Below are 71053 nucleotides of genomic sequence, written 5' to 3'. Positions count from 1 at the left end.
GAAGATAGGTTTAAATGATTTCATTCCATGATTAAACCAAACAAATGAAAAGGTAAGAGTTGAATGATTCATTTCCTCTTACTTAGTTGTTTCCTTTCCACTCCATTTCCATTAGTCATACCAAACATCCCCTTAGTATAGGTTTTCGGGTTGGATTGGAGTCCATTTAAAGGAGTTAACTGATCAATATGACATGATGGGCCCAAAAGTAAAAAATTATCTCATGTACCTTTGAGTTTTGATTTGGATGGCCTTTGAATGGAGGAAATTTCATGGTTCAAGTTATATACGGAGTAATATAAATCTTTAATATTTGTCTAATACTCTCTCTAGTATTCTTTATTAAAAAATTATACTCTGTAATTTTTTTTACTGTCTTTAAAATACTTCTTAAATAATAAATAATTTTTTAATTTCAAAAATAAAATTACTCCGTATAAAATATGAATTAATAATATCTTACTTGACTGAGGAGTATATTACTGAGTATCTTTTTAGTATTTAGGTTGATATTCATATTTTTATTGCTTTTACGAAATAAAATTGAACATATTTTTAACAACGGAGCATAAATAAGAAGATGTAACAACTTTTTATTAATTTTTATATCCCAAGCTACTTCTTACATGGTGTACATGACCAGTGCTGAGGCTAAAATTGCCAAATTATTTATGGGACCCTGTTTAACTTTTTAAAATGGGGCCTTTTTCTGATCCCACAATCCCACCCACAAAATTCAACAAAAAAAAGTTAATAAAAATCAGAAAAATGCAATTAAATTAAACAACAAGAAATAATTCAACATACCCAGATATTAAAATTTAACAAAAAGTCGTACCGGGATGAATCCGAAGAGGTTTGTGATGAATTTTTTGCCATTACTAGCTATAGCCTATACTCACAATAGTTGAAAAGAACTTTGGATTTAAGATTATCTTAAAGATTTCTTTTTTATTTGTAAAATTGAAAGAGTAAATAAAATGCATATATAGGAAAAATTGGGAGATTAACAATGGTTTAATAATTAATTTCATCTTCAAATTGAAGATTTAACCGTTGAAATTATGAACTAATATAGGGAAAAATAATTTTGGGAGATGAAAAATTTTGAAAACTGATTGAATAATTGAAGAAAATGAAGAAGATAATAAAAGAAAGTAAATGAAAAATATAGAGTTAGAAAGATAAAGAGTTTTTTTGGAATTGAAATAGTAGATTGAAAAATTTTGGGGAAAAAAGAAATCTGATTTTTTGGGTGGAGCTTTTGGAAGACTACTGACTACATTCAATGAATTTGAGGAAATCGAAGCCAGCTGTCAGCTCCCCAAGAAATTAGAAAATTGTTTGATGCATGTCTCGAACCCAAAACCTTGTATACACAAGGCAATTGATCTAACCACTACATCAACTGCAATTTCAGGATATTATGCCAAACTTAATTATATATATCTAAATTTTGGGGCCTCTTAAATTTGGGGGCCCTGTTCCGTCGACCACCTTGCTCCGGCCCAGAACCGCCACTATACATAACTAAGGACTAAGGAGATCGAGAGAGTAGTGTTTTTTAGAGAAAACATTAGTAGAATATTTTATTCCAAATTAAGTTCTGTTAAAGCTAGAATGTCTTGTGAAATAGGGTTAATACAAAGTAACTCTGAACAACTACGAGTATTCAACCTTTTGTCACGAGATGAATTACTGTATTTCCTGTTCTACCTCTACGAGTATGAGAGAAAAAGGAAAGGGAAACTAGTTTTTATTTAATTAAATAATTTTTTTGACGGCTGTCAACTGTTGATTTGATTAAATGTTACTGTGACATGACTATTTAAACTATCCCACATTCCCACGATTGTGGAATGCCTAATAGGACAAATCTAGTGTCTGCTTAGATTAATGCATGCATGTGCCTTTTCTCCATCCATTTGATTTAATTTCGTCATGCATCTTCTTAATTGCCTTTTAATTATATATCTGCCTTAATTAATTAGACGTGTTGTATAGAAATATAGAATAATCGTTGTTTGGTTGACATAATTATACATGATACGCATTAGGTATATCAAGGTCTTAAAAATAAAAGAATAAAACAAGTAAATAATTCTATTTTTTGTATATATGAAGTTAATTAATAAGAACAATTTTGTAGAGGGTATGCTTGAAAGGGGCAAGGTTGTGGTGATATATTGAACGAATTGAAGAGGAGGAATAAGATGTGTGATGTAATTTTAAATTTTGAAAAGAGGTGATGGGAATTGGATAAAGTATAACATCTATTTATAAGATAACGAAAATAACTTATCAGAGTAGTCGATGACTAATCTCGTTTGTCTCACCTTACCCTGAATTGATTGTTATAGTATAGCAATAGAATTGCTCAATCTAAAAAAAGAAATATTTTTGTGACATAAATTCTGTCATAGTGACATTTAAACCCAATCTCACCATCAATTTGAAAATTCTGTAACAATATAATATACTCCACAAATGAATGAATTGTCAAAAATATAGCTAAGGATAGACTAGATAAAATTAAAATAAAATGGCATAATTCAAGTAGATATATCAAAGTATGACAACACCCCAAAAGCAAAATAAATAAATTAAAATAATAATAAAAAAAACTAAAAAAAAAAATAAAAAATCCAGTTGTGTAAATTTTCTAAGAAATAATCAAATAAGAGAAAGTGACTTAAATTAAGGGACCCATGAATTGGTGGCTCTTTTGAGGTGACAAAGGCTAATTGAATTTGGCATTAAAGTTTGAGCACAAGATTGAGTTAATTTTTGTACCAAATGGGGTATTACTATGAATGCCAAACATATTAACTGTCACCATGTTATCATTATTAACAATGTCCAAGGCTCCAAGCTATACATGCACCACTATTACTACCATAAGTACCATTTTATCCATTTACTATTGCATGCTTCCAAATTACCGATAAGGTCAGGTCTTGGTATAATGACAAAAATTGATCTAACGATCTATATATAATAAGCTATGGATTCAAATTTTCTTCTATTCATAGTTGATGTGGCTCTTGTGACTCATCTAGAACTAAAATAGGAAGAAAAAAAAAAAAAAAAACCTTCTACTACGCTAGGAGAAGGAAATTTGTGACCAATAGAGGAGTAAAGGATCATGTTATCCGAAAATTAAATCCTATAAACCAATAGGCAATAGTTAGCACATGTTTGGTATGCGGTATTAAATTGTGATAATTATGATAGTGATTTTCTAATCGGATTATAAAAAAGGTGGTCTTGATCATATCAAGGTATATAGTTATGTACTTATGTTTGCCAACTTCGTTCTAGGACTCTATAAATTCACTTCAATTCAATCATTTTAGGAAAATTAATTTGGGCCGGTAAGTAAAGACGAGTTTGTAAAAAATAAATTTTTTTAGTTTTTAGATAAATAAAAATTAGGTAAACAGAACATATCCTAATTTTATGATATTTATGTTTCATTAATTTCAATACTGAGTTACCATGTTGAATGCGGTATTGATTAGTCACAAAATTTACAATAATGTGAAGGTAAAATATATATTCGGGATAAAGTTTCGTCAACATGATCAATGTTATTACATTTTTTACATAATACGGAGTATATTTTGGGATAGATTTTCATAATTATTATTCTTATTTTTTAAAAGTAGTTAATTAATAAGAAGGAAGTTTCGGTGAATTTTCATTTAATCATTGACAATTATAAGTTTTGATGGAACTTAGTTTTAATTAACACAGCCATTTCTTAAACATGTTTTGATCAATTAAATGATTAATCAATTTTAACAAACAAAATTGATAGTATTTAGAGTAATAATTAAAAAGGCCATTTTAGATACGTAACCATCATAAATGCGACCATGTAATATACTCCTATCTAGTTATTTTGTAACAGTATGACAAGTACAATCAAAATCCTAGTTGGCAAGCAATATACTCACATCTTAATCAATTTTAGTGAACAGAGAAAAGATATTTCTGTGATCATAAAAGCTCTAAATATGGTAACAATTTACTAAGTACTAAAAGCTACCATAAGAAAGACAGACAAAGCAAAAGCTAAAATCTCCCACTTATGGCTGCTCCAATTACAGGGCAAAAATAAAAACACAATCTTTATTTTAAAATTAAAAATCATCTCACGAAGTGATGAATTTTTAGAAGTAAAATTATTCAGATTTCTGCCCATCATTCAACAGCCTGTATTTTGCAGAAATAGTTTGAGAAAGAAATCAGTGAAAAATTCCAAGAAATTATTTGCTGGGTGTTAAATAATTCCAAACATTGCCCATGTTTACAACTTCCCATTTCATGTTATATTTCTTGATTACTTCTCTTGAATTATTTCTCCATTTTTCTTCATTTTCATAAGAAAAATCTTAGCTTTTTTAAGTTTCAGTATGTGGGACTCTGAAACTGAGTCTCTTGGAGGTAGAGAGTATGGAAATGGAGCTCATGTTTCTGCCAAACATGGTGTTAAAACAGATGGGTTTGAGCAAAGAGGTCAATCATGGTATGTTTTACTTGTACTCCCTTTCTCGGTCCTGATTTAATTGTCGCGTTACTAGTTCAAATTACACTATCAGCGTGACTATTAAATTCGGACTAAGGAATAATCCTTTCTTGGTCTCAGTCTCTCTGGCATAGTTTGAAGTAATTTCTGACAAATTGTTTTCAATTTATTTTGTAATTGAAGGTATGTTGCAACTGATGTTCCAAGTGATTTTCTGGTCCAAATTAGTGAATTTAACTTTCACTTACACAAGGTAATTAATTGTTATATTGTGTTCATAATTTTTATTTTTATTTTTAATTTTTTTTCTTTTGGAATTGGTGTAAATTATTTCACATTGAATCATTGATTACTCATTTTTCAATCAATTGTACTTCTTTTCAACTGTAGATATTAGGCTGTTGCATAAAATAGTTTCAACTTCTAACCCCAACCACAAGTTGGTAATAGAGGATAAAACTATACTTATTTTGGCTAATCTATGATTAAATCCTTTTTTGTGTTTTTTTTCTTTTTCCAAATGGCGAATTTTATTATTATTTTTGTGTATTTATTTTGTAGATAATGATATTTGTATCTCACATATGAGAATATGAGATGAGAGCCTATTAAGTTATTGGACCATTCCGTTCGAAAATTGTCCCCAAACCCTCTACTTATTTTCCGTCTAATTTACTAGAGAGAATCTCGATCCTTTCATATTATTGTGAAACTCGTTGTTCCAACTTCCAACTGTACTTAATATCTTGCACATGAATGTATAGATTAGATCATCAGACTGCATGCATGCATGCATCAGGTCCACCAGATCTGTCAAAAGAGAAGATTTAAGAACTTAAATGCTCTAGGTTGATGGTCATATTTACCGATTCTCTTTAACTTATAAATTTGAATGCTTGATTGCTTTATTTTTGTAGATTATGATTATGTTACACTAATGAACAAGGTCATAATATTGAAAAATTGACTCATTATCCCTCCTGCAGTACCCTTTAATTTCGCGGTGTGGAAGATTGAGTAGGATCATTTATGAGACCCATGAAGGAGATTTAAACAAGATAAACTTGGATGATCTCCCTGGTGGGCCGGAGTCATTTGAGTTAGCAGCGAAATTCTGCTATGGAATCGCGGTTGATCTGACAGCAGCCAACATCTCGGGCCTAAGATGTGCTGCAGAGTATTTAGAAATGACAGAGGACCTAGAAGAAGGAAACCTCATATTCAAAACTGAAGCCTTCTTAAGCTATGTAGTTCTGTCATCTTGGAGAGACTCCATCATTGTTTTAAAGAGCTGTGAGAAGCTCTCGCCTTGGGCAGAAAACCTGCAGATTGTTCGTAGGTGTAGCGAGTCTATTGCTTGGAAGGCTTGTGTAAATCCCAAGGGCATAAGGTGGAACTACACCGGGAGACCTTCAAAGGTTTCAAGCCCCAGTTGGAATGATCTTAAGGACTCGAGTCCAAGTAGGGCGATTCAAGTGCCTCCTGATTGGTGGTTTGAGGATGTATCAATCCTTAGGATTGATCACTTTGTTCGTGTGATAACAGCCATTAAGGTGAAGGGAATGAGGTTTGAGTTAATTGGTGCTTCGATTATGCAATATGCATCCAAATGGATACCGGGACTAATCAAGGATGGTGGTGGGGAAGCCATGTTGGATGATCTCAGCAATGGGAATATCAGCAGAGAGAGCAATGGCAGCAGCAGTGGCAGTGGATCCGGAAGCTGGAAAGGTGGGCTCCATTTGATAGTCGCGGGGAAGGAAGAGCCTGAAGCAATTAAAGCAAAAGATCAAAGAATGATCATTGAGAGCCTGATTAGTATTATTCCACCCCAAAAGGACAGTGTTTCCTGCAGCTTTCTACTGAGGCTTCTGAGGATGGCTAACAAGCTGAAGGTAGCCCCCGCTTTGGTCACTGAGCTTGAAAAGCGCGTTGGTATGCAGTTCGAGCAGGCAACCTTGTCAGACCTTCTTATACCATCTTACAGTAAAAGTGATACAACATATGATGTTGATTTAGTTCAAAGACTTCTGGAGCATTTCTTAGTGCAAGAACAGACTGAGTGTGTAAGCAGTCCTAGCAGGTCATACATGGAAAAGAATATGTTTGAGGAGAGTCAAAGAGGGGGTGCATCCAGTGCAAAGATGAGAGTAGCAAGGCTCGTCGATAGTTACTTAACAGAGATTGCTCGCGATAGGAATCTCTCGCTTACCAAGTTCCATGTCCTTGCTGAGGCTCTTCCTGAATCTGCAAGAACTTGTGATGATGGTCTTTACAGAGCAATTGACTCCTATCTCAAGGTATTTCGATATTGATCTTCTTGTTTTGATTATTAGGTCTATTTATTTTTAATCTTGCCATTAAATTTTGTCTTGGAAAAACAAAGCAATTATTCACATAAGTAATTGTTAAGGACAAGTCTCAGGTTACTGTGGTAAACTGTCAGCTAATAATCATATTAATCAACTTAGGGCGATTTTTAGGCCCATCAATATGTTGTGATTTGCTTCTAAAATTTTACAGGCACACCCTGCACTGTCAGAACATGAAAGAAAACGATTATGTAGAGTGATGGACTGCCAGAAGCTTTCGATTGATGCCTGTATGCACGCAGCACAAAATGAGAGGCTTCCCTTAAGGGTAGTGGTGCAAGTCCTCTTCTCAGAACAGGTTAAGATTAGCAACGCGATAGCCAATAACACCCTGAAAGACAACACTGCAGTAGAGTCCCAATTTCAGCCCATGGTCTCAACCCGAAAAACCCTTCTTGAGGGTACTCCTCAGTCGTTCCAAGAAGGGTGGTCATCAGCAAAGAAGGACATTAATACACTCAAGTTTGAGCTGGAGACAGTGAAGTCTAAGTATGTAGAACTCCAGAACGATATGGAGACTTTACAAAGGCAGTTTGATAAAATAGTGGCTAAACCGAAACAACATTCTTCATCGGCATGGACTAGTGGGTGGAAGAAGCTAAGTAGACTTGCAAAGATGAATAATATGGATTCTCATGATGATGGCTCTGATCAACCAGTAGCAGAACAAACCAGAAAAACGCCGAGAAGGTGGAGAAATTCCATTTCTTGAGTCTTGTGAAAAGTTTTTCCTTTTCTTTACAATAATATTTTTGCTCTTACCATGTCCATTATTTTGAATTGCCTTACTTTTTTTCTACCATATATTCTAAGAGGAGAGAATTGGTTGACTTGTGAGTGAGAGTGTGTAAGTTTTTGTCTGTGTTTAGGGTGAATGAAATTGACTGCAGAAGTTTTCACTGGTTCAATTTCTTCAGATTATATTTCAGAATACAACTAAGATAAATAAGCACTTAATTACTTAAACAGCTGAATTTTATACAGTATAACATACTTCTTCCGTTTCATATTATCTGGTCACTTAACAAACTCTTTTTATATCTGGTCATAAACGAAATAACTTTTCAAGACAAGCAACCACATACAACATCCTAGTTCCGGAATTACTAAAACTTTAAGGATCCATTGCTGGCCCATCCTGCTTCACTCTACCCTCATGAAAGTCGAAATCTTCATAATAGACGAAAAAATTGACAAAACTCTTTGAAAAACAGGTGATTTTGTTCCCTTTTCTCCCTTCTGAGAAGAAAAACCAAGGAAAAATACCAAAATGAAATGGGTCCCACAATCAGTAAACAGATGTTTTTCTGTCTCAATTATTTTGTAAGTTCCCCTACGATGCATGACTTTTCTTATTCATACACCAGACCAATTGGAACTTTGGCCTTACCTTAGTACATTACAGGTGATTCGAGTATTACTGTCATCATTGTTGCCTTCAGTTTTTTATCGTTTCGTTTGTAGTAAGGAAGGATCATAAAGTCCTGAAGAATGAAGACCATGGGGGCCTATTTTCCCTAGTATAACACAAATGCAACATGACAGGTGCATCATTGGCTGCATATGGTGCATCATAGGGACGATTGTCAGAACTCAGAAGTGTGCCTTCATTTGGAATATAGTCCGGCTCGTTACCTATACACTACTAACAGAGAACAAAATGTTGGTTGTAGACTAGTAGTTCAGACTTCGTCCCTTGTTAATTGCCTAACTAGTAACTAGTTCGGAAAACAGACTAGCTTCATTCTTGAGATAACAGAAACTTCACAAATCATCTCATTTCCCTTATTAAGATGTAGCTTTTTTTTCCTATGTTACTGATGTACTACTAACAGTCTGTGTTCCTGCAGCAAAATATTCAGCACCAGAGTTACCACATTACTTTCAGATTAATCTTCTGCAAATAGTGTGAAAACCTTACAGCTTTTTATTATAAGGCAATGTTTTTAGTAAAACTCCCGTCCTTTCTAAGGTAAGAGAGGATGTTTCCAATTGACCTTTAATCTAATGCGCGCACAAAACTAGAGAGGAAAACACTCCGTCTATGAATTGACTAGCATTGTTAAAATTAACCGTCAAATGTAATAAAACTCAACTATGAAACGCAACCTATTAGAGACAAATTGCAGTGCCCTGAAGAAATTATGTACATTGCATATTGAAAGAAATTACAACAATTAAAGACATACCATATGTAGTGCAATTATATGATAGACATAGAATCCAAAATAGTTCTATTTATGATGTGATATGACCAAATTAGAGGAAATACATTGGACATAAATTCAAGAATGGAAGACCCTTGAAAATGAAAGATGATAATTTTAGTGTACTGTTATTAAGACCTTTCACAAGTACTCCATATATAATTATCAACTCGGTAGAAATTAACAACTTTTGGTAACTTGATTGATTATGATACAAAAAAATTGACAATTCATATTCTAAAAAAGTTACCAATTATACAATATATTCTTAAGTGAAATCATGTTCTTTGTCTTGAATTGAAATTCATTAGTGAATTGGAGTTTTCAGTCTTTTGTCGCTGTGCAAAACTACACTACTAGTATCATTGTGCGTAATTATACTCTCTTTATTCATAAAATAGTGTCTTATTTTTTTGCTTTTTTTGCTGTTGTATTGTAAGTTTAAATTGAAGTTCATGAAATTATATCATAAAAGGATATTAGGATGTGCAAAGTGATCATTTGAGCAAGGTCACACTTTGTTTGGAGGCTATATTATAAGAAGAATCACTATTTTGAGGCTAATTATAAGAGAAATCACTATTATACGAGTTAATTGTTAGATTCGCTTCCATGCATATTTTCTGAATATCTAATCTCATTATTTGGCTGTTACAAAAACAAGATGCTATAATTCTAACAAGTTTAAGTAAAGTTATTGAAATAAGGTGAAAATTACATTATTTACAAATTACATTATTTACATAGCATAAATTATTAAATACTTGTGGATTGGGTTTGGGCTACATTTTAGCTCACACCTTATCATATGGCGTAGTACTGTCAAAACGGTTTGACAGTTCGATTTCGGTTCGGTTTGAAATCGGTTCTCCGGGTAGTAAACGGTTCGGTGCAGACGGGTTGCGGTTTGTTAACGGTTCGGTGTAAACGGTTTTTATCCCGATTCAAACAATTTCGGGTTAGAAACGGTTCGGTTCTTTTTTGGTTCAATTTTATTTTAGTTCGATTTATAACTGGTTCGGTTTGTTAATGGGTTCGATTCTTCTACGATTTAACATATTTGGATCGGTTTTATTTCAGGTTTACTAAATTACGGTTCGGGTCTGTTTTTTATTTTAAAAAATCGGTTTTTTATCGAGTCATTTGGATTCGGGCAATTAAACGATTTTGGTTTGAAATTTTATACTACTTTCTAACTTTTTGCTGGTTAACAAGTTTTATATCAAGCCGAGATTTCATCACTTCATATTGAGGCATCATATTATATGCAAATTCTCATTAATTTTATAATTACATATCATGTTATGTTTCCAGTTTAGCCATCCTGATCTTACTAGTTTATTACAAATTATATTGTAAAAGTTTATTGCATTAATGTAATAATGTAATTAGGATATATATGAAATTGTGGTTTAGGCTTTTGCTACAATGTTCTAATCTCATAGAACCATACTTAATTGAACAAGTATTAATAGTTTTAGTCACATTACATTATTGATATGTTGTTTCTTATTTGTCTCGAAGTATGCCTACTCTGTATTTTGGAGTATGATGGTAAAGGATCTAGTGTCTTACACTACTATATGGTTGCTAGCTTTCCACTTGACAACCACTTCTTTTATACTATGGTGGATCTTGAAGTATTTAATTGGTGAAAAACAAACAGGACTTGCATATGTCAACGATAAGCTTATGATCAAAAACTGCGCAACACTTACATGAATATATGGTTCAAATTTAAGATCATGCTTTAGCACCGATAGCATTTTCCATATTCAGATGCTTGCTTTATCTTCTCAATATTGTTTTCTGGTTTTCCCATTGCATTACCCTTCCTTTGAACCTTGTCTGATAGTCTTATGTGTTTTTTTTCTTTAAATGTAAGGCATTTAAAACCATTTAACATTCTTGAAATATGGAAATCATAAAATCCATCTCTTTTCGAACTCAGGACATCATACTGAGGTCATAATAACGAGGGATGAATTGAGGAGATAATGACCAGTACTGACCCGCCCAATAACCACCCCTAGTAGGAAGTGGTTTGTAAACGGTTCAAATTATAAGCAATTCGGTTCATAAACGGTTCGATTTATAAGCGGTTCGGTTTATAATCAGTTCGGTGCAAATGGGTTGCAGTTTGTTAACGGTTCGGTGTAAACGGTTTTTATGCCAATTTAAACGGTTTCGGGTTAGAAACGGTTTGGTTCATTTTCGGTTCGGTTTCCTTTCAGTTCGGTTTAGATTTGGTTCGGTTCTTAAACGGTTTAACATTTACTCGGATCGGTTCGGTTTCTGTTTTACTAACATGCGGTTCGAGTCGGTTTTCGGTTTCAAAAAATCGGTTCGGTTCTCATTTGGATCGGTTGAAACAGTTCGGTTCGGTTTTTGACAGTGCTACATATGGGCTTTATATAGGTGGGCCTTGGCTATCTTTATTTTAGCCCATTGGGCCATAAAGTTTTCGTTGATTAATGGGCCCTAACCTTCTGCAATGTGAAAACATTGATCCATATTTAGTTATTCTTTCGCTTAATCATTCTCCCTAATAGACCCCTTCAGGCGTCAGTTTGTCTCAGCCGAAGCTTAGCTGCTTAGGCTTGGCTCAAGCTGAGTTTGACTATTATTTGAAGCTTCGAGCCAAGCCAAGCTTAACCAGTCACTTTAAGGTCAAGCCGAGCCGAGCCAAGCCGGGCCCGACGCTGAGCGTTCAACTTTTCTTGTAAAATTGCTATTTTCGGTTTTTTTGGTAATACATAATTTTGCCTTTTTGGTATACTACAGTCTTGTTATGGTTTGGTTGATCAATTATGACAAATGCGAGAATATGAGATTATGGGCTTGTATCTAAAGAAAATAGGATTACACATGCTCAAAATCATTACAACCAATTTGTCACCTATATAATTCAATAATCCCTCCCAGGGGCGGAGCTAGAAGGGGACGAGTGGGGACACTTGTCCCCCCATTTTCAAAAAAAAAAATTAAAAAAAAAAAAATTAAAAAAAAAAAAAAAAAAAAAAAAAAAAATGCAATTACAAGTTGCGTTGCGACATTTTCCAGCCAGCCAAAGCCTGAAAGCCAAACCCTAAGTTTTTCAATTTTCAATTTCTCTCTCTTCGATTCGCCCAATCGCCCTCGCCTTCGTCCGTTCGCCACTTCGCCGGCAGTCTTCGTCCGTTCGCCGGCAGTTCGCACTTCGCAGCAGTGACGAGGTTCAACAGCCGCCCTTGAGCCTTCGTCCTTCCTCCTTCGTGACTTCGTGTGTTCGTGACTTCGTCTGTTCGCCTAGCCGTCTGTTCGTCCACCGTTCGCCGGCAGTTCGCAGCAGTGACGAGGTTCAACAGCCGCCCTTCAGCCCTTGAGCCTTCGTCCTTCGTGAATCGTGACTTCGTGTCTTCGTGACAGCGTGACAGCGTGACTTCGATCGACACTTCGTCTGTTCGTCATATGCATTTCAATGGAGGTATGAATCAATGAATGTATGATTAATTGAATAATTGATTACTTGTTTTGTTGTTTAAATGTTTAATTGTTTAAATTTACAGTAAATCTGAAATTCTGAATTTCATATTTTTATTACTTGTTTAAATGTTTAATTGTTTATATTTTTATTGTGAATTTGTCATTTGTGGCCTTGTCACTCCAGCTGAAATTTAATTTTGATTTCTGGGTTAATCTCCTTTTTATTCTATTTAGCTTCATATTGCCGGCTTTTTTATAATCCAATTCAGTCTTAATCAGGAATTTCAATAATTTGAAGGTAACCCTTCTTGTCTTTGCTAATTTGGTTTCTGGGTTTGTTTTAGAATTCTCTGTTGGTTTCTGTATTGATTGATCTGATTAATGTTGGGTTTAAAGATTGGTTTTTTTTTTTTCTTCTTAATATGAACAATATGGGTGATTATTAATGTGTTTGGTTTGATTAAGAGTTTCAATGATGGTTATTTTTTGTGGGTTTTAGTCATTGATGATGAGCATTCAATTACTGTGTTTATATTATATAAGTTGATTGTCTTAGTTTTGGTTTAAAATGTTGCTGATTTTACTTGTTTGATTAATTTTTCTGAGTATTAAAATGAAGAAAGTATATTTGATTTCTTAGCTATAATAATATGATGAGATTGAAATAAGGGGTAGAAATGGAGAGCTGCTTATGGAATCGTGGGTATTGATTATTGAATAATTTGAATTGATAAATGATTATTGATTTATATTTGTTTGATTGTTTCCCCTGTTAGAGTTTTTGGTTGTTTTTGTGAAATGTGAATTTAAATTTATTAATTATTGTAAATTATTGAAATGTGTAGTTGAATTAGAAATTTAAAATCTTAGCCTCTTAGGTTTTGTTATTATGTAATGATGTGGATTGTGGTCTTGTGGAAATTGATATATAATTTTCGATTTAATTAGGAAATGTCAAACGATTCACCAAATTCAAACAAATCAAAGGCAACTAAACAACCCGATCTTCGACAATTCTTGTTTAAAAGAACGAAACTCAATGAAAATGAGTCCAATGAAAATGAGTCCAATAACTCACCTTCATTTAGCTCCCCTCAAAGTCAAGAAAATAGTATGGAAATGGGTGGTTCAAGTAATAGTAATGTACCAAATCAAAGGCAACTAAACAACCCGATCTTCGACAATTTTTGTTTTTTTTTTTTTGTTAAGCTTTTCGTAAGTTAAGCATTTTGTCCCCCCAAGTTGAAAATCCTGGCTCCGCCACTGATCCCTCCCATTCAAAAATATATGCAGCATTTTGATTATTAACTGGATCATGCACGTTTTCTAATACATAAAGGATTTAATTTGTCATCTATATTTCATATGTTTTTGTGTACTACGAAATATATTGTTGGATTATTTTATTTTTTTTTTTGCAAATATTAATTTTATATTTTTTATGCTTTGAAATACACAATGCACATGTTTATGTATGTACTTGTACATTGCCATTCCGAAACATATGGAATACTGTAAAACCAACTTTATTCTACTATTATAGCTAAATAAAATCCTTGGCTATTTTTAATTCTACCTTTATAAAGAGTACATCGTATAATTTATCTAGGATTTGGGAATAAATAAAAACTAGAATATGATTTTCATCAACTAAAATATTATTCCCGAAATCAGAAACACAAACTTTAAAAAAAATCGGGTGTACAATAATTATTGTACATCCATTTTAAAGATAGACTAGATTGATCAAAAGTTACCCCTAAAATAAATAAAAGTTACCCTAATATGCATAAACGTAATCCAATACAAATAAAAATTATTAGTAAAGAATCACATTTTAAATGACTAAAAATCAATTATTTGTGATTAAATGTAATTAAATTACCATTATAAAACTTTTCTTATTGTCTATTTATATAAAAATTGTATTATGTTAAAAGTTACCCAAAAAAAGGCAAAAAGTTACCCTAAAATTAGGTAAAAGTTACCCTTATACTACTCGATGTACAGTAAAATTAGTGTAAACCGGGTGTATACAAAAGTTTTTGAATCAAAAAAATGCAAAGAAATAAAGAAAAAGAGGAAAATAAAAAGGGAGACTATTTCCCTTTTAAGCAGGAGCCTCTCTTTATGAAAAGCTAATGGAAGAAACTATTTAAACTTGTTAATCATGAACAGAAACAACATCATTCTAGCATTAACTCTAATTTAATTGAAGGCTTCAAAAGTAACCTTATCAAATATAAAATTAAAATTTATTTCTTTTTCAAAAATGCAGTGACTTAAAAAGTGACTTGTACTTTTTGGTAAATTGCGATCACGCGAAATCTTTGGCACTTATTGGCACCACATCAAACTCAATTTTTTGTAACTTTATAAAATTTTCTTCAGTAGTCCACAAAAGACAGCCTTAAAAAGGGTGAAAAGATTACTCATTGAAGTGAGTTGTATGATACACAATTCTTTTTAACTCGTACTAAGTCCAAATTATAGACAATTAAACATCACATTAGGTAAATTCAATAACTATCTTAATTATTCACATTCCAAAGGATTTAACATAGAATTAGTTATGGAAGAGTTTTTTTTTTTTTTTTTTTTTTTTTTTTAATTCTACCTAATTCGTACACATCATATATTCCTTATTAGTGTAACAATGTAGGTAAAAATGGTTAATTGATTGAGCGTGAATGACCTGGTTTATACTTGAAACTATACACAAATCTAGATTTGTGAAGTTGATTGGAAGTTGGAATCATGTGGTCCATACCAACTCGACTTGATCACTGATTGAAATTGATTATGGCTTTAATTAAACAGTTTATCATAATAATCAAACACACGCCACTTGAATGCAATCTAAATAAAATTATCTTAATCCTAATAAACTTGTCTTTAGTACATGTCTACGTAATTAGATAATAGGAGGTTTTAAAAGATTAACAAGACATATATTAATCTCGATCTATAAACACTGAAAACACATTTAGTCAAAAAATACATGCAATTATTGTTATGTTGTAATAAACATGTATGTAATTGATTCTAAAATCAATATTGAAAATCAATAGATTTCATTCATCCCAAAAATATCTAGTTTCATATGCATTTCTGTCATTCACTTCCTAGGTCAAATTATAGATATAGCTAAGTTGTAAAAGTAGATGATTAGATCCATGAGAAAAGAAGCAGCCAATGAAAAAAAAGACTAAAATACCCTAATCATTGACTTGAAGAAAAACCATAAGAAGCAAGGCCAGGTGGGTGCACAAAATTATAAATAAGCCACCGCCATGAATATAACCATAATTTCATTTTGTATTCTTATAATATAAAAAAGTATGTAACCCCACATTTTAGCCAACAATTCTCAATTACAAATCTATTATGATCTTTATTGGGTCCCAAAAATCCCTCATCCAAATAGCAAGGAGACAGCCTCTTCTGGTGCACAAAAGATGTAACATGACATTTCATTTCATTTCTCACTAAACAAATTGCACTACAATACAACAGTACAATACTTGAATACGTCGTGATTACGTAAAATTACTAATTTGCCCCTTAAAGCGTAACCCTCAGGAACGCTCGAAATTCATTTTTAGCCGAGGTTTTTTTTTGTCTTTTAACCGTTCGGCCGAGTGCAAATAAGGTACATGATCAAAATATACTAATCACAAAAGCAACATACATAATTATATATTACAGACAAACTCATGACAGTAACCAAGTAAACCACTAAGAGAACACTTTAAGACAAGGGCTTATGAAAAGCATGGGGCCTAATCAATTCAGGCTAAGAAAGAAAAGCAAAGAAAAGATAAAAGGGGCCCTCTTTAAAGAAATGAAAGCTCAAGAAAGAATAATAAGAGGTAAAAAAAAAAAAAAAAAAAAAGTGGGGGCCTTTTTTAACTTAATGCGCATGCTGCTAAGAAGCCATATTAGTCTTTCTTCCTTCAAATTTCAGGGTCCCTGCCTTGGGTCATTTTCCAGCACAAACAAGCACTAGTCATCCCCCATGCGTTCTATTCCAAGACTTTTTCGACACCCGAAAAGTATTACTATCATTACTTGTCAACAACGACAATGATCGAGGCCTCATTTCGTGCTATTATGACCACCATCGGATTTGATCTGAGGCCGTAGAGCTCACCTTTGCACCCTCTTGCTATGTGTTTATTACGCAATTATGTACAATCCCAGTAGAAGAAAATAACAGCGTACAAGGACCTACTTACAAGCGGAGTTCCTCACTCTGGCTTTGAGTAGTACGTTATACGGATAACTTGGACTATGACTAAGGACGTTCAATTTAGAGGTTCGTAGGAGCTGGAGCTATCTGGATCTCCTGATGACATGGTCTCAGCATTGTACTTCAAACCTTTTAAATAGCTGATGGCTTCGTCTAGGATCACTAATGGATCCTTGCACGTCAAACCAGGAATTATACCTTCAAGAACTCTCAATGTATCATGGATTTTATCTTTTCTAGGCCTCTTGGTACCAATCGTAGGACACATTCTCTCACTGAGAGCATCGATGAGACCCCCATCATTGACATCCTCGTATGCAGGGCTATGCCGCATTCTATTAAACCCACCATGAAGGGCTTTCTGTCGCTTTGAAGATCTTTCTAAACTAGCCAATTGATTATAAAAATATTTTTCACCCTCTTGGTCCTCCTGCTTCTCACAATCTCTGATCTCTTTGGCCAATGGAGAGTGACCGCTGCTCACTTCATCATCATCCTCACCATCACAATCATCATCGTCCAAGCCATCATCATTATCATCATTGTCATCCTCAGAATAAAGCAAGGCATTAATTTCTTCTGTGTCTTCACGCATTTCACTGATTTCGTCAATAATTTCATTTTCACCTGACTCCTCACATAAAGCAGGTGTCTTAGTCCAGGCTTGTTCGATGATTCTTCCTTGTTTTTCAGCAAGATATTGGTGGCATGCACCAAATGACTCTTCAGCTGGCAGATTCCAAGCAGGACAAGTAGTAGTTAGTGGAGTTTTAAGATTCTCCACCCGAGGACACAGAGAACTAAAGATAAGTCTGGTTTCATTTCCTGACCGATCAAAAATGAGAAACTTCTTCTGTTGAGCAGAAGGTAATTCACACGTTGATGGCTTCTCACCACCACCATCTTTAGCTGGAAACAGAGGATTCTGTTCTCCGTGATATTGATTTTGAGTAAGTGGGGTCTGAGAATGGGGAACCGATTTTTGTATTGAGCCATAATCTTCAATCGTAAGGCCTCTTTCGGGAAATCCAGAATACCCAAATCCATTCAAGTCCAAGTTTGCTGAAACCCTGCAAGGGTTTTTAGAAGCAGGCAAAAACTCGTGTTGCCTGTGCTCAACAGGTGCAATCATGCAGTTTCTGAAAGCAGATGATTCCAAAGGAAAATGTTGCTGACAAAGCCAAGAGCTACTCAGCTCAACCATTAAACTGAAAAAACCCACCTAATGTTGGAAAGGGAGAAATTTCATTAACTATTACACAAACCAGACGAATATTTTTTACGAGAATGAATGGTAATAAGTTTTGATACTAACCAATATTATAGATGCTTCAATATGATATATTCAGCCTCTCCCTCAAGATTATAATATAGAAGAAAAAAATGCGAAATATTGAACAGAAAACAAACAACAGCTAGTGCAAATCCAATCTACGTTACAGGTTTAAGCAAATGACGAAAATATTCAGCCTGCAGGCAACAAAAAATGAATTGCATCATCAGTAGATACTCAAAGCTCATCTTCATTAGCAGAAAGCAATGCATCTGATTGAGTTGAAGGGAAGTAATTGACACATACCTGGCAATCCTGCAAAAGTTGAAAACAAGCTATAACTCTAACTATAATGGTTGCTTTTCCTGCGATCCCATTCTCATGCTTCAATGCCCGAAATCTTGACTGGCTTGCTCCTTGACACACCATAACTACTACTAAATCCTTTCAGATACTACCCTCAAAATGAGCAATAAAAGAGGCCGAAATACTACTGCCACTGCTACAAACAAGGAAGGATGATTTCTAAGGAAATACAAGAGGCCGAATTACTGAAGGAGAATGACACCAAAGGGATATTATAGTGGAATGGTAGTTAAACGCTGACAATGGAAGGAAGACACAAAAATACTACAAGTTCTAAATTAGAACAACTCTATATCTATTCTTAAATCTAGATAATAATGTACCAGAACCAGGGAACGACGGCGACGTGGTTAGATCCCATGGTAAATGACGGAAAATTCAGTTAATGAGTAATTGAAGATTAACGGAAAAAGGGTGACACTTTACAGTATAACCTTACAGTACAAGTTCAAAGAGATAACATAGCGGTGTACATCAATGGAAGAGCAGAACCAACACATGCTGTTTTTTCCCTATCCTGAAGTTTGCGAAATCACAAAACCTAAAGGTACATAAAGATCCTGCACGAAAATGGACAGCAATTTAATAACAATATACGATTTTCTAGATGAAACAGAAACAACAACCAGTATGGATTCTCATAACGAAAGGGGTGAAAGAGCAACAACAACGGCAACAACTACAATCAGTGAATTCCGACATCTAAAGGGGACGAAAGAGCTACAAGCCTACAACGATAACCAGTATAAATTCCGCCATTCGCGGCAAGGCAGCTAAATATGTACACAGCCTAACCTTCAATCAGTAAACACTAAGAAGAAAGGTAATAAAGAATCATGCTATAAGTATAACAAGCCACAAAGTATAATTCATACTCAAATTTTTCAGAACAACAAAAACATACATAAACTATATTCACTGTTAGAATATATGGCAATATATTCTAGTTTGACTTTGTATATAACTATTTTTGGTTAATGTATATCTTCTAGCCTAAGTGGTAGCTAGTCAATACGCAAGATTATCTCATGTAAATTTGCATATTTATACTCTCAAGATAATCAATGAAAGGCGACGATATATTCTAACATTCACATACTATGTCTATGATACTAATTCATGAGGCTAAAAACTTTGAAGCTGCAATTTAAATAATAATTAAATAAATACAAATTTTGAAGCTGCAAATTACATAATTATCAAATAAATAGATAAAAAAAAATATATAAATTAAAAAACTACCAAGTAATCACTTTACTTTCTTCTTTGTACTTGTATGATAATTATACATTTATACAGGAAATAACTTCCGTCATCTTTTCTTTAGTATCATATCAATTACCAAAAACCCTAATCCTCAAAATTCACTAACGACAATTTGAGATCATGGGTACAACCAAAATCATATATTTTTTTCAAACCCATAAAATTTTTAAGAATTAATACACAAAACAAACATGGGTTTTTAAGTATTGGGTAACTTTCTTCATTCTTCAGCTACAATTCACCAAACAAACAATCAATTCTTAATCTCTTTGATCTTACCAAACAAAAAATCATAAAAAAAATCAAAACTTACCAACTAATTTCAGGTGAATGAAAAAGATGGGAAATTGCTGAGTAGTTTGATCAGATGAACCAATTACTGACTGCAAACTGCAAATAAAGGGAGAGAGAAAGAGTTCAGGAGAAATGGTGGGTTAAGAGAGAGAGAAAGAGGGTGAGAATACAACAGTCAAAAGGGGGTGAGAAGGCAGAAGGATGATTTTATAGAGATTTTTTTTTTGTTGATGTTGTTAAAATTAAATTAAATTAAATTAAATTAATCGAAGAAGATAAATTGTGATCTCACTGGATTACCCCCAACCTTTTTGTATGCAGTGTCAAAAGTGTCAACCGCACGGGGGTAATATTTTGCCAAACTCTTCAATGACATGCCATTAAAGATTATACTTACATAATTAGAGGCGTCAAAACCTGACCCGATCAAGCTGATTCGAAATTAATCTAAAAATATTCGATTTAAATTTTAACTTGTATCGACATAATAATTTATTAATGACTTAAGTTTGAAATTAGACCCGACCCGACCTCTTCGAACATCCGAATTGACACTTATATTCGTAATAAAGAACATATAAATTGATATTGATGAAATGACACGCCCTTTTCGTTTCCGAAAGTTCAACTTAGGAGTTAGGACACATAAGGTTACCTAAATTTAATTTATTTATATTTAAAATAAAGTCTAATAACTTTTGTTATATTCAGATAAAATATACGAAATAATAAGTTATTACTCCATAAAAGATAAGTAAAAATGAGATTAATAGAACGATCCCTCATAGGAGGAGTAAAAAATTGGTGGTGTGAAAGTGTGATATACTAATGTTATTATTTTACTAGTCTAAAAAAATTCTACCAAATGTGCATTTTCAACAATTTGAACGAAAAATGAAAGAGGGGAAGTCCCAAAAAAAAAAAAAAAAAAAAAAAAACTAGTAGGTGGTGCCGTAGTGTGCATATTTTTAAGTAAGAATAATAATGGATAAGTTGATGAAGTTGGGTGAGACATCCATGTCAATTTGTCAAACCAGTTTATCAATAAAATGTAAAGTTTGGGAAATTGATTTTTTAAGTCATTATTTTGTGTGATATTGATTTATTCTGGTATAATATACCATCTCTTCACAACTTTATTGATTAGAAGTATGTTTATCATACCACTTAGTTTTTACTAAACTAAAATTATTTTTATTAGTTGACTTGATTTTAATTTTGCTAATTAAATTGAATTTGCCAATAGAGCTGATTGAAATTAATAATCTAGTAGTTTTCTCTTATTTTGTATATAGAGTTTTACAGGTTTTAGTATGATTGATTGAAAATCGTATTTATACGTATCTAACACTTTTTATGGAGGATAATAAGGTTTAAATTTGTAAAATGGTACTCCGTATAATAGTTGCACGGTTGGTTGTAGAGTTCTATACCTTTTATCCCTAGACAATGTCCACCTAAAATTATTCCATAAATCTATAATTGTTAATTTGTTATGCATGGTACTCGTAATATAACAAATAGTACAATACTAAATTTGTGCATGTGTTGTATTTTCACTTGTTTCTTTTTTATGCAATTGTACATGTGCCGACGTGCAGTAGATAATGTTCATCTATGGATGAATGCCAAAGAACTTTATACTGGCCGCTAATTAGGCAGTCATATGTAACATCACACATATCATGTTTTCATATTTTACATTGTTTGTACATAATTTTACAACAAAAAAGTATCCAATTTTATGTGGTGTTTATATATTTCCTTTACATCAATCTAAGCCTGGTTTAGTGGAAAGAATTGCACTTTAATAGGATTCAATCGCATTAGAGACACTTTGAAGGAAGGGATTTCTTACCCTTCCCCCCACACTCTTAAAGTATCTGACCCTTAAATATTGGACCAAAAAATCATAACCATGAGGACTGTGGTAAGAGTCCTTCTCCTTTCCTGTAATAAATAAATAAATAAAAATTGACACACCCTTTTACGAATCTATCTTTAGTCTTGTGACACAAACTAAATGCCCAAGCATTGAAAATTTATGTACGTAGTAGAATAATACGAAGTAAATTTAGTCATTTAACACAAACATCTAGATAAACTATTATCACAAACAAAAACTAGTTTCATGCTATTAACTAAGTTTTTCTATCATAGTTGAAATGAGAGACGTCCAATTACTATACTACAAAATTACAAATAGTCCATTTGTTCCAAAAGTACATTATGTCATTAATTCATGATGCTATTACTATACTACAAAATTACAAATAGTTCATTTGTTCCAAAAGTACATGTAGGTAATTTCTTAATCCTAAAATGAGGTTCACTCTCCCACTAACCTTGCAGAAATGTATGCTTAATCCAATTATCCAATTTTAAGATTTAAATAAATTTTCACATCACTTTTTATGATCTAATTGGAGGATTTAAACTTGACATGGAGATTGATTCATTGATAGATTGATACCCACAAAGGCACAAAATAATGTCTGTCACTGTAAAATGTACTTTGCAGTTGACAAAGACAATCGAGTTAGTAATTATTGTTATTTTCAAAGTTAGGCAATATTTGTGAGGTACAAGTATTCAACAATCAACATGCTTGTAGAGGTGATGAAAATAATATGTCCGGGGCGAGCCTTTGTATAAAATCTTATACTCAAATCCGTAAAATAATATTGGACTTATCGAGTGTTGTTCGGATCGGACATATTTTGATTGAACTAAAACTACGTTTTCACGCTTGTCCAAACCCGTGCTTAGCTTTTTAGCCCGACGGGATAGTGCTATTGATTATCACCTCTACTTGCTTGATCTAAATTCTTATGAGTGAATAATCAAAATGAAAACAATTCTATTGGGAAACCCTAAAGAGTTGCTCAAAGATCCAATCTCAAGCTAGGAAATAAATTCAAGTATGAAGTTAAAGCTTGGTAGCAGTTCTTTGATTAGTTGTGGTGCGACATGTTTTATAGTGGTATGATCTTAATTATATGTAGTAGTGGTTGTATTGTTGTATGTTAAATGATTATAGTAACTGAGATATGTAAAATTGATATTTTTTAGAGAGTGAATTATCATTCATATTTTTTCATGATAATTTTTTACTTAAACATCGAATTTAATAGAATTAAATCATTCTTTCAACTGTAACTCGTGCCTAAAACATGAATGATCAAGCTTCACAAATACTACTTCATCTCTTCACCTCAAAATCTATTAACCCTTGTGGGTCAATTGATAATTCACCACCTATATATGATAATAAATTCAATTAAGCTATAATGAATTAAATAATTAACAATAACACGCTTGGTGTCATTAGCCATTTGCTTCAAGTGGAGGGAACAAACATCAAAGTAGCTAAGCAAGTTCATTTGTCACATAATAAGGTCTACCATTTTGGTGACATTTATAGGTCCCACTAATTTCATTTCACTATTTCAAAATTAAAAGCCTTAATTTTAGGAATTCCTTCTTTATTGTGATGATAATTAAATCATATTATAGTCAAAGATGAATTAAGTATACTAGATTATTTAGTTTAATGTAATTACATAATTTAAAGTTTGGCCAATCAACTCTCCTTTTGCTAATTTTTACCCATAGGCGTGAGGTGAGTGATTTTTCGCGTCAACCACCTCGTGGTGAATATAATCATGATTTATTTTTAAAAAGTATATTTTGTTTATTGGCTACGATTAAAAAGGATTCATTATATATTTGACGAAAATAAATTTTTATTTTTTCCTTTAGAACAATGATAAATAATATGTAAAAATGTTACTAAATATTTTTTAAGACAAAGTAGACATATTATTACATAAGCCGAAAGAAGTCACTTCTAGACTAATATGCGGAAAATGGGACATCAAAGATTAGTTTATACAAGTATTAGACAATTAAATATAAGGGTTTTATCTAATAAAAAAAATAATTAGTGATTTACTTAGAAAAAAAAGAAATAGAAATAGAAGGGGACGTGATTGATTGATTGATATACTTTGTTTGATGAATGTTTTCAATGGTTTTTTTTTTTTTTTTTTTAAATTTTTTTTTAATTTATTTATTTTATAAAATTAAAGCCAATCAGCAAGTGATAATGTTTAATTCTCAATACTTACACTAACTTAACCTAATCACAATGCATTATACTTTTGGTTATTGCAATTTCATTTTGTTGATCATGAATGTGATGATTATAAATACATTAATTATTACTTATATCAAATTGGAATTAAAGACAATGAGATTAAATGACGAAAGCTATGTTCTATTCTTACTAAATTTTACGGAGTAATAAACATATACTACTTAAATAATCCGTTCCTCAAAATAATAAAAATACTACTTATCCAAATTTATTTACTAAATCAAAATTATTTTCTCTACAACAAACTTTTGTGAGAGTTTGCTAGATTTAATTTTCTCTGTATCAAAACTTAATACGAACTACTCGTACTTCATTATCAGGAGGCTTAGGCACTAGACAACCCATCGGTTGTATGATTTGTATCCTCCATCCGATACATGAACATGGCTACTAGGGTAATTTCCGTAATCAACTTAAATTAGTCGAATTAAACATAGCCTTCCACATATAATCTCCATCTTCATGCTTATAAAAAGAATTAACTTTCTGTATTAAGATTTAAATTTTTTAGATTTGAGTTACATAATTATGGTTAAAGTTAATCAGATCAGGTATAATTACTAAAACTTCTGGGATCTCAGGCACCCAAACAGCTGAACCTTGAACGTTGAGTATTATTTAAAGTACCTCAACCATAATCGATTATGAACAAGATACCCAACCAAGAACATCTCTTTCGAGTTTTTGTGCAGTTGAAATGCCCAGAAATCCACCCTCCTACAATTCCCCATCGTAAAGCAATCCTCACATAAGCAGCACTGCATTTTGTAAATAACTGAACGAATCGGAAAAAACACTACTTGCCTACTTCGTAGGTAGAACAATTGAGATTATAAGGCTTGATGCACACAAAGATGAATACTAGCATTGCACAATAGCACATACATGTTAAGTCAAGCAGATAATCAGACAACCATAGTTCTACATCTTATTCTTGGTTTTGTGAAAATGGTTTTACTAAAATGTAAGCAGCTAATTACTGAGCGCTCAACACTTCAATCTCAAACACCAGGGTGGAGTTAGGTTGTATTCCCCATGCAGGAAATCCGCCAGCGCCATAAGCATAGTCCGGAGTGCACTGAAAATTTGAACAATAATTTTGGATCCATAAGTCTTTTCATTAGCAAACAGATTTACAAAATAAAATTGTTTATGTAGAACATAACATTTAAAGAGAGAAGCTTCTGCCGAATACAGAGTACGGTATGTATTGGGTGGAGGGTTCAAGCTTGTTCAGTATCATACTCAGGTAATTGTTGGCTTTGTGATTTCAAATGTTATCTGATATAAATTGCACTGTAATCAACTTAAAATAGGTAATAATATGACTTATATAATTATGTCTATAATAAGTAGTTATGTTAATTTGGAAAACAGACAACATAATGCTAGAAACAACTATTTCAAGATTTTCAGCTTTCAAAAACTAATTTCAGTTTGGGATGGTTTCAAGCTGAGACTTTGGATTATGCCACATTTTATCCAGCACTAGTTTAGCATAGTGTTGGAACCGAACAGATCTACCCAACAGGAGATACACACTGGTGACAAAGTATAAAAAGAGGAGCAATACTTACCGTTAAACGAGCAACTTCACCCACTTGCATTCCGAGCACACCTTCATCCCATCCTAAAATCATTACAGACAATACTCAATAACTAGCTGAATATTTCAGATCAATAACAAGGTAGCACAAAACCATGCAGAAGATAATAAGGTTGTAATCAATTCCATTAAAAGCATTAGCTTGGCAGCAGAAGTGATATATGAGTTACATTCAACTGATAGATATCTACAAATTTTGCACCTGTCAGATCAATTTACTTGAGGTTTCCAGCAGCCGGAAAAAAAAAAAAGGAGGAAATTCTAGTTTATGGACTTGCTAAGTTGCTAACCCAATCAGGTATATGCTCAAGGGAAGAGGAAACATGTACAGTGAAATTTGCATCACGAATATTGTAGTCACGAGAAGAAATAAGTTTTACTATTTGTAATTTTCAGCATGACCTGTCAATCATGATTCATAAGACTTCCAGTAACCCCAGTATAAAAGAGAGAATACATTTGACACATGTATCATGGATGTTTAGGAGATTCGGGCTAAACGGAGAGCCATCTTGCAAACAGAGGCCTTCTTAGGAGGATCACCCGAAGCATTGGAGAACATACATGAGCATTTAAATGAAATAGTTCATGAAGCTGGATATAGAATAGCTCCAGAATCTAAGATGTAAGGCTGCAAGAACTAACAAGTACTTGAGGTGGCTTATTGATTGTTTCTCAGTGACATCACACAAAAAACAAAAATGTGATACACATGAAGTGCATCAGAGATGATTAGCCAATATCTACCCTGATTCCTAAGGCAAAGAAGGACGGAAAAGGAGGGGGGGGGGGGGAGGGCTTTTAAATCGTATCATTATTTGTCATATGATACGACTTTCAAAATGGTTAACAATTCAGAACAGAGCACGGAAGGGCTTAACCAAGGATCCAAAAAACAATTCACTCTTACCAATAATTAACATATTATTCATACATTAGCTGATCATATTAGTTCACAGTTAGCTTTTCCTTGTTTAGCTGTGCTTCAAAATATGAGGACAATTTAGAGGAAGACAACAACTAGATACAAATTCATCCACACCAAACAAACTTATATCATCATTTCCTATTCTCCTTGCCAACAAAGCATACTAAACAAGATTCAGCTTGGGCTATCAGAATGTTTGATTGCTTATCATATACCAAATCACATCAAGAAAACAAATAATCTTTCACAATACAGAAATTAGTCTTGACATCAAAGATATGTGTAAATGCTAGCAACAAACAATAAATACACTACAAAGTACACATTTAGAAACACATCATACCGAATTAAAGGATAAAGGGTAGAAAGTTTTCACTATCATACCTTTAATCACATTTCCTTTGCCAACATTGAATGAAAATGTTTGCTGCCCAGGATCCTTGGTGCTGTTATAAAAGCCAAGTGAACGAAACGATTTAGCGTAACGAAATCGTGAAGTACTAATAAGCTACACATCTAACTAGGATTTAGTGTTGATTTTGCAGTTCAAACTAGCTAAAACAAAAGAAATAAAACCCATTATACCTCCAGAACTTCTGAGAGAGATCCCTATCTTTCCCTGCACCATTTTCACAATTTAAACAAGCATAATTAGCAAATTTAACCACAATCAAATTTGCAAATTAATTATTACAAAACAATGCATCTAGCAGTACCAATCAGAACTACCAAAAAAAAACATAAAAAAAAAATAACATTATACAAGAATCAATTTTTCAATCAGTTTTTATGGAACTAACTAATTTTTGCCGAACTTAACTTATTTTTTCGCTAAAACTTAATATTATACATTTAAAAAAATAGCATAATCTAATGAACAAGAATTAATTAGCTAAAAAATAATATAATCAAGATATAATCTTCACAAAAAAACAATAATAAACCCTAAGAAAAAAATTAAATAATTTACAAGAAAACAAATAAAAAGGGAAGGAGAGAGAGTATACCATAACCAGTGCAATGAACGGTGACTTTCTGACCGGATACCGGCTTGGGACCGGAGCCTGGCCTGAGAATTTCCTTCTCTATTCCCATTTTTTTTCCGGTTGATCTAATGCTTCTTCACTATTCTCAGATGATTGTGAATTTGCGACTAGGTTTTTTTTTAGAGTAACGGGCTTTAGCCGGCTTAGATATATTCACCTGGGCTGGGGGTGAAGAAGGGTACACTTGTCAAATGACAAAAACTGACCCGACCCCGAATCCATCTCTAAAATGTAGAAGATATTGTTATATACACTCGCGTATACGGTACACTCATATATATCTTAATCTTATTTGGATTAGTTGGGTGTACGGTGCATTTCGAGTGTATATAACAAATTTCAAAATTTAGGCTTTTAAACCGAGCAATGATTTCAAAATGATTTTATGATTTGATATCGCATGACATGAATTACTCATACGCTTTTGAACAAATTAAAATGATTTTCAAGAACCTAGCTAAAATAAATAAATAAATAAATAAACTCAATCCTCTAAATTATTTCATATTTTCACTTTTTGCAAGTTGTTCAAAATTAGTTGCAATATAATCATATTGGTACTTATTGTGAGAAAGTGTGGTGAGAGAAGTTTTGTTACGATATCTTTGTGTCTCAGTCTAATTTGCATTGTGCCTCGATCTAATGGTATTGAAATTAATGATGTTATTATGATATACGAAGTGTTTGTAAATTTGAAACTCTAGAAGTATAATGTGCAATATGCTCCTCCTAATTAAATTAAGGGATTTTTTTTAATCATGCAAAACTTTCTTAATCTTTTGTTTAAATTGTACTCTACATTTTCATTCACTAGATATCCTTTCAGTATAAAACTTTATGTTCTTCTATTTTGCTCTTTTTTATACAAACTTGATGCTCTTTTATGCGATCTTTGCTCTTTTTATGCTCTTCTCTTTTAAACTTAATTTATGTTATTATATTTATATAAATTGTAATAATAGGTTATTTTAAGATCAAGCTGAGTTTCATCATTCATGTTCTCGATTGCATAGAATATAATAATTTATTAGCTGTATTTGCTGATTTGCTCGCTTAATAATTATCTCAATTCTCAAATAAGTACATACAAGTATTTGTAAGATCATATACTACGTATATTATTTTGTATATAGAGTTATCTGTTATATTGATGATATAACTTCACGTGTGTATTATGTGCATATACGTAAAATAGATGATTGGTGGGGTGATATTACTAAAGAAAGGCTCAAACTATTTTGTCTCAAAAATAAAATGGAAAGTGTTCATTTAATTTTATACTAGAATGAAGGATTAATAAAAGTAAAAATAACACAAGTATTCTATATATAAAAGGAAAATAAATACAAGATTACATCAATACAAAGCCATACAAACCAAGCATAAAAAAGAGCAAAACTTAAACAAGCGTATATATATCCTTCCCCGGCCCGTAGAAGGCAATACATTACGTATAAACTCGAAATCTCAGTTGGAAGGTGGTGGCGTGAGAGACGGGATAGAAGTAGGGAAGGGGATAGAAGGCATGTTTGGAATCGGAGGGAAAGCCAACCTTGGAATGGAGGCAATTGTAGTAGGCATGTTCGGAATTGGAGGGAAAGCCATAGGGAAATTTGGTATACTAGGCATGTTTGGGATCGTGGGCAACCCCGTCTGAGGAGCCGTTGTTGTTTGGAGAAGGTGGCGGCCTCCTTCAATGCTTGTCATCGACAAGGCGGCGATGAAGATAGCTACTAAGATGAATTTAGAAGCCATTTGTGCAACTTAATTATATTAGAAGTTGTCTAAGGGTGTATGTTAGATGTTACTAATTAAAAGGTAAGAGATTTTTGTGATGAATAAAGATTTACTAGCAAGGGGTATTTATAGTGTATGATATGAAGATTAAAGAGTATGGTTGTTAAGACTTTAAAAGTAGGTAAGTTGGTTAACAAAAAAAATAATGGTACGAGTATTGTCGTTGAGCAAAGTTTGAAGAATATTTGCTTCTTACTTGGTTATTATATTCCTAGTTAGTTCAACTAAGAAATGTTATAGCACTTTCTAAGTGGCTCAAAGCTAGTTCAAATTTTTCTTACTTGAACCATAAGATTTCACGTACATATGTTGGCTTTTTGAATTTTGATGTTGCTGATATGACTGATGATTCGATAAGGTTATGCCACGCTTATCGAATTGCCTAATTAACTTGTTAGAACATGTTAGTCCTACGACATAAATTTTAAATTGTAGCACTAAGAAATAATAGTGCATTGGTATATTAAATGGCAAATAATAATCATATATAAATGAATTAAATGTATGAAATGAGAAAAGTTTAGCGATTAGATAATGTAATCAAAATGAGTATCATGAAAATGTTTTGAGAATTTAAGCATGGATCAGGGTGAAACACGTGACTATTAATATGACGTGTCCAAACACGATATTGGGTTTTTAGGTCATATCTTTGGTCCTTTTTGTCAGTAAGCTTTTAAGTACTCCGTAACTTTTAGAATTTTGACAAAAATATTGCTCTAAAAATTTATCCAACCTATAGGAATTAAATGGGTAAGTCACAATACTTATCTTTCAAGCGGAAGCTCAAACAAGAACTAGAGTAATTCGCCTTACAACCGCACCAGGAGGGCTACCAGAGTCCTCAATAATTGTCACACTCCAAAACCCAGATCTAGGACGATGACTCTAATGGAAACACTCTCAATTTTTTTGTGGATTATTTTCTCTGTGAAATTGTACGTATATTGGCTACAACGGATGTCATATTTATAATATTAGGAGTCCTTATTACTTAAGATTTTAGGTGTAACTAACTCTAAACGGTATAAATATCATCTTATTTACTTTCCTAAAATATAGATATTATCCCCTTAAGTGATATAGATCAAGTAACAAATACTTGCTTGAGATAGGATAGACTTTGGAGGCCACTTAATCTCCAATATCTCCCGCTTGGCCACAAAGGCTATATTATACCTCCCACTTAGCTATAAGGCTACCCCCAAAAAAATAAAAAAAAAATAAAAAAATAAAAAAACCTTGAGATTCCATTTCATACGAGTAGTGGAGTGTGCGACCAAGATAAAACAAAAAACCGATAATATGTTAAGCCATCGTCTAACTAACATACTGCTAAATCAAGAACACATCATTATACCCCAAACTGTTTGATCACCACTAAATTTTGGCATACATATATCTCGTACCAAAATTAATCACTATTCAAAATGTCATCATAACAACACAAAATGTCATGATTTCCCGGGCATTAATGTTTCCTCAACACACATATTGATCCATCTAATCTTGACTGCTTTCGTAGACATGTTCTTTCAGACCGTATATGGTCATGGCCTTAAGAAAACATGCTAAAGTAGCACCACCAAGTCTAACTTCACAACATGGCTTTAAGTACAAAGAGTATAAAAAATAGGGACTAAATAAGTTGTCCATAGGACTCACACAATGACAAACAAGGGATAATTGATGACATTTCCTTATAGGTCGATATTTAAGCACATACAATATGATTTGTATGTTATGGCATAACTCCCACTTACTAGGAGATGTCACTCTTCCATGCCATACGAATATAGTAAGTTCTACTCAAGTAATTACACCGAGCTTCAACACAAAAATAATTGCTCCCATTAGGCTCATTAGGCTTTAGTATGAAATTTGGGAACAATTCATACACGACTTATAAGATTAAGTCTCATCTTAGACTAAATAAGGCGACTTTATGAAATCATTCTTTTATACACCAAATTGTATATACAAAAATAACGAATATTATCCGCACTTAGCTCAATTATGATTTTAGTCTCATCCTACTTACCACTTAGGTACTAGGGAGATCACCTGTGTGAGAAAGCTGATCGATCAAAGCTTAATGACATTAAAAACAAATGTGCCTATTAATACAACAATTATAAGAAGAAAAAAAAACACATTCTTCATTAATAAATGCTCAAGATCATATGTCCATTACAACATATAAAAGATATCCCATTAAATCAAACTCTACGTAAACCCAAACTCTTAATATGAGTTTGAAACGCATCTCTAGGGATAGGTTTAGTCATAGGATCAGCAACCATCTTATTAGTGGGGATATGTTTAAGAACTATTTCTTTTTTCCTTGATAGCATTACGAACAAAATGGTAACGCCTCTTAATATGCTTGGTCTTTCGATGGAACTTAGGTTCTCGAGCATATTTGATTGCAGCAGTGTTATCGCAATACATCAATACTGGATCATCTGCTTTGGAGGATATGTTGAGATCTTGTAGAAAGGCTCTCAACCAGATTGCTTCTTGTACTGCAAGGCAACTTTGCTACATACTCTGCCTCCATGGACCCAAACAAATGAGTTTGTTGAAATTGTTAATCAATCAATGTACATTTGCTTGTTAATAAGCTTACATCATTGTATATTGTACTGCGTACTTTCTTAAAGGTTATGGCATGACGAGTTTGCATAAAGATTTTTGAACATGCGTATAAAGTATACATTATGATTAATAGTAGTCGAATAGATTCGAAATAAGTTTTACTTGCATTGTTATCAAATTTCCTTACTGTAATGGTAGATACAATTAATCATTTTTAATAATCGTAATTAATAATCCAATAACACGTGATAATAATGATAATAATAATAATAATAATAATAATAATAATCCATCATATATTGAAAATCAAACCGAATAGTACATGATCATCGTACGGTCGTACCATACATAATGTATAGTATCATACAAACTATAAATAAAACTCTGAAAATCAATCAATCACTCTAACGGGGTAATTACTTGATGATACATAAGTAATTACATACTAATTTTCCCAAAAGAGAAAATTTAACGCTCAAAACAAGCTAATCGAAAGCGATTAAAGGAACTTGTACGTACGTAGAACGTATATATTACTTGGACGGAGGAGGAGACATAAACGGGATAGAAGAAATGGAGGTAGGGAAATTAGTAGGCAATAATGAAGCAATTGCTCCTGGCAAAGGAGGGATACTAAACGACGTAGGAAGTGATGGTATGGTAGTTGTCACCGGATTACTTGGTAACGAAGGCATCTGTGTCGTTGATGCCTGTGGTGGAACGCTTGGTAAAGAGGGCTGTGGCATGTTTGGCATTGCCATGGGAGGTAGCGCGGTTTGAGGTTGAGTACTCGTCTGGAGTAGATGGCGAGCTGTCGCTTGGCTCACGTTAATGCTTGATATAATGATCATCAAGAGAGCGAAGAGGAAGCCGTGGTTTCGAATAACTGCCATGGTATGTAGCTTAGCTTAGGTTAGTTTGTTTGCACTGAGTTTCTTAGCCCTGGAGTTTTAATTTAGTTTTGATTGAGAATATAAGAAAGGCCAAGTTTTGGGTTTATATATAAGACTAAAGAGGATTAAGTTGGTGTACAAAAAAAAGTTGGTGTATATTGTATATTTGTAGGGCAAATTACTGAATTAGTTGAGCAGAATAATGAACTCAAAAGATTATTATTTTAATTTTTTTTTAAAGGAAAAGATTATTAGTTAGTCCTACCTAATCGATCATCTACTTAGCTAGTCAGCTTGTGTGTCATTAAATTATTTTAATATATTTCAATTTTATTGACATATTTCAGGTTTTTGGCCAATTATTTTTTTAATAACAAATACTATTTTTTTTTTAAAGAAAAGATTATTAGTTAGTCCTACCTAATCGATCATCAACTTAGCTAGTTAGCTTGTGTGTCATTAATTTATTTTTAATATATTTCAATTTTATTTATATATATTACAGGTTTTTGGCCAATTATTTTTTTTAATAAACAAAGTTAACTTTGCAACAAATTACCCAATTCATGTACAAGAGGTTTTTTTGGGAAAAGAAAAGTCATTAATGTATTTTTGGTTAAATGATATTCATACATTTTTATTTTAAAAAAATTATTTTCGAATTATTTGAATTTAAATGGACAAAATATAAAAGAATAAAAAAAAAATTTGATATCACAAGCAAAAATTTTGGTGGGAATTTTTTTCATAAGGAAATAACATTTGTACAATTAAGGTTGTCAAACATGGTAGGAATAGGGTATAATGCTATTATACCAAGAACCAATAGTTTCTATTAGACAATTACCACTATTTTTCTTTAATTTGTAATTATATTTCTTAGATTACCATGTCAGTGTCACAACCGTGATTACTTAGAATTGCCCACAATAATCAATGGAAATGATCATCACACCCATAAACATACTCTTTATATCAATCACTCTCTACCACCACCACTCTAATCGCCACCACTGGTCCACTGCCACTAGACTTGGTTATTGGGAGGTACTAGTTAGGGTTGGCGTGAGTCAATAATGAATTGGGTCAAAGTAGGTAAAGTAGGTCAATTGGTAGTACCAAATTTTTATTTTCACTTCGTCCATAATAGAACCAGAGATCAAAAAGCTTATTGACCAACACAGAATAGCTTGGAATTCTTGGTTTCGGCATATATGGGTCGAAAGCCTATGATTCCAGATTTCTAAGTTCCACAATGGTCAAGACACCTTGAGAAATTCTTGTTACTAAAGTAGTTCACAACCTTTCCTTACACGATAATTTGTCACATACTCGCATGTCTTTCGAATTATAATCGCTACAATCCCATTTCCATATGCTATATTAGTTTACAACTTAGATACAACCTCTCACTTTATATAGGTATCATCACTATCAAGTAATATGTATTATGAAACGAAAAAATGTATAGTAGGAAACATGATTAAACTAGACTTAAGAACACTCCATAAAATAAAAAAGGATTAATATCGTTTTAATCCCAACTTTTATCAATTTAGTTTCATTAATCCCAACTTTGGATTATTCCTCAATAATCCCAACTTTAAGGTGGCGTATCATTCTTCATACCCAACCGGCAACTAAACATATTATATCAGGTCACTTGACATGTGTCAAGTCCTGATTGGTCTAAAAAAATTTTTAAAAAAAAACAAAAACAAAAACGGAAAAAAAAAAAACCACAAAACAGCTAACCTCCCCTTACCCACCATCCCACCCTAACCTCCACTACCACTGCCAGTCTGCCGCCCCTCCCCTCGCTGGAACGCCGCGTCTCCCCCACCCCTTGCGTCGTAGCTGTTTTCCCCTCTCCTCGAAACCCCCTCCCATTCCCCTATGCAGCCATCAAAACCCCAAAATCGCAGCCTCGAAACCCACAATCACAGCCGCGATCTTCAAAATTGCAGCCACCAGCCACGAAAACGGAGGTTTCAGGGAGGTTTAGGTGTTTTCGAGAGTAGGGGAGGGGTTTCCAGGGAGATTCACGACCGGCCGGCGTACAGGTGGCCGGATTTCGTGGCTGGTGTCAATTGAGAGGAGAGAGAAAATGAAAAGGGGTTTTGTGGCCGGGGCCAAGGGGGAAGGAGGGGAAATAGTTGGCGACGGTGGCGAGAGGTTTTCTAGGGGAGTATCGGTGCATTTGGGCAGCCGGACGACGTCATGGGGAGGCTGGCCGATTTCGTGGGTGGTGGCTGGTTTTTTGATTTTTTTTAATTTTTTAAATATTTTTTTACCAATTAATTTGTGACACGTGTCACTTTAACAAAAAAAAAAATAACCCATTCAACCGGTAACCGGTTTTTGGGATTGAAGAATAATAGGCCGCCTTAAAGTTGGGATTATTGAGGAATAATTCAAAGTTGGGATTAATGAAACTAAATTGATAAAAGTTGGGATTAAAAAACAGTATTAATCCAATAAAAAATGTTGAATTTAAAAAAGGTTTACCAAAAAGCGTGGACGGCAGGATTCGAACCTGCGCGGGCAAAGCCCACATGATTTCTAGTCATGCCCGATAACCACTCCGGCACGTCCACTTCTACGGTAAAATTGTTTACGTTTATTAATATTATCTACTACTATATAATATTTTTTTTCTTTGACGAAAAAAAAAGGTGTAGAGCTCAAGGACAAAAGGAGGTAGCATTATTTGTGATTTGTAATTAAACTGAGCGAAAGAATAGTCACCATGACATCTTGCTAGAGTCATCCCGAATGTATTTTTAAAACATCAATTCTTTATAATTTTATTATGTGAAAAATTAGAGAATATTAATAGTGTTTTGAGGAAATGGATAGTTGGTACAAGACTACGAGTATTAATTTAGAATTGCATGACAAAGTCACGCATAAATCATCGTATTGATGTTATACTGGTATTTCATTTATAGTTTCCACTTTTAACTCCTATATAAGTAATGTAACCCAACCTAAGGGTTACATATATCATTTTCCTAATTTATAAAATTAAGTGTTAATCCGTCGAAAATAGCAATATATCATTAATTACACAGAAAACCAAATAATAACAGCTGAAACATAAAGCAACACATTATTTCAAAACAAGAACACAACAGAAATAAACAAGCTAAGCAAGTGATGTGCATATCCGGATATTAATTAGCTACTGATGCTCAGACTATGGTCTAGTGGCCACTGCTTGAGTTGAGGTAGTCGGAAATTTAGGGAGTGGCAACTCTGGAGAAGGCGGTACTTCAGGTAAATCCCCAGGAACTTCTGGCAGATTAGGCTGAGGCAACAAGGGATTGTAAGGAGCTGCAGGGACAGGGTTCTCGTCTACAGGGTCATCAGGATCATCAGGTGTCTCGGGGTCAGGAACCTCAGGGAGATCATCAGACAAACTTGCTTCCATGAGATGACGAGCCACCACATGGATATGATGGTCACTCATCAATGATAACGCGATCAGTAAGACAGCTAATGCTAATGGTGAACGACGGTTTTTGTAGTAAGCATATCCCATGGTTTCAGAAAAATAGGAAAGTTACTGGCTTTGTATTGTCAGAGGTGGAAATATATAGATGAATGATGTGAATGATGAGAAGACGAAAAGCTGTTGGTTGAGAAAATTGTATTGCTTAGCTTAACTCCTTGTTTCACACTAACAAATTTTAATTAAAGCCATCATAAAGAGGTAGATTTGACTTGTTTATCAACTTCTTTAACTTTCTGTTCTTCCAATTTTTGCTGAAACACTGTTTTTTCCGTCTGTTAGAAATCGAGAATATTATACAAAAATTCCTATCTGAATGATTTGTCCAGACGTGTATCTTATAACTTTTACTTGAATTTCTCATCTGTTGCAGATATTTGAAGAAAAATAAAGGGCAAGTTGGTGATGATCTAAAGAATAACCTGCCTCAAAAGAAATAGTTATCTACAGCCTGTTGAACTTCTCTAATGCAGAAATTTATGTCGCCAATTGAAAATCTATTTAGATTCTTGAGAGTAACCTTCAAGCAAGTTCAACAATTCGAGTCTAGAATTTGCATAAAATGTAAGCATGATTGAGTGGGAAGTTGGAAACTAACAGTACTATGACTACTATCATCATAGAGACAAAACTTATACAGAACAGCTGAACCCATAATATCATAGGTGCAAAATTGAATGAATTTTATCTTCCCCCCCCCCCCCTCCTCTCTCTGAGTATCTTCAGAAAGCCGTCTACATGTTGGGGTAATGTTAATATTGATTAAAATTACATTTACGTTGTATATGGGTTATAATCCCATTCAGTTCCTCGATCCAACTGATAGCAGGTACACATGATTGTTCAAAAGAATTTCAACTCCCTCCCGGAATAAATTCTCACATTGTTACATACCTGGATTAAGGATTCATCATTATTTCACTGTAACACTCTTTATCTTTCAAAATAGTAGTCTCTTTCACATCCTCTCTCAACCACTCCAATTTCTAATCTCGGGCATCCCAAATAGTATTAATATATCACAACCCAAATTGTAGGGTGCACTAGAATTGCAAAAGGCACAAGATCACATCCGAAATAGTTACGTACATAACCTACATAAATTGTTAAGGATTATTTCCCTACATTATAAAAAAGCATAGGTGCATATTAAGTCCAAAAAGTTGATCCACATTCATGGTAGCACATTACAAGGGAGGAGAAAATGCAGAGCCGAATGATGCTGAATTTGCACAAACAACGTAACAACAAGATGAATTCAGGTATAGACTGTTGACAACCTCACAGGACAGGGTTTTAATTCATAATAATTCTTAGTTAGGTGAAACAGGAGATAAAGATGTGTGCTGTGGCTCTGTGAAACAGTTTCTGTGATAATGTTACAATATCAACTGATATAATGACATATAGTCTTTTATTACATAGGTTAATGCATGATGCCAGTCGAACAACAAACATTTCAGAAACAAAGAAGCTGCTCTGATTATATCAATTAATAATATACAGATTACATAAATAATGAATTATATGGCAAACAGCCGAACATTAATTGATTATTACAATCCACTTTTATATCAGTAAATGAACACCTATCGTCCAAAACCAAAAGAAAATACTTCGGATAAACACTGTCCAAATTTCTGATTGATCAACAGATAAACATTAGTATGCTGCTTCAGGGGTTTGTGGTTGACTGAGTTTTGGTGACAGTAGGAGTTGGAGTTTCTTGAGGATTACCCGGGAAGGCAGGGAAAGAGGGATTGGAAAGCTGTGGCAGATTGAGGTTCCTGAAAAATTCAGGCAAATTGGGAATCGCTGGCAGCTGAAGAGATTGCAGAGAAGAGAGATCAGGTAATGGAGGCAGTTCCACATTGCTTAAATCAGGGAACGAGGGCAGCTCAGGCTGTGGAAGCTCTGATATCTCAGCTAGATATCGAGCATCTGCATGAATCTTGATATCATTCATACGGGATAATAAGGCTATGAGCAAAATTGGCAGCAGGAGGAGAAACTGATAAGTGTAAGCCATGACTCAAAAAAGTGAAATAAAACAATTACAAGTTGCAGAACTTGATGATTTTGTCAACTGAGTATGATGAAATTACTTTGGCAAATGTAGGGCTTTTATAGATATTGAGCCAGGAGGTTGCTTCGTGTAAGAAATTTTGTTTAGTTCAACTGATTCTGGAAATCTCCCTTCCATATCCAGCCTTTTGCAACCACTTTCTATCTACAGGGTAGGTAGTATTGTATGAAAGAGCACCTCTTTCTTGAATAGTTAAAGCAACTAATGCCATTTTCAGCACTTTTTTTTTTCTTTTTTTTTTTTTTTGGCAAAACTACTAATTTTTTCCCCTTGCATAACATCAATGAAATGAGAATTTGAGATTAGAACCCTAAGCTCTTAATATGCCCCAACTCCCAATGGTACAAATACGTAATACACAGTCGAGATTACCTTCATTGAACTCATCATCAAAATTAAACTCAAAACAGTCAGTAAACTTGATACATTAAACCAGATACAATTAGCTTAAGAGAATCTCATATTTGAGTGCAAATATTAACCAAAACTATGACACGCGACTAATCTTTAAAAAATAATCACAAATGATCTTATCAAGTTATTGTTCATGCAGGTTATATGGGTGAGTAGTTCATGAGCACAAACAGAAAAGTCCATTAAATAGGCAATCCTATGTTCAGGTTCAAACACACCGCACAAAGAAAGTTCAAAATTTATTGAGCTCAAGCTGTTAACTACAAGAACTGATTTTACACTCTGATGTGCACCCCTGAAAAATTTAGACAAAGTAGAAGCAAAATATGAGAGATCAAAGAGCACGTAAAAGCCATCTGACCATCTAATTATAGAGAGTAGAAATTATGATAACATCCATGCTTAGATCATTTGAAGATGAAAAGTATTTATTTTACAATTAAGTCAGATAACAATACGAAGTATCAAGAAGGGAACAGAGATTACACAATACAATATAAACTTAAAAAGCATCAGAAATTTGGTTTCGTACATGTTCACTTGATAACTGTTGCTACATTGTAGCTACTGATGCACCAGGATATAGTGAAGACATAGTGACCTGTACGAATTACAAGGTTGGACAGGAGCTACACCAACTTGTAAAGAAGCAGTTCATCAAGCAGGCAAGGCTGAGGCAGAGTAGAAGTATCTCACATAATATCAGGATACTTGCCAAGATCATGCAGATCACGATGATCATCAGACATCTCGGGATCAGAAGGGTTCATGTATAGCAGTTGGCTTGCTACTGCAAGGATCCAGTCTTCACTCGTCACTGAAAACAAAACAAGGTGGTTAAGGATGGAAGGCATGGGATGCTTTGGTGTCAAACTTATATCATGGACCTTTACCATTAAGCCAAGACCTCACTACTGAACAGACTTTGCATTAAGAACTAGGTTTATGCCGCACACCTAGTCTTGGAAATTAGAAGCAAACTTGTGATATTAATGAACTTGTGAAATAACCATGGGAGCTCATTATAAGTTCAAAATGAAGCCTTCCAAGTCAAACAACAACCAACTACAAAGTAACTAACCAGTGGAATGCAACTTCCACCTTATAAGACACTTTGACTTTTGAAAGAGAGATGAATTAACTCACAAAACTTGTCTAAATTCTTTTCTTTCAGTGTTTGCAGGGGAAGCAAACAATGCCAACATCAGAATGACCAGATTAAAAAAAAAAAAAAAAAAAAACACACGCACACACAAGGGGGTAAAAAAATCTATGGTAGCCCAATAAATTGATTTGCTCAAGACATTTGCAAAACATGCTCAGCTCCATCATATGATGTGTCCTCGGTTTTCTATCCTTAATTACACTGAAAAGACCACTTCAATGCTGTATATTAAAACGGTAAAACCTATGATCAGAGAGTCAGAGATAATGAAAAGAACAAGCAGAATTATGTACACTATTGTACCCTAACGAGCAAGGCATCAATTAAAACACCCCAACCTATACAGGCCATAAGAATTGAAACCACAGTCCCATGATGCCAGACTCCTTGAGCCAAGTGATTGGCATCAATAATACTTCATTGCTACAATAACCAGCAAGACGCAGATTCAAACATCTCTATAAGCACGCCTGATCAATACACACAACAATTCCATGTCGAAAAACAAGATAACTATATTTGCAGAATCACAGACAGAATATGACAATATTCTATCAAGAAAGCTTCCTAAGCAAGTAAGGACATCAACATGATTATTAGCTATTACCTTGGTGCAGGCATTAACTGAAGCCTTTCCTCTGAATTGTGATTCCCTTCTTCCAAATGCTGCTCATCCATCAGCAGAGCCTGCAAATCACTACCATTTGCCAAGCTGTTGAATTCAATTGATTTAGATGGCACAGTTGGATATTTGCGTTGACAAAAAGTCACCAGCCGTTTGACAGACTGCAGATATTTACGGGTGGTTTCATCATTCATAATATGGGCAACACTATTGGTATAAATCTTTTCCCGAGCAGAACGTTCGTGGATACCAACCATAGTAACACCGATGGGCCAAGGTGCATTTCCAATGGCCAGCTTAATATAACAATCCACAGCAGTTCGATAGTCTCTCTGCATACAGCAATCCACAACAAACATTAACGATTTCTTGATGTCATCTGGAAGAGCCCTCTTCCTGCAGAATTTAAACAATGGAGTCAAGTATCGACCACACTGCTTAAAAGTGGCAACCGTCTGCTTTCCTTTTGCAGTCCGCCTTGACAAATCCTGCATTTCATTTAATTCTTGTCTCCATTCATTCAGCAGCCTTTTGAAGAATACCAAAATCTTATCCTCCTCGCACAAATCCTCAAATTTCGCCTTCATGAGTTTTATGTCCTTATCAGCATCAACTCCAGAAGAGGCCCCCTCCCCACTCAAGTCCTCATCTCCTTTACCTGTCTCTCCATCCTCCAAATCTTCGCTTTTCCTCTTTCGGTCACTCATAATCCCAGTCTTCTGCCACTTCTTCAATTCAACAATATCTCGCAAGAAATCATTTGTCTGGCCTTCTGTCACATCACTGTCAACCTCAAAGGTTCCCGTCTTCAGGACATTCTTGTACCTGTCTAAACGGGCATTATCATCTTCTCCAAAAAGGGTGATGGGCTGTTTAAGGAGCCGAAGACGCCGAATCACTTCTTGTTTTGAGAGTTTTAGTTCATCGATATTATTCTGCTCATCAGTAGTTAAGGTTACACTTTTAGAGGAGGAATCGGTATTTGGTTTGGTAGAGTATATTAAATCAAGGAGTGAGGCTGTAGAAGCAGCAGAAGAGGAGGATTGCTGCTGACGAACAGATTTTTCCTCAAGTTCACGTTTCTCCTCCTCACGAACCTTTTGAAGACGCTTTTGCTCAATCTCAGACCGCTTGAAGAATCGTTTCCCACCCGACTCTGGCCTCTCTGCAGAGAGAGCCTGTCTCTTTTTCATAATCTCTTGCTTTACGAGGTCCATTTGCAGATTATATTACTTTCTCTCTGTTATCTCTCTCACACAACCTACATACCCAAGAAAACCACATCAATATCATTACTATTTACCTAAAACCCCAAATACCGGCAACGAAAAATAAAAGCAAACCAGAATCACATATATTTAGAAAATTCGCCAAATCGGATACAAACAACGTCACGACAAACCTTGAATGACTTGATCGTATTAGTTCCACGAAATCATAACAATTTAAAGCATAAAATACACCTAAAATTGGCTAATTAGATCAAAGAAGCCATCTAGTAGAACTCACGAACCCCTTTGATCATTGAACCCTAAAAAAGGGGGAATTTTCCGCCAATTTACCTTAGCCATCTCAAATTCAATCAACATGAGCAAAACAAAGGTCTAGCCCCATCCCTGAGCCACATACACAACTCATAATCGAAATTGCTCGTTATAATCTTCAGTAATTATAACCTATAGTTCAATAATTCACTTAAGAAGAGCCCTAAATTGACTATACTGACAATTAAATTAACGATAGTATGAAATTAAACCCTAAATTGTGAAATTGATATTCGATATATAGAAAAGAGGGAGAAATTATCTTACCTCAGAAGTTGCTTCAATGGAGGAGAGAAAAACTCTCGAAGACGAACTCAGAGTACGCTTCAATGGAGAGAGAAGTGCAGCGTATAAGCAAGGCTCCAAAAATTGAAATAAAATTGATATTCGATATTTTTTTATTTTTTTTGTTGAAGATCATAGTTTAGTCGAATAAAAAAAAAATGTGTCTTTTAAAGCGTCAGATATAAAAGGAAATTATTTAAACTAGGTCATACTTTAGCAACAAAAAAAATAAAAACAACTTACCATAAGTGTCTAGTTTTGCGTGCTATGAGACACCTCATACTCTGTATCGTTACTTTTAAAACCAATAAATTTGCTCATTTAAAAATTTTGGGACATTTTGGCTCCTTAGAGTCAAATTTGAGGTCAATATACTCAATATTAGCTAAAAAAAACTTACCTAATTGATCGATACTTAGTTTTAATGTAACGATAGGTAAGCTGAGGCGTTTCATATCATCCAAAACAAGATATTTATGGTACTATAAGTTTTTTGGTAAATTAGATTCTTATTAAGGATTAAATTGACCCTTCCAAACCTTAATTGATCAAGAGTTTGGTAAATAAAGACAACTTGTGACCTGAATTTGGTGCGAGTGTGTACTAAGGCTAACAATACATCGGAAAATCTTTAACAATCGATTTTTTTGAGTGACATTTAACCATCGACTTTGAATCATTGATTATTTTCAACGATCAATTCATGTCCATAAATGTCTCTAATAACCATGTTCATCTCAATTTCATTTCAATGGATGTAATTTTTACACATATAATATACGATTAATTGTTTATATAAATCGTGTAAAAGTCAAGGCCAAAAAAAAAAATGGAGACACATTAACACGCACCAACCCTTGATAACCGGCTATCCGCTATTTACAAAACGGGCCATAAGTTGATTACACTCACTCAATCACTCATGAACTACAGTAGTAGACAAAGAATGGTTTAACAGAAAACCCCCAACTTTACAAGATCGAAAAAACTCAAAGGTAGAAGACGAAGCAACAAAAATGGGGTTTGGAACCCTAAGATCTCTCATTCGTCCTCTTTCGAGAGCAATCTCTTCTTATTCTTCAACTTCAATCACTCAATCACCGTTATCTTCTCAATTTCTCCCCAAATTTCTCTCTCCAAAAATTCAACCAGTTTTTGGGCACTCCATTTTTCGCTCAATTCATCTGGATTCTCTCCCTTCTCTCGCCTCCAAACCTTTCGACCATTTAACCAATCCACGCTTTCCCAAACGCCGCCCAAGTGTTAGCTCCCGCCGCAAGCGCTCTAGCCTCCGCCCCCCAGGTGGGTTTCCTTTATTTTCTCTTAATTTTTGGAAAAATAAGTTTAATTTAATTAGGTGTTTTTTTTTTTTTTTTTTTTTTTTTTGAGATGGGTTTTGGTTCAATTTGGATTTAGTTCTTGTTGAATGTTGTATTTGTTGGGTAATTTGATTGAAATGAGGTGGTATTTAAGATGGGGTTGTTTGATTAGAAGAGTTGTTTGATGAATGATGCATTGTTAGTTAAGTAATTTGAATTTAATTATGTGAATGTTGAATCTTTTTTGCTAATTGAGTATTGCTTTTGTTAGTTTGTGCTGAGATTTTTGGGATGGGGATTGATTGAAATGTAATGTAGGGCCATATGCTTGGGTTAAGCATGTACCTGGGGAGGCTATTCCACCAAGTCAACCCAATGAAGGGAGTGTCAAGTTGAGGAATGAGAAGAAACGCCGAAGGCAACGCCGTGAATTTATCAAGGTATGGTGATTTAGTGGTCTTTTGCTTGTTTACATTTACTTTATACTGTTAGAAGGTTGTATAGATGAGAAATTGATTTTCATCGATTGAGAAGTACTGATATTGTGTTAGTGAGGCTGAAGGATCCTTCTTATAGAAAATTTTGAGTACAAATGTATGCCATTCACACGGGACTTTCACTTGACATCCTTGTAAATGTCCCACTAACAAGAATCGTAGTGGAGCTTGGAAGGCCAACTCATCACATAATAAGAACAATTTTGGAACTTGCTGTGGAAATTTTTTTTTTACTCTTGGATTATGAACCCAATTCTTGAGAAGTTGTTATACCAACCAATTCTGACTAGTAATAGAGAGCCTCTTTATTTAGCTGGAAACTTGGACTCCGGTTACCAGTTCAGTGTGAATTGGATTAGACATTGAACTTAATTGCTGAGTTATCTGATTTAATGTATTATGTATAGGTCATGAAGTTTCAGTGGAACACAGTCATTTGGTGTGTTAGATGGATTTACTAGTGCTGATGAGTGAGTGAACTAAAATGATGATTTAAGATTTTGCTGGTTATGATTTTTGACAGTGCTGGCTGCGTATGTACTTCCAACCTCCACAGTTAAGATCTGCATGACTGCATTATAATAGTTTCTAGTTATTGTCACCACGAGTAGGTCAGAAACCTTTTCAAAGTCTCTCTCTGCCATCATGTGGTATATTCTCGGAGCAGTTTAGAGAGTTAAGTTTATACTGTGTGTTTTTTGGTGGTCATGTAATGGTTTTCCTGCGATATTGGTATTAAGTTAGGTAAAGTGTAGGCACTAAATTGAATGAGATACTTTAATAAGGTATGCTGTAACTGGATGGCAGTTTGAGACGGTGTTTTGGGACCGAGGTGGATGTGAGCATATCACCTGATATTCATAATGCTTGATTAGATTATTGCTTTGATTTTTGATCAAGGACCATCCCTTGTGGGAAAGATGGAACTACTGTATAAACTGTGTAAGCAATTGTTAGGTGGATGGATGGGTGATTAGGAATTTAATTGCTTGCTTAGCTGAGAGGCATTTGTTTGTTACATTTCTCTCTTTTTTGGAAAGGCAGTTGCTAGTGGGTGATAAGATGAAGTAAGATGGATTATGCCTGCAATAAGGAGTCTCTTTGTTTTTATCTTTCGATCTCAACTTTCTGGTTCCATTGAAGTGCTGACAAGTTCTAATAAGCTCACTTAAAAGTCTCCTTATGTAGGGTGCCTCTTTGGGGAATCTTGCCCTCTAGTAAATTTTAAAGAGTGGTTCATAAACACAACTTTAGATTGCTTGGAGGATATGCAAACATGGAGTAGTAATGGTTATATGCTTGTGAATGTGGGTTGTTATATGGACTTCAATTCACAACTTGACCTTAAGTTTAATAATATTACTGGTTAATAGGATTTGAATTTATGAATCTTAAGAGAAAAGACTGTATTTTTGATGAAATTGATGAAAGTGGGGAAGGGAGCCTATGACATACTAGGGGCTGGGCCTAAAATCTGTAGGGAATGAGAGAGGATCCTTTTGGTGTTCTCTGTTGGTCATGTTTGTTAGATAAAGTAGATCAGATGAAACCTACGAATGAGTAATTGAGTACCCTTGAAAAATGGTAAAGGTTGTTCAAATGAGGACCTTTGTAAATACTACGATGGTGAGGTCCTTAAAATCTCAAAGGCAGGTGGAGTTTTTTTTGTTAAAATTGTTAGAAATCAGCCTTTGGTCGGCAAGATCACATATGACCACCTAGATTTACCCCTTGACAAAAGTTATACTTGATGCTCTGGATACCCTTTTCTAACATTGGTGAACCCCAGCTCCCCAAAAGGAAAAGAATTAAAGAGAATATTTGATGGAAGTCTCCTACTTCCCAAGTGGTCACATAGGCTATCTTGCCCTATAAGCCATAAATGTAAGATCCTTTTTGAAGTAGAAGGAAAATCTTGTCTAAAGTTGATGCAACCCTATGAGCATTGAGATACAAAGAAACTGCATCCACAAGAATGCTGTAGTATTTGTTCTACACCAGTGGAAAATATTTGGAATGCTTTGGGTTTTTTCATCAGCTCTTAAGAGACGAGTAGCATAACATGATTAAACATGTAAGGACAGAAACTGTGAATAGGCTGTGCTCTGCGTGTTATGGCATACATGTCTTTCACGACTTTCCCCTCACTTTTGCCCATCATGTTTTCTTTAGGGCCTAGATGTTATTTCGCATGATTGAGGGCTAAGGCATATTTTTACTTTGGTTTACTGCTATTTATAATTTTGATTTTTGTATCTTAGCGATCTTTACTGCTAGCCATAGGTTCTTGTGGAATTTCAGTACTCAGTGTTAACATCGGTAAACAATTTCAAAAAATTTTGACTTATTGGGTTAAGGTCGTAATAGTGTTAAACATTCTATTTCTTCGCTTGTATTTGTGCTATGGGGAATCTCCAACATCAGGTTGCTGGTTGCTGTTTTCTGTTATATAATATTCAGCGCCAATAGTTGTGTGCTTCATATTTTGCAGTCTGAAAGAAAGAAGAGAAAGGCTGAAGTGCAGGAAGCTAATCGCAAGAAAAGGGAAAAAAGGATCGAACGTAAGATGGAAGCAGTTGCTAGAGATAGAGATTGGGCTCAGAGACTTGCAGAGCTGCAACGACTTGAAGCGGAGAAAAATAAATCAGCAGCAGCCTAAAAACCTGCCTAAGACCTATTCTCTTACATTTGCTCATGAACTGCTTTTAGATGCTGTTAGGGCTGAAAGCCATATATTGAACATTTGGTGCATGTAGTGTTGTTACTCACCTATATGCAACCGACATGGGCTAACCCTCCTTTCCATTTGGTGCATGTAGTATTGTTACTCACCTATGTGCAACCGTTGTGGGCTAACCCTCGGTCACATCTTGTTGCGTCACCAATTGAATTGACATGTTTGCCTTTCAGTAGTGGACCAGACTTGCTAGATTTTGTTACTTCAGTTTTTTTACTACGTGTAATACTTTTGTCTTTGAAATAATCCTTAACGAAGAGCTTAATTATGTGGACAACTTGTGCATTTTATTTGGGAAAAAAGAAATTACTTTTTATTCACCAATTTTTTTAGTACGTTGTATGTAAGAATGTATCATCTTTACTAATTCTTACCCAGCTAGGCCTAGGCAAGGTTGAGATGATTTGGGCACCAAATAGGCCTCCTAGGAACCCGGGAATAACCTCAAATCATAATCTTGTTGAGTCCAAAAATGTTTTGAAAGCCAAATTTTTAAGGCTATATCCACAAAATTGGACCAATTTCGAAGATTCTTGGATCCATGTCCAAAGCTTGAGAAGTCATAGTGGATGCATCCTCTAGTAAAATAATGTTGTTTACTACCAGTATAGACCCACTAGTCGGTCCTGTGGTGGCCCTAAGTTAATAAAGGATGGCATAAGTTGTAAACAGTTAAATTGGCAATTTAAAGGCAAAGTGGACGGTTTCAACCACCTAATAGGGTTCCAGGGGTGTTATGGGGTTATGAGAAACACAACAAGCTCTCTCTTTTTCTGCGGGTCCGAAAAAGTTTAAAATTGCCAAAAGGCTATAATTCACGCTTTTGGACCGATTTCGAATGTTTTGGGATCTGGTGTCAAAAACTTTCAAGATGGTAGTGGATGCATCTCGGCTTTATTAGATGTTGTTAGGAACCATATATAACCACTAGTTGGTCACATAAAGGCCCATGATAGCCTTAAATTAATTAAGGAGGGTGTGTATGTAAACAGTTAAATAGATGGTTGACAGGTAAAGTAAGGGGTTCTTACCACCTAAATAACTTCATGGGGCGCCATGGTGTCCTTGGAAAGCATCTTGATTTCTTTTCTTTCCAGCTCCAAAAAGTCGAAATATATCCAAAACTGAAGGATATCATACATGAAATCAAACCAATTTTAGAGGTTTGGTACTCAATGTTAAAAAATGTTGAGATTGTTAGGGATGCATCTTGAGGTGAAATAATATTGTTTGAAGCTAGTAGTCAATCCTCTAAAGTCTTGTAGTAGCCTTAAGTCCACAACATTAAAAATAGGAAAACAAAGATATGTTTTTTACAAGGGTAGACTAGAGTGTTGAACTATCTAAGGGTATAATAGCAATAAAAATAGCCTACACAAACAAACATCAGTCATAAGCTCATAACTGTTTTGCAAGCGCATCTCCAAGCTCCAGAGATTTAGCGTTTCCAAATCATTGTTTGGTGCATCAAACCTGTAAGTATAGTTGTTCTTACCAATGTCTCCCTTCTCTCGTATAGAGTAACAAACTAACAACATCCAAAACAATCTGATTTTTTAGCGTGCGTACAATGAAATGAATCGAGCCACAGATAATGTCAAAAGGGTAGCTGCTTAAAACGAAAATTTGTCGTAAATTTCTCAAAATACTTATTACATGATACTCCAGCTGAACAACCACTCGAATGCTTGATAGAACTGGCATCTTATGCCCTAACAATCACACTTTCGTCTATAAATAAGTTACAACTATATCTTACAAACCACGCACTCAACTGGAAAGAATGCTATATGGGAGAAGAATTCTTAGTAGTACCAAATTACTATCTATTGAAGAGGGAGCTTATAATGGTAGCGGAATATCTCCACTATAAACCCCCCCCCCCCCCTGATTGTAGGAGTACATGATCTCTCCAGTTTCGAGAGAGGATCTATGTACATAATAGAAGTCCTTTCTCCCATTAAAAATACTAAAATCACAAAGCTTATAAAGAAAAACCTTAGTTATACAGCAATACAAGTGATTAATACAAAAGAAATGAATAGAATTGCAGTGGAAATGAAGCTCAAATCAGCTCCAAAACTCCCGGGATTTAACTGAACATGTATGACCGTCCTCAACATTGTAATTGTAATCAAGTGTCCACTTTTCGAATGTGCCATCCACAAAATTATAGTAACCTCCATGAAGAGAAAGTGTACCTTTCGCAACTCTTTCTTTGATCCAAGGGTATGTAAGCAAGTTCATTAGTGAATGGTTGATAGATTCCTGTCAAAAAAACAAATCAGCAAAGTTAGCAAAGAATTCAGGTTGAAAATTATAAACCTTTATTCATATCAAATCAAAGTTTGTCAATGTGGTGCACCTTCTCACAGTGTCGACACTGTTGGTCAAGGTGTAGGTTGGAAGCCACGGATTTGGTGCTAACCCTTGCATTCTTGCCAAAAATAACCCAACTTTTAATGAAGCTCCTAGTAAACAATAAAGAATAGAATCAAAAAATTAGTACACTTATAAATACTATAAGTTAAAGGCAAATTTTCTCTTCTTTTCAATTTGGTTTGCATGGAAAAAAATATTTAGATAGACCTGGAACCTTGAATCTTCTTCTTCTACATCCTCCATACTCATGAGGGCACGGATCCCCCCACAGCGGCTATGGCCAACAACTAGAATATTTTCAACCTGGAAAAATGAGAAAACAATTAACAGATTTCCGCGCAGAAGACCCTTAGGACAGAGTTGACAGATGTAAAGGAGATTTCATCAAGTTATCCAACAATGGAACTGTTTCAAGGACTTATGAAAATTAGATTTTGGTTTAACTGTCCAGAGGACTTAGATATCTTCACACAACCTGCTCCCAGACAAGATTTTCACATCTTTCATATTTCTCTCTTTTTTCATTTTTTTTTTTTTTGGAAAGGGTTGGGGGAAGAGGGGGGGGGGGAGGGGGGGGTGCAGAGAGGCTACTTTCAATTGCTTCTACATACTACATATTAAGGAAGCTAGACTTACTGATACATATCTGATTACAAGACCACCTGAACTGCAGTCGAAGCAATGTAACCTGATTTCAACCCAAACAAACTTTATTGATCCGAATTGACACCAAAAGTAATATGAGACATTTAATTATTAAACTAATTAGCAATAGACTTAAATTTGACCCAATTCAAAATAGCCTTAATGCCCTTAATTAATTACATTATGACCCAAAGATACACACATCAACTTTAATGAAGCCAAACACAAACAATCTGTTTGCAAGGTCTAATTTAGGGAGCATAAAGATCTATTATGTCCAAGGGCTAACTTGCTTCTCTTTCCCCTTTTAATAAACCAAATCCCTCCATTTGCTGGAGAGATTTGGAAGGAAAATGGAAGGGTATTATTGTTATCCAAATTCCAAACATAGTGTAAGTGAAGGCATATGCAGGGACAGTGTTCGCTACTTTACAGTGTGATCAAGTTTTGTCTTCCAGTGTTCATATTGATATAAGTTTGTCAATTAAGTTCAAACAGCAGGTTCAAGATTAAAAGAACTCAGAGCAATTTACCTCAAGAGCATTAACAGAAAATTCAAGCGCGGCTTTTGTCTCTGAGGGCCCAGTCTGCATGAACAGCAAAGTCAAATTCAGATTCAGTATGGAACTCACATATTTACAATATACCCTTTGAAACTTTCTAATAATGAAAAGAAGAAACACAATACCTCAAAAGGAGGCACCAGATTCGCCACATTTCTCACAGTGAAAGCTTCTCCAGGTTGAAATCCAAGGATGTTAGAAGGACAAACTCTAGAATCTGCACAAGCAATCACTGTAAACTGTTCCCAAAACTGTCAGTTAGCAGTCCCATGTTCAGTCCTTAATCTAGATGGAAAATTAGTGGAAAATAAATTACTGTCGAAGTAACTTTCACATAATGTATATAGGGAAATTTATTTGATCAAACATGTTCCTTTAAGAGTCCATTAATGGAAAGCAGTACATACCTTGGGCGATTGAGTCTCAGCAAGGTTCTGATAGTGTTCTATGTTTCCCCTACATATTCATATTAAGAAGAAATCACATATTGAAGAAAAACCGGCTAATGGTACTTTCTTAAGATAAAGAAAAAGCAGTTAGACCACAATTACACTTACAAGTATTTTTCCTTCTTGAAGGTCAAAAACCGTTGCTTCATGGTACAAAACGGATCACGACCATTCAAAGTTTCTTCTGACATGTTTTCTTTGATATTCCCAGCCTCTTTAGTCAGTTCCAGAGATATCCTTGAAGCTTTTAGTCTCAAAACAGGATTAATCCTGCAAAGTGATCATAACACAAGTTCCAACATGAGAAATGTGATTCAATTAAGCTAAAGATGCTCAATTTACATCAGTGGTACTTATACTTCTAGAACCATATGACCTGTAAAACCAATATGTTCCATACAAGACATTTTACTGACAAGAAACAATTTTGAACATAAAAATGTACTTGGACAGCAATTTTGTATATGACTGACTGATATTGCGCTGATATAATCAAAATCTGGGTATTAACAACCAAGTTACAAAACTTACAATAGCCAATTTACTGCCCTTTCCTTCTATGTCAACAAGAGCATGTTTAATATGGTGTATTTAAGTGTTGGAAACGGAATCATTTGAATATCCTATTGATTGGTATGAGGGGTGAGTAACATACTCCATTTCTTAAGGGAAACCATTGCTACCCATTTATTTACCCTATCCAACCCTATGATAACAAAATCACTAGCCTCTTGAATCCTCATATTTTAAGAGAAAAAACAGAACTAACATATCATTGAATCAGCTGTTTGTCCACAAGGACAAGGTATAGCAATTTGGGTGAGTGGGTGGGAGGGGGGGAACTTCCGTCCATACCAAAGTTTTCGCAACGGAAAGAAAAAGACTTGGCAACGGTATGAGCTAGCTTATTGCAAGATCTACTAACAAAACTAAAACAACAAACTCAAAAGTTGTAGCTAGTTCAAAAAAGACATCAAGTGTTATTTGGGGCAGCAGTCCTTCTCAATCCTTGATTTGATGCAAGGGATTTCTATTCTTAGTTTTACCAAACAACTACAATGGTAATAATTAATAATACCCTTTCCCTTTTTCATTTGTTTCCAAACATGGACTAAGAGTTAGCAGTTGATATACAACCCATTGCCATAAACTCCAAAAACCACTATTTTTTTTCTTCATTAGCAATAAAGTTCAGTTCTTGGGAAGAAAAATCTTGTCTTTGGCAGTTTCCATCCAAAACCCGGGTATAATTTTTAAAACATTTTACATTCTCCTACTCGTAAACTAAATAAAAATTACACCAAAGTGTATAATAGACATCGTGTCCTCAACATGTGAGCATCAAAATCAATCCAACAGGTCACATCAAAGCAAATTAAAACCCAATTTCTTAATCCAATTCAATTACTCAATAAATTAATCACATATCATAATTACTTGAATCAAAAGGAAAATCCCAAAGAACAACCAACATATAATGTAACAGTAATACAGCAAATGATGCACCAAAATCATACAAAAATCAAACAATGGGAAAGTGATTACTTGGAAGAATGAGTCGATAATCTCAAAAGGGTCAGCTCATTTTCTCCCAATTTCAAAGTAGAACCAAAGATCTGCATCAAAAAACCAAAGAACTAAGCACAAACAGAAAAATCAACAATCAACCCAGAACAAAAAAAAACAGGGAAACAATACAAAAAGGGAAAAATTACAGTGGAATTGTTGGGAAAATCGAGGGATGAAGAAAGAGAAAGAGATCGAAGAGAAGCCATAAAGAAGAAGAAAAAGAGAGAGAAGAAAAAGTAGGAGAAAAATTAGTGGTAGTGGTAGCAGACATTTGGGAGAAGAGAATTTGAAACTTTAATAAGAAGTGGTGTGAGAGTGCTCATTCGTTGTTCTTCATTCATAAAATTAATAATAAAAAAGAAAATTAAAAGTAAAAAAAAAAGGAAGAGAGAGAAATTACAGAAGAAGAAGACAGTTGTGATATTGGTAGGTTATCAGATCTAATCATATTCTATTTGCTAATCGAGTATTCTCCAAGAAAGACGGAGAAAACTATGTCAGTCTGTGCTTTCTTTTAGGGGACTAGGTTATCACCCGCGATGCACGTTTAGAATTAAAATTTCTTGTAATTTATGTTATTAAAATTTTTTGTAATTTATGTTATGTTGTATTATACTACCTGATTAGGGGATTTTTCCCCACTAATCATCATCTGACAAGTGGACCAATCAGGTTCCGCCATGTGTCCGTCACATGGGCCAATAGGAGCCTGCCACGTGTCAAGCAATGATCCGTCCACTATGGACCTATTACCACACGACACGTGTCCTTCCCATGACAATTGGGATAACCGGTCACCTAGGCCCAACTTCCGAGGGAAGCCCAATCAGCCCAAGGTTAACCTAAACCTAGATTGACACGTTTCCCGAGGTTATAAATACCTCCCTTAATCCTCATTAAGGGAGATTACACGCAAAAAACGCAGATTACACACATTAAACACTCTCACCTAGAGAGACCCAATCACTTTAATTTCCGCATTAATTACTCCTTAATCAAGTACTAACTTGACCGTCGGAGGCGGATCTCCAATCATCCGGAGCATCCGTTTGTTTTGCAGGTACAGGCGTCCGGTTCCAGTCTCGGAATTGTAACTCTCCCGCAGGACATCAGAAAACCCCGAAACATCTTGGCGCCGTCTGTGGGGAGAGTACTTCTGAGATGGCATCCACGTTTGTACCGGCTCCTGAAGAGAGACGTCCCCTGGACGACCCTCTAGTTCAGTCGGACCACGATACTGAGAATGAATTTGAAGTTGAAGCTCACAAAGCTTCAGACGGGACCCTAAGGGCCCGACGTGCCCGTCATACCGAAAGGAGGGAACGGGAACATCTTCAAACTGGAAGCGAGCCAGCAGGCGCACCGCCTGTTCGGCAGCAGCCGACTGATGGGTCTGCTTCCATCACAAGGAACGAACTCATGACCTTCATGAGGGACTTCAAGGGAGAAATTCAAGAGTTGATCAACAAGAAGTCGCCTGCTCTGGACAAGGAGCAGTCGGCTAAGAAACCCTCCACTTCACGGAAGAGGAAACCAGTTCAAGGGCGAGAGGCGACCCCTCATCCTAAATCTAGGAAGTGGGAGCCACCTGCCCTTGATTTCACAAAATACCGTTTTCCTACTCCAGGAAATAGGAAACCTGTTCGTCATATTCAGGCGGACGGGTCGAGGAAAACATACACAGACGCTCGGCTACTGCTAGAGCAGAAGAAGAGTGACCGATTGTCAGAGTCGGCCTCTACTTCAAACTTCCAAGACAGTCTGCGAAATACCTCGATGAGGCATACTCAGTCGTATCATGAGAGTCAGTCATGAGGCACCTCCCGTCAGTCCGGCTTTCATAGCGACCAGGCGGTACCAAACTTACCGTTTGTACCGCAACAACAGTATTTTTTACAGCCACCTCCGTTTGGTGGACATGCAGCAAAAAATGTCCAACCTATGGACTGGCAGCTACGGTTGCTTAGACTTGGTGAACAGCCGTCGGCCTTCTCCAAGGAAATTACTGAAGCCGCTCAGCCGGCCAAAGTGAAAAATGTATTAGTAGGCGCCTATGACGGCACTACTAACCCAGAAGACCATCTGATGGCATTCACCAACCTGATGTACCTTCAAGGGTTGGATGATCCCACTTGGTGCAAGTGTTTCCCAGCGACTCTCAAAGGAATCGCACAACAATGGTTCGGCAACCTGCCGACTGGTTGTGTAAATAACTTCAAGACGCTTGCTTACTTATTCACCTCCAACTTCGCCATGAACATCCCTGCGAAGAAGACGACCCTTGATTTAGGAACAATTCAGCAGGGCGAGAAGGAGGGGCATCGTTCTTACATCAGGCGGTTTAACCTGATGAGAATACAGATTCAAGGGTTACCGGATGAAGTAGCCTATACTGACTTTTTCAGAGGTCTCAAAGACGGGTTGACCTTCAAATTTGATTTGGTCCGAAAGAGGGTGGCGACTCTTCAAGAGGCCTTGATTGAAGCGGAAGCCTATATACAGGCGACTGATCTTTGTAGTACGGTAAAACAGTCAGACAGGAAAAGGTTCGACAAAAGAGAAGGACGACAGAAGCAGTCGTCAAACAAAGACGAGAAGAGAAAATTAAGAGTAAGAGAACCGACGGTTACCTGAACGAGTGACGATTGATGAAGTTCTGAAAATCCTTTGCAGTCGGCTTGTCAGAGCAGGCGGTAGGCAGAAAGGGTCCAACATGTCAGAGCAAGTTCAGGGGTCCGAATGTTCTCTCGCAAAGTTTTCAAGTGTGAAAATGACCGAAGTCAACACTCCTTTATATAGGCGAAGTGAGAAGGCGAAGGGTCACTTCCAGAATTCAAAATTTTGGCGGGAGAATCTCTCGGCCTCTCGCCGAGTGACACCTGTAGCAGGCCGTCGCCTGTTACAGGGCGATACCTGTCACAGGTAACACGTGACCAGTCACGTGCCACCTGTGAGGGGCAAATGATTAGGGGATTTTTCCCCACCAATCACCATCTGACAAGTGGACCAATCAGGTTCCGCCATGTGTCCGTCACATGGGCCAATAGGAGCCTGCCACGTGTCAAGCAATGATCCGTCCACTATGGACCTATTACCACACGACACGTGTCCTTCCCATGACAATTGGGATAACCGGTCACCTAGGCCCAACTTCCGAGGGAAGCCCAATCAGCCCAAGGTTAACCTAAACCTAGATTGACACGTTTCCCGAGGTTATAAATACCTCCCTTAATCCTCATTAAGGGAGATTACACGCAAAAAACGCAGATTACACACATTAAACACTCTCACCTAGAGAGACCCAATCACTTTAATTTCCGCATTAATTACTCCTTAATCAAGTACTAACTTGACCGTCGGAGGCGGATCTCCAATCATCCGGAGCATCCGTTTGTTTTGCAGGTACAGGCGTCCGGTTCCAGTCTCGGAATTGTAACTCTCCCGCAGGACATCAGAAAACCCCGAAACACTACCTCTGTTTTTTTTACGTGTAACTTTTGTCATTTTAGTACACTCACTATTATATGCAACTTTCTTTTTTCTTTTTATTTTTAGTAAAAAAAACCCTAAAAATTACAAATTTGCCCTTACTTAAAAATTCAAATTTTCTTAATGTTACCCTCATTTTATTTTAAACACAATAACTTTTTTGTCTAATTTAAAATAATTAACCTAATTTTACCCACCCATTTACTCATCTCTCTACCCACCAGCCACCATCCATTCACCCTTTTCACCTTCACCCTCTTCATCTCTTTCACCTTCACCCTTCATCTCTTTCACCTCCTCCCTCAAGAGTCACGACCACCGCCCTTCCCACCACGTTCTCTCTCCTCCTTCACAACCACTTTCACCCTCCTCCCTCAAGAGTCACGACCACCACCCCTTCCACCACCATTCTCTCTCCTCCTTCACAACCACCTTCCATCCCACCCACCGGCTTTCTGGGTTTTTTTTTTTTGATTTTTTGATTTTCGATTTTCGGGTCCTCGTTCTTCTACTTCATTCAGTAACTGGTAGATCTCACTCTTTCCCTCTCTTTTTTTTTTTTTTTGTACGGTGTTTTAATTTATCCGATCTTAATTTAGATCGGAATTTTTGTGTTCTGTTTTTCCATTATTTGTTTTCTTCGATCGATTTTGAGGTTTGTTGTTATTCAATTTTTTTTTTATTTTGTTTTCACTACGATCTGAAAACTTTGGATTAACATTCTGTTTCTTTCTTTGATTTTTTAAATTTTTAATTTTTTTTTTTAATTCGAGTTATTATTTTGAGGTTAACTTTGGATTGAATTGAGTGTTGTTTTGATGGATCTGTGTGTATAGTTGAGAGTGTTTGGGTGGTCTGGGTTAGAGGTGGATTTGAGGGGTGGGTGGTCTGGGTTGGAGGTGGTTAGGGGTGGTGGTGGAGGGGAATGATAGATTTCTGGGTTTTTTGGTTAGGGAGGGGGCTGCCGGAAAAAGGAGGGAAAGACATGAGGGTGGTGGTGGTTTCGGGGGGTTGGTTGTGGTGGTTTCGTGGGGGTGGTAATGGTGGTGGTGAAGCCGGCGGTGGTGGTGGCTATGCATGGTGGTGGCTGGGGGTGGTTTGATTAATTAACCAAATATTCTCTCTCCACCTTAATTACATACTCCTATAATATATTAATCACCATTATACTTTCTAAATCTTTGCCCTTCAATCTTTTGCCTCGTGAACCGCAACTTGTGCCAAAGTTGCACATAAAAAAAACGGAGGTAGTATATCAATGTTAGAATTAAATATAAAAATAATTTATATTTAAGTAAAGTAGAAAAAAATTAGAATGCACGACCAAACATCAAATAAATTAAATATGTGAAACTATAATTTAAGAGAGAAACTTGGTTAATTGAATTTTATATAAGCATTTATGTATTTAAATCAAAGCGTAAATTAATAATAAAAATAAAAAAATATTAATAATTGATTTGATGACATCACACATAGAATTGAAAGGAAAATTTTTAACGTGAGAATGACATGTAGGATAGTTTGAGGGTTGATGTCAGCAATATCTTGTTTTAGTAAGAGTTAATAAATTTTATACTTGCCGCAAATAGACTACAGAGCAACTCGTGAGGACTTCGAACTTTGGAGTACAGTATAATTTGGTGGCTCGATTTGGCTCGTTCTATGGATGATTCGAGTATTAATCTTTTGATCATAAGGGGAATATTATGCTAAAAATAAAAAAAAGTAATTTATACGAGTAATGGTTAGAATCGAAAATAATTTGATTCACATAATGGGGTTCATAAACTTTTTATGTGTGTTCTTATTAACTATAAGAATTTATTTAACTTTTTTTTTTGTTAAGTTGAATTTCACATTCGTCTATCTATTGTTTTTCTTTTCACTATTTCACTTCTTAAAGTCTCAAATGATTATGGAGCAAGTAAATTGTGACGGACAGAGTTTGTAATGTTTCATATTGTGTCTCTAATCACTTCGAAAACTTATTTATTTATTTATTTTATGAGTGTTTGTTTGCGTAACACCCTAGAAATTCCTTTCCTTTAAAATACCTATTTTGCTCTTTTTAAAATACGAATTAGGAAATTTTAAGACATTACTGCCGCCGTGAAAACTGCTGAGACAATTATCAAAAACTCACAGCGGAAGACTCACTTTAAAAAACATTCAAAACAAGTTAACTAAAAAACTCAAACCAAACGAAAGTAAAGTCAAACCAAAGTTAAATGAAGTTAACCTACAATTTGGAACCATTGTAGGCCCTTATCAAAACCCAAATCGAATTTTAAAAATCTTTGTGTTAGTTTCACAAGCAAAATACTTAATAATCAAAACAATAAACCACATCATATCATTATAAAAACTAAGCATGATTCGCTCTTCACTCATGCCCATCATGAATATGTTTCATCACCTGAAAAGCTTCTCTTTATTTTGTCCCCACTACTCGCCATTAGAAATGAGTCATCGTAGTGCCAAGATAAAGACAAGGTCAAACTAACATACAAAGACACAATCAGCAAAGATGAGTACTTTGCTTTTATCCTGACAGTACACACTAACATGTTTTTATCCTATCAACACACAACTTACCTTGTAGCACCTGTTTACAAGCATACAACACCAACCAAACGATAAATAGCTAAATAAATTGCTTATTTAATTTGATTATGCATCGAACGGGTTTTCACCAAATTCCTGCCCCAAATAAATTGAGGTAAACTATACCGGAAGCTAACCGGGTAGGCAAATGCCGCATGAAAGTGACTAGACGTCCTGCGCATAAAATAAATAAAGAAAAATACAGCGTCTTGTACTCCCAGTAAAAGTTATGATCAAATATAAAGTCGCATAACTCCCCCCATAAGTTTATATTCAAGGTATATACGTTCCAAGAGTTTTGGTGTGTAATCTCTTTCACTTTACGTGATTTACATATTTTTAGACTTGGTGATGACTCTCAAGCCATAATACAATCAATCATAATAAATCATTCAGGCAATCAAACACACCAATTTAATTCTTGAAAAAATAGTGACCACATAAATTTAATGTTGAACCCTTTTAAAATTATCTCAGCGTTAAATAACACCTTAAGCGCATAAAGCACCGCAAATCCTATCCCTCGGTGTTTAGAACACGTTAAATGCACTTAGGCACCGCAATACATTTTATTCTTGTGTACTAAGACACTTAATAGCTCAATTTCCATGCTTAAAGTATCAATAAAATTATATGAATCATAATAAAATTTCCTTTTTATATTCCAAACCAAATTAAACCTTTAGTTAATTAAACATGCTCTCAATCATGCCAGTAATAAAAGTGTGGTTCATATTCAACATGCTAACATAATTAATTCCAATCAACAATTCACCTCAAATAATTCATACTTCACAAACCAATCACCAACATCAATCCAATCAACAATTTCAACCAATACCCATCATGATACTACCTTGGAATTAATTAAACAAAGTCTAGCATGCTTCTATACACTTAAATAATTATCGAGTACGCGAACGTATCTCAAATATGATATCAAAATCGCCACAACTACACGAATCACCCACTTAGAAATCTCCTACAACCCAAAATTACAAAGAGACATTAATACCTATTCAATATAAATTTCCAACAATATAACTTATAAACCCTCTAAAACAAGCTGAAAATTATTTTAAAACCCCTACTTTTATTCCTAATTAATGGGTGATTAAAATCCTTTCAAGAAACATAATTCTAACCATTATATATAAATTCCAGCTTTATAAAAACATGTAAAATTGCTGTAATTATACTTAAAAACACCTATTTCAATAATTCCAACCAACTACAATCAATTTCCATCAATATACATTAATTTAGAAACCTAGGGTTCTTAATTAGGGGTTTTTTCAATTTAAAAACTAAATATGAAATTAATATACATAATAATCATAATCAAACATCATGAAAATCATCATACAACCCAAAAATAACAATTAAATCAAGGCTAGATTAAAATTAAAACAAAGAGTTTTAAACACACACAAAGGGAGGGAGGACGGCTGCCGCCGCCTCCCACCGGCGGTTGCTGCCGGAAAGTGCTGGTGGTGGTTGGCCGGTGGTGGTGGTGGCAGCCGGGCACCCTGCGGTGTGTATATGTGTCATACAAGTGAAAGCAAAAAGGGGAGGGAGAAAAGTTTAGGGAGAGAAAATAAGAGAGAGAGAGAGAGAGTTTACCTTTGGGTATTATCCACCTTGGGCAAGATCTAACTTGCTCATAAGATGGGTATTTATACTCCTCTCAAAACCCTCCTAATCTTAAATTCTCTTTCTACCTTAATGATTCCTTCTCTTATTCAAACTAGTCATTTTTTTTTAGAATTCAACTGACTTTAAAACTTCCTTTTATAAAATAAAATATGCCCCAAAGTTTCTAAATAATAAAATAAAATATTTTCAAAGCAATTAAATAAATAAAAATGGACCTTTAATTAAAATAAACCTTTTGAAATTAATAAAATACCATAAATAATTCATTTCAAATTATTTAAATGCTTCATAAAATAATAATTTAAGTTAAAATACGTATAAAAATACGGGGTATTACAGTTTGCTTCAATGTCAAATTTGTCTTTCTCTAGCTTAAACCTACATATGAACTCTACTTCACGCCCATTGCTAGCAGGCACAATAGATCAAGGTTATTCTGAGTTGGGTATCTTTTTTAGTTTTTGGCCCATGGTAAAATATGAGTTACAAATCAATAAGGCCTAACAGATGAAATATAGTTCAATAAGTTGGCCCAATTCAACAGGCCCAATCCTTATCAGTAGGCCCAATCCTCATCAAGTTGGGCTGTCCTATTTTCGGCTATCATAAAGTCCAAAAAACCAAATCTGTGTACTCCACTACTCCGTAATTTGACAAAACGAAAATAATGCTTGGTAAAACTACGAATACTAGTAAAGTCATTAACACACTATGTTATGTTTTACTCATTTTTATTTCCACCATCTTCTATAGCTGAACAAGCAAAACTACTCCATTAAACTTGGATTTTCTAAAAGCTTAGATGAAACATGAAAGAAATTCGAGGTGAGTTTACTCAATGCCGGTTCCAAGCCTGAATATAGGAGGGTTACGGTAAGTTTGTGACAACCAACGTAAAAAAAATTTCATGTATATTGTATGAATCATAAGCAAACAAGAATCGAACTGATCTAATCGGAGCATAATGCTAACTAACTGCTGATTTGGAGGAATCTATGTTTTAAACCTGGTGTACTAATGGCCCTTGAAACTAATATAGACTCTTTGTTACCTTGCCAACTTCATTTACACTTCGTATGAGTTAAGAACTCCAAGATTAGAGTAAGATGTACTGTAGCAATACTATTATACTAATAAGAACCAATAGTTATATCCTATACTCTGGAGCATGATGTATATTATACTCTCGAAAAAGGGGAAAAAAAATAGTCTTGGCCATAGTATAAACTAAAAGAATGTACTTATATCTAATTTGGACCAAAAATATTGCTTGGAATACTTATGTTCCATAAACTTATGTAAAGTATTTAAAGAAAAATGGGCAATTAAAATTATATTGTTGCTTAAATTATAGTCATATCCTAGAATTTTTTTTTTATAATAAAATAAATATATTAGACAACGGTCATGTAAATTTAATTAAGATTTTGCCAAATTCATAAAACGCTTAGAAGATGCATATAGATTAAAAAGAAATGATCCAGACTTTAAAAATGAAATCTCTAGAAATGAAACACTAGAGAAACATTTTATAGACTTAGCCGTCAATACACATTCCTCAAGAACAACCCAAATTTTCAGCTAATCTATATCCCTACGCCTGAATTACTGGGGTTAAACTTTTTTTAATCTAGATTAAATTACTCTAAATTAATCAAAATTTATATATTCACAATATAACCAAGTTGACTTGATAATCACAGATTTTGAAGAAGCTAGGAAATTTGACATTAAAAATGGAAGGACTATATATCAAGCAAACGTTTAACGTCAAAAAGCATAATACATTCGATGTAAGCAAGCATATAAGCTCTTTAAAGTCCATTTTACCAAACAAAACTAGCTAACGACATGACTTGGTGAAAAAAAGCTATAACTATGATCTCGACATCTTCGAGTCCTAACCCCAAACCTGTATGTTACAAGAAAGATCCTTCTAATGGTCTAACCCCATCGTACCACGTGTGTAGCCGTGGTTTCATGATTTGGTTGTATGTAAAGGAGTTACTGGCTCCTTGTACAGACAGTACTCATTGTATGAGCATGGGAAGGCCTCCATGCTGAAGCAGTAAGTAAACAAAGGTCCTTCCACCCGAGCTTAAGGGTACCACTGTCTTCCACCAAAGTGTATCCATCAGAAGGGAACATGCCGAGAAGCAAGGTAGCCTGAGCAGCAGCATTGCCGGCTAAGGAGATCCCTCTAAACCCGGACTGCTGCATTTTTTCTCTCCAACTCGCGAACTTTGGCTCTCCACTCCTAGATGGCCCACCCACTGCTAGAACATTACGGATCTCCCTTGAGAGCAGTTGCTGCTCCACCACATGCCTCTCCTCGCTGTCTTCCCCATAACTAGCTCCTAAGGAATCGAAGAGGGCTGAGTAGTAGTGGATTGCCTCGACGAATCTCCCTAGGAAGGAACCTGTTCGGCTTAGGTCTTGCTCGACCACTGTCACAACCTTTGGTGCCAATCTGCAAGCATATTCGTTCACTCATTTAGTATAATCATGTACCACACATACCTTCTATATATAGTTAGTAGGTTTCTATAAGCAAATACATCTATTTGTTACCATTGTTTCGAAATTTACATGATTAACATATAAGTAGACTTCTTTTATACTTCAGGAGCACAAAATCAGTTCAAAGGCATTGTAGACTTGTGGTCATTGACACAAAGAAACATCTTACCACAACCAAGATTTTTCTAATGCATGAGTTATTGTACATTTTCATCATTACATGCCCTTTTTTAAGGAATAATTTATATAGGGATGAAAAAAAATCTTCATTTGTAAACAAAAAGTAACCAATCATGCTAATTAGATGGTAAATAACAATCATTGGCCAAAAAAGTCCAATGCATGCCCCAATCAATAATGTAGAAAATCACACATAAACAAACAATGATGAAAATTCAAAGCATGTCAAAACTTTTCAAGTTTGCTTTGGGGGACTCATCAATCTCCCATAACCTCAAACTAATAAGCAAATCAAATTCATAACCTTCTACTACTGTACTAATGCATAAACTACATACCACCGTTACTCCGTTAGCACAGTTACTTTTCCCTCCAAACCTAGTCGAGCACCTAGCATAAGCAGATAGCACAACCTAATTCATCATTACGGATGATAAAAGAAAACGGTAAATTTGCTTGAACAATAATTTCCTACAAGTCATCTAGCAAAATCTATACTTCGTATCAAGTAACAATGAGTGCAGTACTTTCATGCCCCCCTTTAACATAAAGGTTTATGTCACATAGAGTAAAAGTAACCAAATTTCCCAATTTTGTAGGACAATGAAAATATTATAATATCAACTAGAGTGCTACTAATACACTACTGTATAATTTTAACATAGTTCATACTATAACCAAATTAGTACTTTTTATCTCATTCTTACTTTCTCCTATCCCCATCATCCACTTTTTAGATTCATGTTAATAAAAAGGGGTGATCAACTTTATATTAATCATAATTATAAGTAATAAGCCTAATGAAAACGATGATCACATTCACAAATATGTAACACATTAAGTGAAAAGAAGGATGATCAATTTACCTTTGCAATAGATAAAGAGTGTTGGTATCAGACCCAGTAACATCATACAAAGAATGCTGCAACCAATGCACAGCAACAGCCTCCCTCTTACTAACATGCAATCTCTCCAAGTCTAAGTTCCCTACCTTCTCGGCCACCGGTATGAACTCGAAAGGCAACCCCAATTTCTCGGCGAAGTCAGATAACCGCTTCCCGGTTGCCTCAAGGGCCTCCATCGAGGTACCGAGCCCGGTAAGCCTAACAAATGGAGGCCCGCCGGGCCGGGAAGCAAGAATGTGGAAAAGGCCGGGCCATTGTAGGCCCTGCATGATATCAAGATCAATAATGTGAACACGCTCTTCTCTTTGGAAGGCTTCTTGGATTGCTTGGTTAGCTGTAAAATGTGAAAATTTGACAAAGGGGCTAATTCCATTGAACACTTGGAAGGCTGAAACTAGTTTTTGGTAATGTGGAATTGTAGGCAAAGCAGTGTGGATGCCAAGGCAAGAGCTAACGAGGCGGGCCGACATCGCTTCGGAGAAGTAGGCGGCCACACGCTGTGCCGAGGTTCCGAATGGGGTGGCCCATTCGGAGATTTCTACAAGCATTTTATTAGCATCCTCAAATTTGTCTGCCGAGACAGCTTCGGCGCATTGGAGTAGGAGTGTGAGGAGGTGTAGCCCCTCCTCGTCTCTTTGTCGTTGCCTGAACTCCTCCCTCTCTCTCGCCTTTGCCACCGTGGTGACTTGTTGCGATGGCGGAGGCGTGGGAGTTGGTGGGGTCGCAGCAACAGGTGGGGACTCCTCCATAGTCCCCACCTTTGCTGCTGATGACGACCCCACGGCCGGATCAGAATCCCGAGAATTATTTGGAAAATTCTCGGGATTCTGATCCAGGATTCCCTCACCAGCCTGAGTTGTCGTTGTCTTAGGCTGGTGAGGGCTTGGGCTTTGGCTTTGGCTTTGGTTCTGGTTCGAGTTTCCACTATTTCCACCACCAACACAACCCTCATTTATCGGTTGTTGGGGTGGTCTCGGAAGCGGAGGGGGAGCGCCACCCCAGCCAATATTACCACCACACTCAAGAGCACCACCACCAAGAGAAGAGTAATAATCACCACCACCAAGAGAAGAGTAATACTCAATATCGCTCAAGTTGTAATAAGCCTTATTATGCAACCCAGGTTGACTAGAAACACTACTAGTGTTCATATTATTGTTATTATTATTATTACCACTATTATTAACCCTTGAAAACCCGGATTGTTGTTGATGATACTGATTATGATTCTTCTGATAATGAGAAACAACATGATGATGAGGCGGAGGAGGAAGTTGTTGCTGTTGTTGTTGTTGCGGAGGTTGAAGCGGTGGAGCAATGAGTGGGTCCGTCAAAGAGCGGAGCCTAAACTCAATAACAGCACCAAGGTTAGGGTTACAAGGGTAAATAATCTCTCTGACATTCTGAATTAACTGTGGTATAGAGATTGAATTCGAACTCTGAATCAAATCCTTAATTATCCCATCAATCCACCCTGGATCCTCCATTGAACCCGCCACAACTGAACCCGAACCCGAAACCGAAAAACTACTCATACTCATACTACTTCTGTTGGTAGTATTATTATTATCACTACTAGGCCGTTCAGGAGGAAACAAAGGTAACCCAGAAAACCCACAAACAAGAGGCTGCTGTTGATCCGTCAACGACCCCGAACCATCGGTTGGGTTAAACACAGCGGAGTCGTTGACGGGCGTAAACTGCTGCTGATGCAATGACGGTTGGTGGTGTTGTTGGTTGGGTAGTTGTCGCGAAATCAAGCGATGATCAGAAATTTCAATGGGGTTAGAAGAAGGGCGTTCCATTTCGGAAGCGGTTCGCTTTCGAACCATCTTAGAAGAATCACAACCAAGATTAGCTTGATTACTACTATGACTGTTATTATTCGTAGATGACATAAGTTGAGGAGAATTAGAAAGAAAAGCGGAGTAGTTGTTTGAAGGTGGAGAAGTTGAAGTTGAAGTCGAAGAAGAAGAATGAAAATGATTAAGATTATTATTATTATTATTATTATTGAAGAAGTAGTTGTTGTTATTTACATTATAAGAAGAGAACAAAAAAGAGGGGTTGAAGAGGATATTAGGCTCAGGAAAGAAGGTAGAAGAAGCAGCCATACAGAAGAGGAATTCAGAGAGTGGTTGTATTTTGAGAGAGATTAGATTAGATTTAAATGTAATAGAAATGGATGTCTTCTCATTGTCGCCGTTTTTCTTAGACTCTTTTTATTTGGCATCCTTAACATGGGAATTCTCTTTACCTTTCTCTTGATTCTTGTACCCTTCCTACTAATTTTAACTTTTTTTTTTTTTTTTTTTTTTTTTTTTTTTTACTTCTTTTTATATTTGGGTTGTTTTGAGAATATTTTTTGTCCTCTTTAAAAAATTTCATTTCTCTTGCTCTCCTTTTTGTTTTTGGATTTCAGATGATGTTCATGTACTAATTTGTTTTGTTTATATTATTTCTACTCAATTACCTACTAAAGTTGGCTTCAAAAAATAAACCTACTAAAGTTAAGTACATTTATCAGCAGGTCAATTGATTAATTGGATAGAGAATGAAGGTCTCTATATTTCTCGGGGTTATAGAGTTAATCAAACTTTAATTTTTACGATTTTTTGGGCTTGTATTTGCATGCTAAGGTCAAAGCTTTCTTGGTTTGCACTCCATATTATGGATCTCTTAGCTAGTGCATAATGCTCGGTGTACTTTTGAGAAAGACAATTAACCTCCTCATATGCTAGTGCGTATAAAATATAATTACTGTAATGTATATTTTTGTGTTCTAAAACTCATTATATTAAATTTTAGAAATAAGATGAAGAGAACACGAGCTAAATAAGTTTTTATATATTGGTTAATTAAAATTCCGTTCTTGTTGAAAGCATATTACACAAGAGAGACAGTTCCATGAAAATTAAACTAATGTGGAAGTATTAGAATAGCTTAACTATAAGTGAACCCTCCAAAACCTAAGCTAGTGGCAGTTGTATTTTTTAATCTTAAAACGGAAAAGGTTAATCCTAATCCTAAACAAATAGTTAAAGACTAGAGTAACGTTGAAAATGAAACAGACATTCTTAGAAAATGTGCTGTAAATTTGGTTACCTTGAAAAGGTCACAATTTCCCAAGACCCAAAATAAAATTTTAAAAATTTAAAAAAAGGTTAAACCTTTACAAGTCTCGACATTGAGTAGTAAGATAGGTGAGAGAAAGAGTCAAAGAAAAAGCCAAAATTATGAATAAAAAAGCTGACAAGAAGTAGATGCTAGTATTCAAAGCAAAATGTCAAACACTAACGTCGCATTTTCGGGAACTGAGGATAGACCCCCCCTTTCTTCCCCTTAGCTTTTTTTTTAATCTATTGTCTAATCTTAACTCTAATTGAATAGTAAAAGGAGTAATATTACTTTCATCCTTTTCGGATTAATTGATTTATTTATAATTTTACACTATTTATCCATTTTTTATAGAAATAGTTTTGTGATTAATTATACTCCGTATATACTTTCTCCGTTCCTTAATGATAGTCTCTTTTGGCCAAATTTAGTCTCATAATGTTCATCTCATTTACTTTTTTCAATAACCATTAATATTAATTTTTTTTTACCATAATTCCCTCAAATTCTCAACAATATTTGTGCAAATTTAGCTTCCTCAAGCATATTTTGCATTTTCATATACTTTTACTACTTTCTCTCTCTACTTTTTTGCATATTCATGTAAATTTACCTTTTCAATGTACTTTTACTACTTATTTAATTTTCTAATTCCCGTGAAATTTCACCAAAAAGGGCTATTATTAAGGAACGAAGGGAGTACATTAAGAAAAAATATAGTCATTACATCCGTCGTAATATATACCAAGTACTTTTTGATGGAGTAACTTTTATCAATTGGTCAAAATTGTATATTGAGAAGCGGAAAATTGTAACTATAATATGATAAACCATACTCTGTTAATCTTATTTTTATCAAAATGAAATTAATTTTACTAATAAAATTTTATTTTTACTAATTAAAAGCTGTATTTTGTTACTTCATATTTGATATTACTGATTTTTACGGATTAATTCTTTGTTTTGCTGAACTTAATTGTTTTTCATGAAGTTAAATTACTTTTATCCGTAATAAGCTTTAATAACACTTCAACTATTTTTATAGAGTGAAGTGAATAGGGTCATACTTGGTATTGATGTATTATTTGAGAACAGAAGAAATAATCAAAGTTAAAATATAGAAATAGCGAGCTAATTGTGGACTTCGACTACCATACGTATTGTGTTTGGCTCCCTCTATTCTGTTGTCTCGTCCTCTCATACTATTCCATTGTCTGTCGGTCTGTCCCCATTTTATGACATCTTTGTTTCTTCCTCTATTATTTTTACTGTTTATTCCCTTCCTACAAATTACGGAACATTACGGATAAAAAAAAAATTACGGAGTAGAAAAGCACTTGTAACTTTTTCTACTATATACGGTATTTAACAGTGAAAAAAGAAAAATGCACTTAAATTTGATAAAATTATTGAGTATTTTATTAAACAAATCCAACAAGAATTCACATGATGCAGTTAAATTTCATAAATTTAACTTTAAAAAGTTAAATAGAATAACTAATTTGAGATCTCGGGACAATGATTTTTTAATTCAATAACATTAATATGTATGATATGCCACATGGTGGATTAGTTATTTTAAGTACTAGAGTATAAAAGTATTCATAAAAACTTATACCGGTAGGATAAGTTAGTAAAAAAAATAACCACTATATACAGAGTAGTTTTTTTCTTATCCAATGATCCTCACTTCTTTATCACATAAATTATTACACTATTGTAACTCTTACTATCCACACATTAGTTCTCCCAATCTCCTATAGCGGTGAATTAGTGATAGCTTAACCTCGAACAATCAAGATTTAAAACGAAACCTAACTTGCATCCGTTTTAACAATTCTAGTAGGTGGTTAAAAAACCCCTCCTCCTCCTTGATGCACAACAAACTTCCAAATTAGGGTCCCTAATACGATAAATCTCTTTTGTTTTCAAGTTTCATTTTATTCAAATAATGCAATTCATGTCCTTGCAAAACTTCTCTTTTTGACTTATAATCTCAAAAGACAAAATATACTCATACACAAAGCCATTGAAGTCCTACCCAGTTTCAATTTCATTACTAAGAAAAGGGTTCGTTACCATGCCATGAAAGGGGGCCAATAGCATCATCACTTACACAAATTTCCTTAACTTATATATATATGAGAAAGTTCACACTTGAAATCATTGCAATTCATTGCAATTTTGGACAAAAGTTTGGCAATTTATGAATTTGGGTGGGACGAATTTAATGAATTCTTGGTCCGACAGTTAATGCTCAGTCTATATGAACAAGGAATACCACATATAGTGACAAATTTATTAACTTGTATAGTACAAATTTTCACCTTATTCCTACATATATACAATTGTTCTGCAACTAAAAGTCAGGGCTTATTTTTATGTCTATGTTTAGTAATAGTAATAAGGTTTTTTTTTAAATCTAGTACAAGAATCTACTCCATTTCTTTGACAAAGAGGATATATATATGCTTGCATATCTTACCTTTCAATAATGATAATTTGTTTTCAAGTGAAGTTTGTGTGAAGGTAATATAGGTATTAGTTGAATCACGTAAATCCTTTCATACGGCATAACATGTTTGAGGGTGTGGTATGTGGAAGTGAATATGACTCCTACTAGACACATATTGTTCCCAGAGTTGTGATGATTGAATTGTATAAAAGTCTTAGGAGATGATACTCAAGATCCAGGATCAAATTTCGTTTACATCAAAATACTTTTATGATGCCTTAACACAACTTTAAAGAAGATGGATTTTAATAGTTACAAAGTAGAGGAAAATGTTTGAGTATCAAAAAAAATATAATCAGAGTTATGGTGTTAACTTTTTACGGAGTACTTGTAAGGATATGATAATGACGTAAAATGTACTTTCTACCATGATTAGAGGCATTTATGATAATTTAGTCAAAAGTCGGGCCTTATGAAGTATGAAGATAAGCCCTTTAACCCTTCATAAGGCTATTATTGTTAGTCCTTTTGATTAAAATAGGTCATGATATTGACAACACCAAAAGTAATAGTAAGATGAATAATTGGATTTCTATTTATAACTCTAAACTGAATAATGTGCAACAAAAACTTGATAGAAGAAAATGAGATGAAAATACAATTCATAGATATGCAAATAACTTATAATAAATGGATTTCTATTTATAACACTAAACTTAATATATATTTTTTTTTGAAACCACACTAAACTTAATATTGTGCAACAAAAAATTGATAAAAGAAAATGAGATGAAAATACAATTCATAGACGTGCAAATAAGTTATAATAATTGATGATTTAATTTGTAAAAAATAAAATGCAACACCAACATGCAAATGAAGACAGGAAATGTCGGGACAGAAACTATAGATAGAAAGGGAGGCACCGTAATAGAATAGCCATCCTCAGAACCCATAAAAAATAAAATAAAGGTTATTGTTTGACATTTTCCTTTCAACTTGGGCATCAAATCAAGAGATTGAGATCACACATAATTAGCTTATAATACTCGACATCTTTTCCAATTTACATCTTCAATGCATTGTAATTTACAATATCATATTATTGGTGGGGCAAATAGAATTCGGCCCATCTAGGTTTGGGTCTCTGAGTCAAGTCGACCCAAAAAAAACACTCCTATACCGTATAACTGTATAAGGAATAAACTCTTAATTACTCCGTAATTGATTATTTTGTACAACTTTAGCAACGATATTCAAAATGTAGAGTCAAATCG

General features: G+C 34.8%; 8 protein-coding genes and 1 non-coding gene across 11 annotated transcripts; 2 read left to right on the top strand and 7 right to left on the bottom strand.

Moving 5' to 3' along the window:
- The first annotated feature begins 4033 nt into the window (after positions 1 to 4033).
- Positions 4034 to 7877, top strand: LOC110740092 (root phototropism protein 3-like). Its single transcript, XM_021920589.1, has 4 exons — positions 4034 to 4531; positions 4715 to 4784; positions 5518 to 6831; positions 7055 to 7877. Exons 1-4 carry the CDS (start codon positions 4419 to 4421, stop codon positions 7613 to 7615), a joined length of 2058 nt encoding a protein of 685 aa, XP_021776281.1. The 5' UTR covers positions 4034 to 4418; the 3' UTR covers positions 7616 to 7877.
- An 8144-nt stretch (positions 7878 to 16021) lies between these two features.
- Positions 16022 to 20360, bottom strand: LOC110740091 (transcription factor bHLH143-like). The gene is made up of 4 exons (XM_021920588.1): positions 20046 to 20360; positions 18407 to 19026; positions 18143 to 18297; positions 16022 to 18049 (listed from the first exon to the last, which is right to left on the bottom strand). Exon 4 carries the CDS (start codon positions 18029 to 18031, stop codon positions 16883 to 16885), a length of 1149 nt encoding a protein of 382 aa, XP_021776280.1. The 5' UTR covers positions 18032 to 18049; positions 18143 to 18297; positions 18407 to 19026; positions 20046 to 20360; the 3' UTR covers positions 16022 to 16882.
- A 4658-nt stretch (positions 20361 to 25018) lies between these two features.
- On the bottom strand, positions 25019 to 27928 carry LOC110740090 (peptidyl-prolyl cis-trans isomerase FKBP12-like). Its single transcript, XM_021920587.1, has 5 exons — positions 27727 to 27928; positions 27305 to 27338; positions 27104 to 27165; positions 25763 to 25815; positions 25019 to 25263 (listed from the first exon to the last, which is right to left on the bottom strand). The coding sequence occupies exons 1-5, from the start codon at positions 27812 to 27814 to the stop codon at positions 25162 to 25164; spliced, it is 339 nt and encodes a 112-aa protein (XP_021776279.1). The 5' UTR covers positions 27815 to 27928; the 3' UTR covers positions 25019 to 25161.
- Positions 27929 to 35568: 7640 nt separating this feature from the next.
- Positions 35569 to 35650, bottom strand: TRNAS-AGA. Its single transcript has one exon. It is a non-coding gene; the product is annotated as a tRNA-Ser (tRNA).
- Positions 35651 to 36252: 602 nt separating this feature from the next.
- LOC110740148 (fibronectin-binding protein A-like) lies at positions 36253 to 36597 on the bottom strand. Its single transcript, XM_021920642.1, has one exon. It carries the CDS (start codon positions 36595 to 36597, stop codon positions 36253 to 36255), a length of 345 nt encoding a protein of 114 aa, XP_021776334.1.
- Positions 36598 to 39451: 2854 nt separating this feature from the next.
- LOC110740089 (pre-mRNA-splicing factor 18-like) lies at positions 39452 to 42839 on the bottom strand. Its single transcript, XM_021920586.1, has 3 exons — positions 42669 to 42839; positions 40840 to 42118; positions 39452 to 39884 (listed from the first exon to the last, which is right to left on the bottom strand). The coding sequence occupies exons 2-3, from the start codon at positions 42072 to 42074 to the stop codon at positions 39875 to 39877; spliced, it is 1245 nt and encodes a 414-aa protein (XP_021776278.1). The 5' UTR covers positions 42075 to 42118; positions 42669 to 42839; the 3' UTR covers positions 39452 to 39874.
- Positions 42840 to 43567: 728 nt separating this feature from the next.
- Positions 43568 to 47513, top strand: LOC110740088. The gene is made up of 3 exons (XM_021920585.1): positions 43568 to 43988; positions 44324 to 44445; positions 46994 to 47513. The coding sequence occupies exons 1-3, from the start codon at positions 43703 to 43705 to the stop codon at positions 47159 to 47161; spliced, it is 576 nt and encodes a 191-aa protein (XP_021776277.1). The 5' UTR covers positions 43568 to 43702; the 3' UTR covers positions 47162 to 47513.
- A 1318-nt stretch (positions 47514 to 48831) lies between these two features.
- LOC110740087 (beta carbonic anhydrase 5, chloroplastic-like) lies at positions 48832 to 53366 on the bottom strand. 2 transcript variants are annotated; one of them, XM_021920584.1, is made up of 9 exons: positions 53248 to 53366; positions 52824 to 52894; positions 51387 to 51548; positions 51237 to 51285; positions 50955 to 51068; positions 50800 to 50853; positions 49836 to 49924; positions 49605 to 49710; positions 48832 to 49507 (listed from the first exon to the last, which is right to left on the bottom strand). In XM_021920584.1, the coding sequence occupies exons 1-9, from the start codon at positions 53293 to 53295 to the stop codon at positions 49310 to 49312; spliced, it is 891 nt and encodes a 296-aa protein (XP_021776276.1). In that variant the 5' UTR covers positions 53296 to 53366; the 3' UTR covers positions 48832 to 49309. The 2 variants fall into 2 exon arrangements, with proteins under 2 accessions (XP_021776276.1, XP_021776274.1); XM_021920582.1 differs by lacking the exon at positions 53248 to 53366 and adding an exon at positions 52994 to 53225.
- Positions 53367 to 62322: 8956 nt separating this feature from the next.
- LOC110740086 (protein SCARECROW-like) lies at positions 62323 to 66485 on the bottom strand. 2 transcript variants are annotated; one of them, XM_021920581.1, is made up of 3 exons: positions 64166 to 66485; positions 63638 to 63689; positions 62828 to 63069 (listed from the first exon to the last, which is right to left on the bottom strand). In XM_021920581.1, the coding sequence occupies exons 1-3, from the start codon at positions 66316 to 66318 to the stop codon at positions 62950 to 62952; spliced, it is 2325 nt and encodes a 774-aa protein (XP_021776273.1). In that variant the 5' UTR covers positions 66319 to 66485; the 3' UTR covers positions 62828 to 62949. The 2 variants fall into 2 exon arrangements, with proteins under 2 accessions (XP_021776272.1, XP_021776273.1); XM_021920580.1 differs by lacking the exon at positions 63638 to 63689 and having other exon boundaries at positions 62323 to 63069; positions 64166 to 66481.
- Positions 66486 to 71053: the final 4568 nt, after the last annotated feature.

The sequence above is a fragment of the Chenopodium quinoa genome, unplaced genomic scaffold, assembly GCF_001683475.1.
Source record: "Chenopodium quinoa cultivar QQ74 unplaced genomic scaffold, ASM168347v1, whole genome shotgun sequence".
NCBI lineage: Eukaryota > Viridiplantae > Streptophyta > Magnoliopsida > Caryophyllales > Amaranthaceae > Chenopodium > Chenopodium quinoa.
The sequence above is the reverse complement of the archived record's forward strand: the minus strand, read 5'-3'. Positions and strand labels throughout refer to the sequence as shown.

Bases quoted from the DNA above. Each gene is read 5' to 3' on its own strand.
- LOC110740087 (XM_021920582.1), bottom strand. From the start codon at position 53,053: ATGGCTTCTCTTCGATCTCTTTCTCTTTCTTCATCCCTCGATTTTCCC. The intron at 52,895-52,993 runs GTAATTTTTCCC...TTTTTGATGCAG, and splicing joins ATTTTCCCAACAATTCCACT to ATCTTTGGTTCTACTTTGAA. The intron at 51,549-52,823 runs GTAATCACTTTC...ATCACTTTGCAG, and splicing joins TTATCGACTCATTCTTCCAA to GATTAATCCTGTTTTGAGAC.
- LOC110740091 (XM_021920588.1), bottom strand. From the start codon at position 18,031: ATGGTTGAGCTGAGTAGCTCTTGGCTTTGTCAGCAACATTTTCCTTTG.
- LOC110740086 (XM_021920580.1), bottom strand. From the start codon at position 66,318: ATGGCTGCTTCTTCTACCTTCTTTCCTGAGCCTAATATCCTCTTCAAC. The intron at 63,070-64,165 runs GTAAATTGATCA...ATATGCTTGCAG, and splicing joins ACTCTTTATCTATTGCAAAG to ATTGGCACCAAAGGTTGTGA.
- LOC110740089 (XM_021920586.1), bottom strand. From the start codon at position 42,074: ATGGACCTCGTAAAGCAAGAGATTATGAAAAAGAGACAGGCTCTCTCT.
- LOC110740090 (XM_021920587.1), bottom strand. From the start codon at position 27,814: ATGGGAATAGAGAAGGAAATTCTCAGGCCAGGCTCCGGTCCCAAGCCG. The intron at 27,339-27,726 runs GTATACTCTCTC...AAAATGGTGCAG, and splicing joins CGTTCATTGCACTGGTTATG to GGAAAGATAGGGATCTCTCT. The intron at 25,816-27,103 runs GTATGATAGTGA...TAATGATTTTAG, and splicing joins CAAAGGAAATGTGATTAAAG to GATGGGATGAAGGTGTGCTC.
- LOC110740148 (XM_021920642.1), bottom strand. From the start codon at position 36,597: ATGGGATATGCTTACTACAAAAACCGTCGTTCACCATTAGCATTAGCT.
- LOC110740092 (XM_021920589.1), top strand. From the start codon at position 4,419: ATGTGGGACTCTGAAACTGAGTCTCTTGGAGGTAGAGAGTATGGAAAT. The intron at 4,532-4,714 runs GTATGTTTTACT...TTGTAATTGAAG, and splicing joins GAGCAAAGAGGTCAATCATG to GTATGTTGCAACTGATGTTC. The intron at 6,832-7,054 runs GTATTTCGATAT...AAAATTTTACAG, and splicing joins CAATTGACTCCTATCTCAAG to GCACACCCTGCACTGTCAGA.
- LOC110740088 (XM_021920585.1), top strand. From the start codon at position 43,703: ATGGGGTTTGGAACCCTAAGATCTCTCATTCGTCCTCTTTCGAGAGCA. The intron at 43,989-44,323 runs GTGGGTTTCCTT...AATGTAATGTAG, and splicing joins CTCTAGCCTCCGCCCCCCAG to GGCCATATGCTTGGGTTAAG. The intron at 44,446-46,993 runs GTATGGTGATTT...CATATTTTGCAG, and splicing joins AACGCCGTGAATTTATCAAG to TCTGAAAGAAAGAAGAGAAA.